We start from the raw sequence: 72089 nt of genomic DNA, 5'->3' as shown, positions 1-72089 counted from the left end.
ATATATATATATATAATATTATAATTTTTTTCTAGCGATTATCTATTCAAACTTCTGCTTATTGGCGACCCCTCCTTCGGGAAATCCTGTTTGCTTCTCAGATTCGCTGCAAGTTTAATTTCTTGTAGCTGTTATTGATTTTTCTAAATTTAAATTTTCTTTTCATTTATTTGTTTTTTACTTGTTTTGACATCATCGGCTTGCTTTTTAGTTAATTTTTTTATCGTTTAATTAATAATAGTGATTGATGAGCTTGATTTTGAGGCTAATCTTAAGTGTAATTTGGGGCTAAGGACTTTAAGCGTTTTTTCCCCTCTTCCAGGATGATTCTTAGGTGGATAGCTACATCAGTACCATCGGTGTTGATTTCGTGAGTTTCTTTCTCTCTGTCGCACAAATACATGTAAGTTTGTTTCATGTATTAAAGAATGTGAGAATTTATTTTATTTAATTGCTTATATTTAGAAAATCAGAACTGTGGAGTTGGATGGCAAGACAATCAAGCTGCAAATTGTGAGTATAAACAATGTTTCTTCAAAGAAGGTGGTGCTAGGTATTTGGGATCATGCTCATTTAAGCCTATAATTGTTGTTTTGAAGTTTGTTTCTGCTCAAAACTTGTTCAATTAGTCTTGTTTGGAACCTTATAATTATACGTTCCATTTAGTAAAGGTAGTTGAATTTTGAGAATCTTGAGTTGAACTGCTGGTTTCTCGTAGAAGAAATAATAAGCACAACATATATTATGTGGTTGAACTATACTATAATTTTCAGCATTGATGTAAAAGGGCCACTTCAATGTTTGTCTTTAAATATGATTTTAAGAGGAAGTGATGATTGCATAGCTAAACTAACCTAGGTTTTGATGCACCTGAAAAGAGAGTTTAATTATGTAACTGATGCAAAAATCTCAGTTGTGGCCAATGGGATGGTGTTGGTGTTTATAGGACGGGTTTAATTTGTTAATGCAATTTCATTTTCCCTGGCAGTTGATCATGGCTGTTAGTGTTGGAAAAAATGAGCAAGGAAGAGCCATGCATCATTCTCCTCAAAATCCCCCGTTTCAGTTGGATCTCTATTAATTGGTGCCGTTTTGGTTGGAGCAGCGTTTTAAATATAAATTAATGGTAACTCTTGTGTTTGCTTGATGTTCAATCAAGCAATTGTGTTAGGCTTATGTATGTTTTCGAGGATTTTTAGTCTTTATGTGATCTAAAAATTTGTGTTTTTAGCAAATGAAATTGATGAGATTTTTTTTCTTTCAACTGTTTTGAGCCTTTTCATGATAAAATTTGAAGGTGGATACACTGTGAAAACAGTTTTTGATGGAAGCAAGCTTGGGATTGAACCATTTTCTATTGAAGTTTCCCGCAGGGACACCTCTTGGTGTTGGATGCTGAAAGTAGTAACATTTACAAGATTTCGAAGTCATCTTTCTTTTTAGATTTAGGCTTTTTCTTTTTTGCTTTTTTATTCGAATCTGACGCATCTATTGAACACTTAAACTTCTAATTTACATATGTTTTCCAGTTTTTTATCTTTCTAGAGCTTATGTGAATGTACTTTCACTTTTGAAACAATATGAGTAATGTTCAAACAGTAATGATCTTCTTTATGAAACTTAAATACTCTGTTGATTTGAACAGTGAGTCGTTTGAATGACGACACACATCATCACTTTTTGAGTAATGTTCAAAGATATTTATTAAATTAATTTTATTTTAATATTTTGTATTAAATGAATTTCAATCAATCAAATGGTGATGCATATCATCATTTGATTTATTTAAAGGTTAACAACTTAAATTTTGACATTGTGAGATTTCAAACTCGAAAGTAACTAGCTTAATGTTAAGTACTCAACAGCTAGACCAAAAATATGAACTTGTTAAATAATTAACAAATATTAGTAATTAAATACACGTGTGGTTGAAATTAAATAAAAAATATAGGTTAACACACCTCGATGTTTCAGCTTGTATTCCTTCGTCAAGGAAATTTACTCATGCTTTTCAAGATTCTCCTCATTTGAACCTCTAAAATGCATGTTAATTTTGCAATGTATGGTTGAAACTATTAGAATTCTATAGAAGATTAGAATGATTCTGAACATGAACAATTTTTGCATCTGTTTCACCATTTTCCTTGGATTGGAATTACTATAGACGCACGTATTTAATTTATTTATTTATACATGCATTGGATTTTTATCTCTATTTTTTAATTTTTCCGACTGCCGGAGATCTTCTACGGAACCTGTTCTCAATCGGGCGTTGGGGACAACCTACTACCCTACATGTCCTTACCCATTGCATATGAGAATAGGGTTTTGTTGTTGTTGTTTGTAATAATGTTAACTTGAACAGTTTATGGTTGGGATTTGGGCGTGAGACTTACGAAGGTTGATGATGGTGACAATAGTAGACGATAGTGATGGCAACATCAATGATAAAGAGAGAAAACAATATATTGTAAGAAGTGGGATTTGAAACCCACACCCTGTTTTGAAGATCGTAACTTGAGTTCGGCGCTTAACGATTTTTGCTTTAATAATGTGTGCTTCTATAATCTCTGTCTTATCTTCCTTGTTCCTCTCTTTAATGTTTTTTATCTCATTAAAAAAATTGTTTAAAATTTAAAATTCTATTAAATTAAATCATGTATTTTCATTTTTTAAATTATACAAAACATGATTTTCCTATATAATTTCAATGCCTTTTTTTCATTTTGAAATTTAAAAATAAAAGGGAATACATCAAACCAACATGAGGAAAATGTCCTGAAGCATAGACCTATTATTAGTAATATGATGATGTTAAATTTGTTAGTTCTCTGGTACTAAGGTAAGTGCTATATTATGTTACAAACGTTAGCCTTTTTGACGAAGCATAGGGGCTTTAATTTTTATTTTGATCTTTTTATGTAATCATAATCGCACATAAACAATGGAAATATGGAATCCATACTAGTCTAAGGGTCTGTTTGTTTAGTTGTACTTGGTTTTCTGGAAATTGAATTCTGAAAAATGAATTACATTTTTGAAAAACATTTTCCAGAAAAACATTTTCCAGAAAAACAATTTACATTGGATGCTGCATTGTAAAATGTTTTACACTATTTGGTTAGTTTTCCCGAAAACAATTTATGAAATCTATTTTTTTTGTAAAAATATATATATTTTTATATTTTTCTTGTTATTTACATTTTAATTTTTTTAAGTTATTTTTATAAAATTATATTTTATAAAATTTTGAAATGAAATGTTTATTTATATAAGTACTCGAAATTAAATTTGTAGATAATATAATTTATGTTGATTGTGTTATAAATACACAATTTTAGGTTTGAAGTATTCATGATACTTTATCTATTAGCATTTTTAAAATTAAATTTTAACTCATAATTAATATTATATGTAGGTTTAATTGATATAATCTCGATAATTTATTAAAAATATATTATCAAAGTAAATAATTAAAATTACATCATTATTAAAACAAAAATAGTACATAAATAATAATAATATTTACAAAGTGTTTAATTAAAACTACACTACATTAAGATAACGATATTATCAAACCATAATAATACAAAAATATTGTCTAATTCATAATTAGTGCTACAACACATCAAACCAACATATGATTAAAGTCTATATATCAAGTTGACTGCATGAAGGCGATCCGAGCTTTTCTCACAATAGAGTGGAACTCTCCCAACTATAGATCTGCTAGAAAGTATATAGACATCGAAATCCTATCCGTTCATAACATTAAAAGCCATGCAAGAAAATTTGAGGATACTTACCATACCCGTGCTCTTGATGCAAAGGGGAACCACATAGCAGGCAACCAGTGCATATAAGATCTTCAGCTAAACCATTGCCTGCTGATGTATATAATCTCCTGCTAATAAACATATTTTCATTTTCAGATTCTCCAATACGCCTCCATGTAATCGGCAGAAAAATCTCTCCAACAGATGCACTAAATATCACCTTACAATGACTGCTCAGGCACAAAACCTCTGAAAGTGAGGGACATTCTCTCCATTTATTTGGTTCTGGCACTTTCCAATTTCTGGATAGTCGCCTCTTCTGAAGTGAAATCAAACATATATATTATTGAAAACATTTAGAACAAATATAGTCAAACATGGATTAAATAACAGCTATACGCTAGAACCTATAGACCAAAAAGATAAATAAGCAAAAGGAAAAGGCATGGTAATCTAATTTGGTACACTTTATCAGACGAGTTTTAAAAACAAGCAAAAAATTTATCCCAAAGCAAACAAATTCAATAGCAAGATACATAAAATAGGGCAAACATTCACTTCTATTCAAGCATGAGCAATTTTAGCAAGGCGACATAATTCACAACAAGACATCACAAAATATATGATAATGAAAGGTACATTACCAAAATTGAAAAGCATGATGAAAGGGTTATTTTGAAGTTCCTCAAATAGCAAATGCAAGAAAAACATGAGACTTTAGTATAAAATATAGAAGAGAGGAACGAATACTTGATGATCATACGGGTTAACATTCTCAATAGCATAATATCCGGTCCTCCGCACCCATTCTATAACCTTGGAAAGCTTTTCTTTGACCATTATCCCCATTTTACACTGCTACTAATTCAATTGCACCTACAACAAAGTATGAACACAAGGCTCCACTTAGTTAACGAGCTTCTATTGTTTAATAACTGAATTCACACTCTTATTAAATATCACACACACACATATATATAAATGGATAAAACACCATTATATTGAAACAAGATACTTCAGTCACACTCTTTGAAACAAGGGACTGGTAAGGGTGGACTAGACAGAGTAAAGATGATCAGTCATCACTTCTGGCCTCGAAAACATCTCAGAATTTTGTAATCTTGACATCTGAGATTAAAGCACAAATATAGAGTATCACAAATTTAAACGGAATTAATAGTGAAATAACTAAGAGACTAAGAAGATAAACTAGTCAGTGTACTTCGCAATAAGACGATGTCGCCTGCAGCAGCAATTGATCGCAGTTCTTTTTTCCATAAGGAGACGGAGAAAAGGGATTGAGTGTTATCGCCCACCTGAATGTCCGTCTTGATTATTTCTCCTCCTTTAGATAATTTATACTTTCGTTTCACCAACACGGAACACAGGGAGATGTTAGAAATCACAGTTATTGAAGAAAAAAAAAAGGACAAAACATAGACCCACACAGTTGAACAGAGGGACAGATTAGAGAAACCTGAACAGGACTGGAACGGTGAACGAAAACCAGAAGCTGAACGAAGTGACCCATATGATGAGAAGCTTCTGAGAGATCGATCAATGGTCCGTAACACGATGTCATTCCTTCTCACCCATGTCAGTTATGCTTGAGAATTAGAAAGAGGAGCATTAGGGATTCGAAATATTACCTTGGAATCGTAGAGCTCCTCACTTGATTTTGCTGGTCCAAAATCTGCTGATTTTGTTGTGGGCTGAGTAATTATTGTTGGTAAGAAGAAGATGATGATAGTTGATCGGAGAATAAAGGAGATCAAAGGCAAAGAAGGTCAAGCAGTTTGTTCGTAAAATGAATTCCCGTTTTTCTATGGTAAGTTGTTTTACGGGAACGAAGGAGCTTCTTTTATGTTGACCGTAAATATAATTGCATTGACCAAAGGTTTTTACGGGAACCAAACACAAAAATTTAGAGTGTAGACATCAATTTTTTTTCATTTTAAATTTAAATTTATTATTATTATTATTAAAATTATTATTATTATTATAATTATTATTAATATTAATAATATATATTATTTATTAATTATTACAAGCCCAAATACAAACAATCAGGCCCAACAGAGTTGGCCCAAAATAAACCCTAAAACCCGGTTAGGGTTTTATCATCTTCAACCCAGCCGCCGCAGATCCTCAGCCGTTGGATCTAATATGATCCAACGGCCCTGATGCAGTCCAACAAAAAAACCCTAGGGTATCATAACCCTAGGGCCACGCGGCCGCCGCCGTTGCTTCCAGACGTTCCAGCTGCAAGTGGCACGCCACGAAATCGCCGCCTCGCCAGAAGCCTCCAGAAGCCAGCTGCCCCTCCACATGTCGAGCTCTATGGTGAGTCACCACATAGCTCTGTGACTCACCGAACTCCATTCCTTTAACCGGTTCGAGCAAGCGACCGAGATGGCTATAAAGCCATCGTACCTGCAAAAATGAACAGAGAGGAAGAATCGGAGATAACCAAAACAGAGGGGCAACCAACACACAAACAGAAAGCCACGGCAAGAACAATGAACTAAACAGAGAGCAGAATACGAGAACAAATCGACACCCAATAACCATAAAGAAGAGGAAAATGAGCATCTTACCATCATAAAAGCCTCCAAATCGTTTGGAACCACCGGAGTCATTGTAAAAACCGAAGGTAAAACCTTCGATTTATTTTAGATCTAGAACGATCTAAAGCGTTTTAGGACAAGCGAAGGCCATATTCGACCTTAGGAGGTCGAGATCTACACTCTAGGGTAATTTAGGAATTTCGGCCACCGTTGGTGGCTGCCGGCGGTGGTGATCAGCGTCTTTGGTGGTGGCCGGCCGGCGACAGAAAACTAGAGAGAGGCGAGAGAGTTTTTCTTCTCTCTCAACTAGAGAGAGAAGAGGAAAGATGAAAGTGAGAAGCTAGCCCTTAAGGGCCGGCCTTAAGGGATTTTTAAACCCTTCCCCAAACGATGTCGTTTTGGGGAAGGGGTATATCTATAATTTCTCGCATGGGTAAACTATACCCGCTGCCACCACAGTTTTGTAGCTTTTCATTTTGGTCACTGAAATCAAATCTTGAACCTTTTAATTCGGTCTTTCAATTTTATTTAGTTTATAATTTAGTCCTAGCCTGTATACTTATATATATTTAGGGTAAATATCGTATTTAGTCCTTATAACTTTAATAACTTTTATTTTGACCTCTAATTAATTAATTAAGGATTAATTACATTAGTAACACCTAGTTTTCATAATATTTCAAACTAGAGCTTTTAATCTTGATATGTCATAATTTAGTCACCAATTTTAATTATAAGTTTTATTACTTTTTATATTTAATTTTAATTTTATTTATTTTACTCATTGTTTATTTATATTTTAATTTTATATGTTTAAATTATTATTTTTGTAATTATTTTATTATTATTATCTTATTCATATAAATATATATCTATATTCTTTTAATTAATAATGTTTATTTATTTTCAATATCAAAGAAAAGGGCAGTCTTAAAACAACTGGATGTCCTATTCTGGTATTTTAAATAATTAAACATTATAAAAATTATAATTTAGTTTTATTTAAATTATTAAAATTTTAATATTTATTTTTTTAATATCGAAGAAAAGAGTTGTCTTAAGGCACCTAGAAGTCTTTTTCTGATATTTCTAAATAAATAAATATTTTTATAAATATATTTAAATTAATATATTTTTAAAAATTATAGTAATAAAATTTGAAATAACATAATTATAAATTAAATATATCTTTGAATTCTTAAATTTCTAATAATAGAGACAATTTATAATTAAAAAGTACCAATTTTGGGCGTTGTAGGGGTGCTAATCCTTCCCTAAACGTAACCGACCACGAATCCCTTTTTATTATTAAAAAGAACGAATTTTTGGTTAAAACGCAGATCAGTTTATCTTTTAATCGATGTTTTCTTAAAAACTCTTTTAAAGGATGATTTTTAGGTATTCGACCTACCTGACCCAAAAGGCCGATGGCGACTCCCAAATTATTTTAAAAACCATTTATTCACATCACTTTTCCCGCCAAGTAAAAAATTCGTGCCCGGACGAAAACCGGTTACAACAGCTTGGCGACTCCGCTGGGGAATTGTCAAACTTTAAAATTAATTGTAAATAGTCTCTATCAGTTGGAAATTAAAAATTCATATATTTAATTTTTAATTCTTTTCTTTCAAATTTTTATTACTTTTATATTATTTTATTAATTTTTTTATTTAGATATTATTTATTTTATTTGTCTGTTAGAGGTTTGAACATTTATCCTCACACACAACACTTGCATTGCATAACATAAAGCTCTATAATTGAGTTTGCCCCTTTTAAGTGGGAGTGAAAGCGACGTCTTCGTGAGAATTTATTCTCTGTGTCAGACCTAGCAAGTAACTGTTGGGGTTCATATGCTCTATGTCTTCGTGAGAATTTATTCTCCGTGTCCGGTATAGAGAAATGTATCCCCTCGAATTGAACTTGATCCTCTTAAGTCTGTAATGGACTAGGATTGAGGGTTGACAGCCCAAGGGGGCATCAACAAGGACAGTTCGAGTACCTTTACTCCTAGAACTGAAAACCTGTATATAATAAACCCTAGAAATTCACATGATCTAAGATAATACTGAACCTCTGTTCATAGGTATACACAAAGGAGAAATAAGCTCTAGCTTTTAATTTATTTTATTTCCTTTTCCTGAATAAATGCATGCGAACTAGAAATCATGCGGTTAGGTTAATTTTTTCCAAACAAAGCATGGAACTAGAAAGCATGAGGTTAAGATTTATACCTTGATAAATAGATTTTTTTTTCCATTAGTTGGTACTAACTATTCTATTTTTTTATTTTTTCATGCATGTTACATTGCTCTAATCTGTTCATATTGATTTCTTTTGTTGCATGATCATGGCATAACCAAAAAGGTATTTACTTGAAAGACTGTTCATCATATTGGAAAGAAATCGTAAATGAACAAAAAGTTTTATGATCAAACAAAATATGATGCGACCAAGAAAAGACATCCCGAGGGAACTCTGAGGATAGAAGAGAGCTATGCACCTAGAGATCATGTGTCCATTAAGGAGCAAGAGGAGATACGAGAAATAAGAGAGCAGATGTCCAAGATGATGGATAGAATATCTGTTTTGGCCAAAAGAGAAGAGATTTCTGCACAGAAAGAGAGAAAGCTTAATAATCCTGCAATCTCAAATATGCAAGGGACTTCTGATCCTAACCAACTTGAGAAATTACAAACAATCATCATTCGTATTCACAAGTCATCTGGAGATACCAAAGAAATGATGACAATTGTAAAAGCTCCCAGAGAAGAGAAGAAATCATGTAATCAGAAATCATCAAAGTTTGGTCTGCTCCCGACGTCTAAGACTCAGGTTCAATCCAAGACAAAAGATGGTTCTCATCTTGATACTATCCCCATATCATATAAAGAGTTGTATGAGAAGCTACTTAAAGCACGAGAAGTAGATCCATATTATATAAAAACCGTTCCAACCTCCGTATCCGAATTGGTATAACATCAACGTTTATTGTAAATATCATGCCGGAGTTCAAGGACATATCATTGAGAATTGTCTTGCCTTCAAACGTCGAGTCCAAAGTCTTTTGGATCAGGGAATCTTGCAGTTTATAATAAATGATCAACCTAGTTTGGTAATTGAAGATCCTGTCAGATCAACACCAAATGTATTCAAAGGTAAGAGCATCAGGAGGGACGTCCAAAAGGAAGAAGATTTGCTGAGATTCGAAGCTCAAATACGTCATTTGAAGGATCAAAACAAGGAATTGAGCACGAAAATGGAAACCATACATGAAGATTTCCAGAAGGTCAGTCAAGCCTTTTAAAATGCTGGCATAGGGAACACCCCAGAAGAGTGGATAGAAGGGGTCACCAAACTGAAAAAGAGTTGCAACATACATGAAGATCTTGTCCAAAAACTTTTTGAACACAAATGTTCTCTCACAAAGGAAAATGAGCAACTCTGATAATTGACATAGGAGATGAAAGAACACCAAAATGTCATGGAAGAAGCTGCAGTCCAGACAAGCAATATGGCCCATAAGCTGATAAACTAACTTGGTTTTAGAGAAGAAAATGGGAAAGTTATTCCCTATATGTAAAGTTTTGTTGAAGTTAGGACTGAAAGTTATTCCCTACATGTAAAAGCTTTGTTTGATGTACCGAGACTTTTGTGTTCAATGAAATATGTTCTAAGATGATCACTCTTGAGTAACACATTTTCATACATGCATTTACATTTTGTATCTGTGCATTTTCATTTTGTATTCTTACTTTTTACATCTTTGCATTACACAGTTTGCATTCTTTTTTTTTCATTTATGCATTTTCGCATTTACATTACATTTTTTTAGTATTGTTATATACATTAATTATAAAAACATGTTAATAATTAATGAAAGGTTTTGTAACAGTAAAACCAAGGTCATTCATTCATTTTACTGTACCATCATCATGAAAACAATGGAGCAATCTTATGAGGGACTACAAGATAAGTGGCTAGAACAATTGACAGGGTTACCTCAGGATATAAGGAAAGAAACATCAGATTCAGTACCAGATGGATCAAATCAAATTATTCAGTGTGTGGCATCTGATAAAGAAAAGATAATTGCTAAAGAGCAACCATGCTATCAGAATGAAGAGTCAAGAAGAATATACTATGTGGCATCCCACTTGAACCCAAAGAATAGCCTAGTTCATTATTCACAATATGAAGAAAGATTTAAGAGGATGAATGAAGGAATCAAAAATATGAAATGTGTTGATACTTCCCACAAAGAACTAGAAGCAAGAGAACTCAGTTTGGTTCCAGATTTGATTATTCCCCATGAATTCAAAATGCCTGATTTTGAGAAATATGATGGAACCAGTTGTCCCTTAATCCATTTGAGAATGTTTTACAGAAAAATGGAAGGATATTTGAGTTCTGATGATCTATTAATTCACTCTTTCCATGATAGTCTTGTTGGCCCAACAGTAGTCTGGTACAATCAGTTGACCCAAGAACAGATCAAGAGATGGGTAGATCTAGCTGATGCATTTTTGGGACAATATCGGTATGTTAAAGGCTTAGCTCCAACACGTATGGATCTTCGAAGAGTAAAGAAGAAAACTAATGAAAGATTTCAAGAATATGCCTTAAGATGGAGAGGAGTGGCAGCACAAGTTAAACCTCCCATATTAGAAGAAGAAATATCACGTATGTTTCGGGATTCCATTCCCGCTCCTTTCTGCGAGTTAATGCAGGCAAATCCGACGAAGGAATTCAAGAATCTTATGACAAGTGGAGATTTAATTGAGAATGTAATCAATGAAGAAAACTCAAAAGTCACATCCAGGAGCCCAACGGATCAAAAAGCAAAAGCTGATCATGTGAATGAATGTCACATCCAGAGTCCTCGCAATTGCAAAAGAAAAAGAGCAAGTAACTGTTCGGATCGACCAAAGAAAGTCACGCGATCAAGAAAAACTTTGGAAGTGTTCCAAACTTCCATTTCAGACTTGTATCCTCATTTGGTTAAAGGTCAATACATCACACCAAGACCAACTAAAGTGACATCAAACCCTTCTGCTCATAGCTATGATCAAGATAGTGTTTGTAATTTCCACCTGGGGGTAAAGGGGCATTCTACAGGCAATTGTAGGCCACTGTTAAAAGAAATTGAGATGTTTGTTGACAAAGGGGTTTTGACACAAGAAATGATCAAGAAATGGGGGACAAATGAAGAAAAGAACCCTGATCCTATTACATACCCAACACCATAGGAATAATGAGGCATGATGCATAAACAAGTGGAAGTTGATATCTACCACTGTAGTACCTTTCTACTTTTAGCATCCTGTTTGAATATGTTTTTTGTTCCTTTCTCCGTCTTTTGTGCAATAAATAAATATGTGTTTCTTTTATGGTTATGAGCAAGGAGTCAAATTTTAATCTTGAGATTATTGAGTATCAAGTAGATTAAATATTCTTTTAATTTTTCAAGAGTTATAGATCTATTGGCAAGTGGTAAAATTATATCTTCAATATCCCATCCAATTCCAATTACTCGACCCTTACCAAAACCAAATCCTGACACTACATTTATCTGAGATTCTGAAGAAATGTCTCTACCTGTTTTTGAGACACCAACTCTAGATGTTTACCTTATCGGATAGAGTTGATTGATGATATTACCTTCCACCATATATACATGACTTTAAGAGTCACACATTTATCCTTCCAAACACAAAACCATTATAAACCAAAAGACCTCAAAAGAACCAAACTTTCAATTATCCGTGAATTTTACTTCAAGAAGAGACGAGATGAGGCATCATGGACCAACTTATTGATGATAATTTCGAGTGATTAGGACATACTCAAAGAAGAAGGGGAAAGTGATTGATTGAAATAAATATATCATGCATTAATTACATTTTTCATGTAAGTAAAATTAATCTTGAATATTCATCCCCCTGGAGATACCTCTTTTTACAAAGGTTTCTGTGTATGAGATGACGAACGACATTATTTCATTTATCCTTTAATATATATATATCCTTTGTTGTCCCCACTTGAGCCTGAATTATTTTTCTTTTGATTCAACCCTAACCAAGGATCACCCTCCACATTGGGGGGTAAAGTGAAGGATATTTGCCCACAAGAATAAAGATTGTCAATACAGTTTTATTACGAAGACAAGTTTCCATGAAGTCAAGAAAGTTTTGAACTACAAGGTATGTCAAATACAGAGTGCTTGAAGATCAATCCAATTAAGAATAATGGAAAATCTCCAAAATGCAAAAGGAAAAGGAGGTGCTCAAAGCAATTGAAGTATTATACTCATCCAGCAAAGAAAGAAGAAAGAAAAATCCAGCAAAGAAAGGAAAAAGGAAAAAGGAAAAAAGGAAAAAGGAAAAAAGGAAAAAGGAAAAAAAGAAAAAAAGGAAAAAAGAAAAAAGGAAAAAAAAGGAAAATTGAATCAAGATGGATGGCTTATTGAGCCTCAAATTACAAGGTTAATCAAGTACAAACAAGAAGAGCAAGAAATGCTGAAGATAGGAGAAAATGGAAATGAATCCAAAATTTGGCAGTCTAGAGGGATCCAGATGATGAAAAATCCCCAACAAAGCAGATCCAAGTTAAGCAAGGAAAGATTGATGACATCAGAATGAATTGATCCTTGGTTTGATTACCCTTAAACACTTATTTGGGCCTTTTTATCCCTTTCTTTCGTAACCATAAGCCATGGCCTACGTTACGTACCTGAAAAGTCCATTCTAATCATACATGGATTTCTAAGTAAAAGATGATATCTCTAGAATTCATTCCACCTCCCAAGATTGATTTTTATTTGCAAAAATTAGTTTTTAAAATCTTTAATGCATGATATAAAAAATGATAAAAGGGGGGTTCAAGATGTAAATTTTTAAATAACATTTTAGAACCAAAGGAGGATTCGAGTTGAAAACCTGAAAAGGTGGCTCGAATATTGAATGGTGCAACAACGACATAAGAAACGATTTTTAGCTCTTAAATGAAGCACCGCATATCCCAAAGACGTTCCTGAGATTTTAGAAACGAGAAGCATCTTTACAAGATGAGCATAACAACCTTTTCTTCAAGTTAGTAACGACATACTGAACCAACTTGAAAGGACCTTACTTTACCAGAATCAACCTACACCTCAAATCAGTCAATAATTTTGACACTTGCCATAGAACTATGATTTTTGAATGATTTAAAAGTGTAGTTGATTTATTTGATATTTATTAAACTCATTGTTTATGATCTGATTCTATTGTGAACCTGAGAAGGGCAATACTTTGTAAAATTCTTTCATTCTTCAATAAAGAAAGGAAAAAAATATTTTCAAACAGGACAGTCTCAAATGAGGAAGGTCCTTAAAGCAATTGTTGCTTATTCTACCTCTGTTGTAGAAAAAGAATGAACGAGGCCAGAATGATGAAACACTTCACATTTTTGAAGGCAAGTGGTCCAAAAAGCCAGAAAGTCTGGAGAATTAAACTTGTGACACTCTCCTATGATATTATTAGCAATCCATCAAGAAAGATTATCGTTTATCTCATGCTGAGGGCGATAAGCATCACCAGACAGATTATTTTCCCCAGCCATCAATTCATGTTCTCTAGAAGATTACATCATAAAGCCATGAACAAGTCACTACATGCACTCTGGTTATACCATGATGTTGACTCAAGTCTTGATACAGCATTGCTGCCTTTTTCATACTGATCAATTTCCTTGACAAGATTATATCCATTATGTCCTTCAGAAGATTGCTGAATTTGAATTTGAGGATTTATGGCACAGAACAAGACATTGGAACAGAATCTATCCTTATAGGCCTTTTATATAGGGTAACATTGGTTATAGAATTCCAAAAGTTGAAGATAACCAGTTTTACTGTCAACTAAATCGTTCCATGATGCGAAAAGAGTGGGATATATTGGAGCAGCAGAAGAGACAGTTTGTTGTAGCAATCATTGCAAGTAAATGCACCAACAAAAATCTTCAAGCCCATCACAATGATGTTTATTTCTTCCAGTAAGGTTGTTACGCTGGATGCCACTGACAACAAGGTCGAATTTGACAAAATTACTCATCAATTGCTCCAACCGATCATCATTCAGTTCTTACACATCTGTTTTCAAAAGTATGCCAAGACAGTAAAAGGCAACTTCTGCATCATTGATCCCAGAGAAAAGAGACAGGACATTGATACCACCATGGAACATGTCTCTATACAGATCCTCATGTATGGTTTTTAAGGAAACCTAGAAGCATTTCCACCTCATCAGATTCAAGTGGAGTAACTTTATTCTTTCCAACCCATACCAGATTCCATTTTCAGCACTCATCAAGAACATACTTCTAGACACTCGAAGGTGGCTCATTGTCATAAGCTTCAAGAGCCTTACAGATCCTTTCTGTCAATTTGGCATTTCCTGTACATGTTTATAAACAGTTCAACTTTGTTCTTGGATTCCAGGAAGGCCATCAGTTCTTTGTCAATGGAAAAGCATCATGTATGGCACATGGAGGAAGCAGAATAAGAGGAAATATGTTCTCAATTGGCAGATTATGAATATAGCCCATTTTCAGTGTAGTAGTATGAAAATACTTTGAATCTACAAGTTTTGGTTTTACAACATCAATAATGTGACATTTCAGTCCAAACATTAACTGGAGCAAGTGCCATGTGCTCATAGTAGAAATAAGAAGACTCAATAGCATCTTCTGGAAGTGTTCTTTGAGTTATCTGATATGGTTTGGTATTAACCCCAAAAACCAATCATTGGATTTGAAAGATGAATTTGCTCATAGTAGAAATAAGGAGACCCAATAGCATCTTCTGGAAATGTTCTTTTAGTTATCTGATCTGGTTCAAGGAACCACAGAACCAATCATTAGAATTGAAAGATGAACTGCATGATCGTCTTCATTAAGAAGCTTCTTTTCAAACTTCCTCTGCTTCTTTTTTAAGAAAATCATAGCCCAAGTTTCGCTTTTTCCTGTAATTGGGATCATTGCATAATGGCTTCCTATCTTCTACCGGAAGAAGTGTGTCAGTAGCCTTAGCCAGTTGATCAGCACATATAAAATCTGTCAACTCTACAATTGATGAATTCAGACCACATCTCTCCATGGCTATTGAAGCCTCAACCTCTGAATATCCTATTTTTATCAAGTATAACAGTTTATTCTCCTCATCAGAATCAGAATTCAGGATTTCCTCGATATCAGAAGAACTATCAATATCTGTGAAATCATCCTGAAAGATCGCTTCATAATCAGATGAGTTGTTATCAGAATCAACATGTTGCATGGGTGTGGATTTTTGAAGAGCCTGTACCACTGTATATGTAGTCTTGCTATTGCATCAGATTACTGCTTGTAGAAATTGGTTTTTTTCCCAAAGAAAAGTATATTTCAGAGATGACCTTCACTGAAAGATGATAAGCCACTGTGTCAGCCTGGAACGGATTACCAAGCTATTTTTTACTGCTCTGTCTGACTAAATCCCTCCAGATACAGAAAATGGTCACCTCATTCAGAAGACACATATCTCAGACGTTTCTGTCAGAATGATTGAATACTTCTTAAGTTTGTGACAACATAAAGAGAATTTTAGTTATTTGACAATACTACTGTTTAGTGACACCAGAATGAGAGTATTCAAGGTAAACAGATTTGGGGCAGGAATAAAACCACAAGTACCTACAATAGTTCATTGTCAAAATTGGACCTCGTGGGGATCATGACATTTCAGTTAAACAGACATTGAGAGTGAATCAAAAGAAGAATATTGAGGCATCTTGAAAGCCCATTTCAAACAGAAATAGAATATTGGGGCATTTTGAAGGCTCACGTCGGTATGAATATTTGGGCATTTTTGAAGGCTCATCTCAACAAGAAGTAATGTTGAGCACACTTTTAACATCTGTATCAGCAAATATTGGGGCATTTTAAAGGTTCCTTCAGACAGATCCATGTGGGGCATTTTGAAGGCTCAGATTAACAAGAAACAAATGTTGGGGCATGCTGAAAACCCTTTTCAAATCAGAATCGGGAATATTGATGTATCTTGAATATTTATATTAGCAAAATGCTGGGACATGATGAAGACCCATATCATCCTGTGTCAAGATCATTGACTTGAACAAATATTTCCAAAAAGAAATAAAGATATGAAGAATAAAAATAGTGAAACAGTGATAGTCGAGCTGACTACACATAATTGTTTCGTTCATCAGGCAGTTGTATTAGGGTCCTGTTGTTGAACAAATATTTATGTAGCAAGTATGGTTTCAAATAACCAATCTTCTTAAAACCATATGTCACATGATAGCGCGATCTTTGCTACATCACAGTTGCATGAATAAAAATTATCCCCAGGAGACTACTCGATCCAGGGTTCAGTTCCTCGAGATCTTAGCTTTGAATTTGGCCTTTTTGTGTCGGTGATAATTGAAAATATTTCTTTGAGATTCCTGGCAGATAGTTTCAACCATACTGTTGGGATTATGAAACTATTTTACACATCAGTTTTTGCTTACTTGATGACATTGAAAAGGGAGACTCAACTCATTTATATTATTGTTATTCATGTTGTTACTGGGATTATCATTGTCAGCTAGACTGAACTGAGTTTTCATCTATTTGGTTTATCATAGATGATATCAAGATTTGTTGGTATCTCCTATTCAATTCGATACCAGCACATTTTGTGAATTTGACCAACTTTTTGGTCATACCAACATTACACTTGAATCCCCACTGAGTTTTGTTCTCAAATGGTCTTGTGACATCATTCAAAAGCTTTGAACACTAGGCAAAGAGCTTCCATGATTGAGAAATCTTGGCAGAAGCCACAGAAAAGGATGAATGTGTTGTCAAACGCTTTACGAACATCTGAACTGAAACCACATGAGATGAAGAATGTGTTGTCAAATGTTTTACGAACCAGTTATTCTGGTACTGAACCAATGTTATTATCATATGGTTTTCCTTTATTGATCCAAGATAAATTTTGTCTTCTTCAACCCCAAGATTAGAAATGAGATATGATGAAGATTTCTTTCTACAAAAGGAGAGCTGAAATTTTACAACAAGAAACTAGGTTGAACGATAGGTTGTTGTTAAACATCTCGACATGATATGGTCCAAGTTGCCTTATTCAAGATCTGATTATATATGGATACATGAAAGGAATTGGGATAAATCTTCCTTGAAATGTGTTTCAAAGAGTCAAATTAGAACAGACTCTACTCTCCTAATTAATCCCTGCTGAGTCAGGCATATCTACATCTACACTCTTCAAAGATGATAGACTCTCTTTTTAAAGATGATAGATTCTCTTTTCAAAGATAAAAGCTTTATGGGATTTATACACAAGTCCAAGCAAATAAAGTTGGTTTTATCCAAGACAAAATGGGGCATCAGGGTCATAATTTTGACTACAGCAAGAGTTCCATAAATGAAACATTTCTTCTGAAACTTTCATGAAACAAAGAAGACGCCAAGATACAGGTTGATCAGATGATTCTGCAGAAATGCAAGCTTGATAGCATAAGTTTCTACACTTATATCCAGAGGTGACCCTGGCAATAAATGATGAAGTGAATGAAGACCAAGTTCACCACTTTGAAGTCAAATGAAGATTGCATCAACATTCATGCATTCATAAGAATATCATTTACACAAAAGACAGTGCATTTCATTGATACATCTGAGTGCATTCAAACATGAAGTTTTACAGATCTTCGGAAGAACAAGAAGATTCATGGTAAAAAAATACCTTACACAAAGAAGGTATTCAAAACCATAAATACAGGAATCATGCAAACATCTGAAGAAGAGATGGACGCAATCCACAAAAATGAGCATTATCTTGAGATTGGGGCATGTTACCCAATCAACATGTTATTTAGAAAAATAATGAGAAAACGATTTCCTTAGTTTCTCATTCAATCTTTTCTAAAATGAAATTATTGAAAAGTAAGAAAACGATTTTCATAGTTTCTTACTTAGTAAACAATTTCCCACATCTGTAAGTCCTGCAGTGCATGATGTTTCCAAAAAGCCTTCGGGAGCTTTTTGATGTTTTCAAAGCCTTAGGGTCATCTGTAAGTCCTGCAGTGCATGATGTTTCCAAAAAGCCTTCGGGAGCTATTTGATGTTTTCAAAACCTTAGGGTCATCTGTAAGTCCTACAGTGCATGATGTTTCCAAAAAGCATTCGGGAGCTTTTTGATATTTTCAAAGCCTTAGGGTCATCTGTAAGTCCTGCAGTGCATGGTGTTTCCAAAAAGCCTTCGGGAGCTTTTTGATATTTTCAAAGGCTTAGGGTCATCTGTAAGTCCTGTAGTGCATGATGTTTCCAAAAAGCCTTCGGGAGCTTTTTGATGTTTTCAAACCTTCGGGTCATCTGTAAGTCCTACAGTGCATGATGTTTCCAAAAAGCCTTCGGGAGCTTTTTGATGTTTTCAAACCTTCGGGTCATCTGTAACTCCTACAGTGCATGATGTTTCCAAAAAGCCTTTGGGAGCTTTTTGATGTTTTCAAAGCCTTAGGGTCATCTGTAAGTCCTGCAGTGCATGATGTTTCCAAAAAGCCTTCGGGAGCTTTTTGATATTTTTAAAGCCTTAGGATCATCTGTAAGTCCTGTAGTGCATGATGTTTCCAAAAAACCTTCGGGAGCTTTTTGATGTTTTCAAACCTTAGGGTCATCTGTAAGTCCTGCAGTGCATGATGTTTCCAAAAAGCCTTCGGGAGCTTTTTGATGTTTTCAAACCTTCGGGTCATCTGTAAGTCCTACAGTGCATGATGTTTCCAAAAAGCCTTCGGGAGCTTTTTGATGTTTTCAAACCTTCGGGTCATCTGTAAGTCCTACAGTGCATGATGTTTCCAAAAAGCCTTCAAGGAGCTTTTTGATGTTTTCAAAGCCTTAGGGTCATCTGTAAGTCCTGCAGTGCATGATGTTTCCAAAAAGCCTTCGGCTTTTTGATATTTTCAAAGCCTTAGGGTCATCTGTAAGTCCTGCAGTGCATGATGTTTCCAAAAAGCCTTCGGGAGCTTTTTGATGTTTTCAAACCTTCGGGTCATCTGTAAGTCCTACAGTGCATGATGTTTCCAAAAAAGCCTTCGAGAGCTTTTTGATGTTTTCAAACCTTCGGGTCATCTGTAAGTCCTACAGTGCATGATGTTTTCAAAAAGCCTTCGGGAGCTTTTTGGTGTTTTCAAAGCCTTAGGGTCATCTGTAAGTCCTTCAGTGCATGATGTTTTCAAAACCTTCGGGTCATCTGTAAGCCCTTCAGTGCATGATGTTTTCAACATTTCCATCCTTCTCAAAAGAATCCAAATGACAAAATTAATGTCTTTTTCGTCTTTGCTCTATTCTTGTTAACACAAGGATGAGCAAAGAGGGGCAGCTGTAGACATCAATTTTTTTTCATTTTAAATTTAAATTTATTATTATTATTAAAATTATTTTTATTATTATAATTATAATTATTATTAATATTAATAATATATATTATTTATTAATTATTACAAGCACAAATACAGACAATCAGGCCCAACAGAGTCGGCCCAAAATAAACCCTAAAACCCAGTTAGGGTTTTATCATCCTCATCCCAGCCGACACAGATCCTCAGCCTTTGGATCTAATATGATCCAACGGCCCTGATGCAGTCCAGCAAAAAAACCCTAGGGTATCATAACCCTAGGGCCACGCGGCCGCCGCCGTTGCTTCCAGACGTTCCAGTTGCCAGTGCCACGCCACGAAATCGCCGCCTCGCCAGAAGCCTCCAGAAGCCAGCTGCCCCTCCACATGTCGAGCTCTATGGTGAGTCACCACATAGCTCGGTGACTCACCGAACTCCATTCCTTTAACCGGTCCGAGCAAGCGACCGAGATGGCTATAAAGCCATCGTACCTGCAAAAATGAACAGAGAGGAAGAATCGGAGATAACCAAAACAGAGGGGCAACCAACACACAAACAGAAAGCCACGGTAAGAACAGTGAACCAAACAGAGAGTAGAATACGAGAACAAATCGACACCCAATAACCAGAAAGAAAAGGAAAAGGAGCATCTTACCATCATAAAAGCCTCCAAACTATTTGGAACCACCGGAATCATTGTAAAACCGAAGGTAAAACCTTCGATTTATTTTAGATCTAGAACGATCTAAAGCGTTTTAGGACAAGCGAAGGCCATATTCGACCTTAGGAGGTCGAGATCTACACTCTAAGGTAATTTGGGAATTCCGGTAACCGTTGGTGGCGGCCGACGGTGGTGATCGGCGCCGTTGGTGGTGGACGGCCGGCGACAGAAAACTAGAGAGAGGCGAGAGAGTTTTTCTTCTCTCTCAGCTAGAGAGAGAAGAGGAAAGATGAAAGTGAGAAGCAGACCCTTAAGGGCCGGCCTTAAGGGATTTTTAAACCCTTCCCCAAACGACGCCGTTTTGGGGAAGGGGTATATCTGTAATTTCTCACATGGGTAAACTATACCCGCTGCCACCACAGTTTTGTAACTTTTCATTTTGGTCACTGAAATCAAATCTTGAACCTTTTAATTCGGTCTTTCGATTTTATTTAGTTTATAATTTAGTCCTAGCCTGTATACTTATATATATTTAGGGTAAATACCGTATTTAGTCCTTACAACTTTAATAACTTTTATTTTGACCTCTAATTAATTAATTAAGGATTAATTACATTAGTAACACCTAGTTTTCATAATATTTCAAACTAGAGCTTTTAATCTTGATACGTCATAATTTAGTCACCAATTTTAATTATAAGTTTTATTACTTTTTATATTTAATTTTAATTTTATTTATTTTACTCATTGTTTATTTATATTTTAATTTTATATGTTTAAATTATTATTTTCATAATTATTTTATTATTATTATCTTATTCATATAAATATATATCTATATTCTTTTAAATAATAATGTTTATTTATTTTCAATATCAAAGAAAAAGGCAGTCTTAAAACAACTGGATGTCCTATTCTGATATTTTAAATAATTAAACATTATAAAAATTATAATTTAGTTTTATTTAAATTATTAAAATTTTAATATTTATTTTTTTAATATCGAAGAAAAGAGCTGTCTTAAGGCACCTAGAAGTCCTTTTCTGATATTTCTAAATAAATAAATATTTTTATAAATATATTTAAATTAATATATTTTTAAAAATTATAGTAATAAAATTTGAAATAACATAATTATAAATTAAATATATCTTTGAATTCTTAAATTTCTAATAATAGAGACAATTTATAATTAAAAAGTACCAATTTTGGGCGTTGTAGGGGTGCTAATCCTTCCCTAAACGTAGCCGACCACGAATCCCTTTTTATTATTAAAAAGAACGATTTTTTGGTTAAAACGTAGATCAGTTTATCTTTTAATCGATGTTTTCTTAAAAACTCTTTTAAAGGATGATTTTTAGGTATTCGACCTACCTAACCCAAAAGACCGATGACGACTCCCAAATTATTTTAAAAACCATTTATTCACATCACTTTTCCCGCCAAGTAAAAAAATTCGTGCCCGGACGAAAACCGGTTACGACACAGAGAAAACCAATTCCGTATGAACACCTGATACAGCAAATATGGTTTTTATCTCCATAAGACCACATGCTCATTCCTTCTTAATTTTGAAATGTGGGTGAATTTACGGTTAAAATTGACATTTTAATTTGTGAAATTATATTTCTTCACATGAATGACAGTAAAATTCAAGTCAAAGTGGATGTTCAAAGTGTGTTAATATGGTATTGGTTAATTCAATCACCCAAACGTGCCATATTAGTCACATGTTAATGAGGTAATGACTGTTAAAGGTCGAGTACCAATTTATTACATAATAATAATTTTAGTGACTATTTTATTACTTTAAAATTTCAATGTCGAAAACAAAAATTTATTTATATTTCATTGATCATTTATATAATTTTTCCTAAAATAAAATGACGAATGAATTATCTATAAGTTGATAGTAATTGCACGTAATAAGAAACATAATACGAACAAAAATGAATGTATAATATAAATTAATAACATATATATTAAAATTGTTTATATGATGATAATACTACACAAACTCAAATGTGTTCGAGTATATGTTTGACTTGGGTATTGTCTTTATAACTATATTCTATATATATTATATTTCGCATAAATTGAGACCCATCAAGGATCTCAATAGTAAAAGATTATTTACTTTCTTTATAGGTCTTAGGTTTAAACAATTATATTTGTAGATTATGTATGTATTATCAGTTAAGAAAATTATAAACTTATACTACCTTAAAATTAACCTAAAATATTAAAAAATCACATTAGTTGAGTATTAAACTTTTATGATTATTTGAATATAACCTTCAACTTTTTATTAATGAGTGATTGGAGTTAAGACCCACACATACGCACAATTGTCTCTTGTCTGCTGTAACCGATTTGTGTTAATTTCTAATGTTAACATGAGTCTACAACACGTAATGTACATGTTTCTTTTTTAACAAAATTTTATGATTTATTTTTTGCCTCGTATGTTATTCTTTTCTTTTAATTTGGTCTTTAAATTTCACACTAAAGTTATCAATAGTTGTAAGTGACTTCTGTTGCGGAATACGGTCGTCAGATAGAGTAAAATCGCAACTGATAATTTGAAAAAATAATAATGAAGGTAAAGTGGACACAAATTTTACATGAAAAACCCCTGAATAATATATGGTAAAAACCACGGGCAAAGGTAGAAGAATTTCACTATTAAAAAATAGGAGTTACAACTTCTCTCGATTTAACAAGAAGAAAGCAAGAATAATTATCTCTTGATAAAAAGGAGAAAACAATTACAATAGAAACTCTCTAATTTCTCTAGAGTAGAAGAGAATAATGAAATGATTTTGATATGAAGAAATGGAAAATGTCCAAGCTATTTATAGTTGAGTTTAAGGGACCAAATTTGTAAATAGCCTAAAGTTTAGGGAATAAATGAATGATTTTCCTTTTCCAATTTTAAACCAAAACTGACACCATTACTGCATTCGTTTGAAACCTTTCATTTACACCAAATGGTGCACTAATGCACTCCAGGTGATGTAACTTTTAACAATCTCCCACACACCATTTTTTCTACCTCGTACCATTTGTTTTGCTTATGTCTCTAACATGCCACAAGAGGATCGAAACCAAGTAAATTTATCAGCATTGATCGTTTTTGGCATGAAATCTGCTATATTGCCTTTGGTATGAATTTGATGCATATCTATTGTCCCTTCTTCCACCTTTTCACGAATTAAATAGTGTTGAACTCGTATGTGTTTTGTCCTTGAATGAAATGTTATATTCCTTGCCAAATGCAAAGTGCTCTGTTCTGACTGTTATAAAACAAAGAGACATACTCTTAATTATGCTCAAGCTCCTCCAATAGCATTTTAACCAAATTGCTTCTTTATTGGCTTGAGTAGCTACTACATATTCTACTTCTGTTGTTGGCGTAACAACAACTGATTTCAGTTTTGAAACCCAAATTACAGCTCCACCAACAACTTTGAACACATATCCTATAGTGATTTGCTTTTATCTAAATCCCCTGCATAGTTAGAATTGGCATACCCTCTGATAAGAAAGTTTGATCCTCCGTAACATAATGCAACATTTAAGGTCCCTTTGATATATCTTAGGATCCTCTTTACGTCATTCTAAAGCACTTTTCCAATATTTTCCATGTATCGACTAACTACTCCCACTAGTTGTGCAATGTCTGGTTTTTGCATATCATAACAAACATTAAACTTCCCAATATTGATGCATATGGTACTAGAGACATCTCCATCCTCTCTTTTTCACTACTAGGACTCATATTGGAGGATAATTTGAAGTTATTAGGAAGAGGAGTAGAAATTGGCTTACAATCTTGCATATTGAATCGTGACAAGATCTTCAAGTAATTCTTTTGTGAAAGTCAAATCTTCCTATTACTTATATCTCGGTGAATTTGCATCCATAGAATCTTGTTTGTTGGTCCCAAATCCTTCATTTCAATTTTCCTAGTCAATTGTGCCTTTAATTTTATAGTATGATCTTTGTTGGGGCTTGTAACCAACATGTCATCCATATATAACAATAATATTACAAAATCATTTTCACCAAACCTCATGTAATAAGCACAAGGGTCTGCATTAAGTCTGTTGTATCCAAGGCACGTATGAAGGAATCAAATCTCTTATACCAACACCTTGGTGCTTGTTTTAGATCGTACAGAGATTTTTTCAATCTGCAAACCAAGTTCTTTTTTCCTTTTTTTTCCAAAACCTTCATGTTGGATCATATATATCTATTATTCAAGATCTCTATGAAGAAAAGTTGTTTTAACATCTAGTTGCTCTAGATGTAAGTTCAATGTAGCACACATTGCCAAGACTACCCGAATCGTTGTTAGTCGAACCACATGAGAATTTTTTATTGAAATAAATGCCTTCTTTCTGAGCATATCCTTCGACCACTAGTCTTGCACGATACCTCTCCACTTGATCATCACCATTTCACTTGATTTTGAAGACCCATTGATTACCAATTGGCTTCCTTTTTTGTGGTAGTGACACAATGTCCCATGTATTATTTTTATTAAGGGTTCAATTTATTCTTGCATTGTCGTCATCCATTGTGAAGCATTTAATATGTTTATTACCTCTTAGAATGTTGATTGCTCACCGTCCTCTGTCAAAAGACAATATGCAATATTACCTTCTATAACATAATCTGAGTTTCAATTGGGACGTCTTTTCACATGATCTAATTGATGAGTTATTGGAGCTTTAGAATTTTCTAGTTTTGATTCATCGTGCTCTAGATCTGCTTCAAAAGAATCTCTTTGTTCAAACTTATTTTCAACTTGAATCTCTATAGTTTCTGACTTTTCTTTTTTAATATTATCATATTCTTCTTTTCTTTGTAGTTTATCTTCTACAAAGATAACATCCCTGCTGATAATCACTTTGCGGGTTGTGGGATCCCACAAGCGATACCTCTTTACTCCATCAGCATACCCCAAGAATTTACATTTTCTCGATTTTGGATCTAATTTTGAAATTCCTTAGGCATTGTACATCACGTATAAACTACTTCCAAATAAATGGAGGTTTGAATAATCAATTGGTTTGCCATTCCACATCTCCATTGGTGTTTTCAACTCAATTGCAGTTGACGGAGTCCGATTCACCAAATAACAGGCAGTATTAGCTGCTTCTACCCAAAAAGCTTTCTCTAGGTCTGCAACCCTCAACATTGCTTTTATTTTTTCTAACAAGGTTATGTTCATCCGCTCTGTTACTCCATTTTGTTGAGGAGTGTATATTGTCGTAAACTCTCTTTTGATGCCTTTTTTATGAAGAAATCATCAAATTCATCACTTGTATATTCACCTCCATTATCTGATCTGAAACACTTAATCTTATTTCCAGAATCAAGTTCCACCCGTGCTTTGAAAGTTTTAAAAGTTGAAAACACATCTAACTTCTTCTTGATAGGGTATACCCAACATCTCCTAGAGTATTCATCAATGAATGAGACAAATTACTTTACTCCACCTAGGGATGCAAATGGTGCTTTCCATACATAAGAATGAACCAATTCTAGAACACTATTACTTCTAGAATTTGATGTGTTGAATTTTAACCGATGTTGCTTACTTGTTATGCAATGTTCACACAAAGAAAGTGATATCTTTGTCAAACCGGGAAATAGTTTTTGCTCCGTAAGGAATTTCATTCCTTGTTCTGGCATGTGTTCAAGTTTTTGATGCCATAACATTGCAGAATTTGAATTACATAAGGCAATAGAGGCTTTTACTTCTAAAATGTCTCTCCCTTAACCATGTACAAGTTCGCTGTTATCTTTTCACCTTTCATCACCACAAGCGCTCCATGGAATACCTTAATGATTCATTTATGTGTTTCAATCTTTCTTGCATTATTATCCAACAATTCGTAGGATAATAAATTTTTTCTTCAGGCCTTTCACATGCCGTATATATTGAACAACTTTAATTGTTCCATCATACATCTTCAGTTTGATGGTTCCAACGCCAACAATATCCAAGGCATGATCATTGTAAATGTAAACAGATCCTCCTGAGATAGGTTCATAATGATAGGACCATTCTCTTCTTGAGGTCATGTGATATGTGGCTCCCGAATCAATAAGTCATATAACTGCAAATATTTTTCTACCTTCTATGAATGTTGATGCTGCACAACATAGAGCATTTCCATCATCTAAAATGTTTGCAATATTTCCTTGTGGATTGAAGTTTTTAGCTAAACTCTAACAACCCTTCTTCAAGTGACTTTTATTTCCACATTTGTAGCTCTTTAAATTATTCTTACTTCTCGACTTTGATCTACCATGGTTGTGACTGCTATTTTGACCATGTTTTGTTGATCTCCCTATCATCACTGTCAACGCCTCTACTTGTTGCAGACTTACTTTTCTATCTTCCTTACTTTTGTATCAATTTTATTCTTGTGGAATAACATCTACAACGTCATCGATTATTAGACTGGTAAACATTATTGTTTGTCAAGTTGATGATGAGTTGATCATACGAATTAGGTAGGCTTTGAAGTACAAGTTCAACACATTCTTGTTCTGCTATTATACAACTTAAAGATGTAAGCTGAGAAAATAAAGTATTCAACGTGTTTAAGTGTTCTGTCATTGAAGTATATTCTGACATCCAAAGAGTGTACAATTTTCTTTTAAGGAAAATTTTATTTTGCAACCATGTGGCCTCATACAATTTGGTGAGATGATCCCAAATCTCTTTGGTTGTTTTCTTCTCCTCAATGCTTGATAGTATTTCATCTGCTAATGCTAGATGAAGGTTTTCTATAGCATTACAGTCCATCTCGTTCCATTTGTTGTCATTTGTAAAATTTGTCGACCTTTCACTGATAGTCGCTAGACAACTATCTTTCCTCAAGATAACCTTCATCTTTTATTTCCATAGTGAGAAATTTCTCCCATTGAACTTTGCAATGTCAAATTTCGTTACCATAACTTCTATCACAGATAGCTCCCACTGTTTCACTATTTGATGTGAATAGTTCCTTGTAACTTTCGTAGAATGGGTAATACCTTCTTACTTTCTTATGTTGGAGGATCCACTTTTTTTATGGCAACCACAAAGATAATAAGTAGATATTACACACTCAAATCAGACTTTGATACCAATTGTTCCGGAATACGATCGTCGGATAGAGTAAAATCGCAACTAATAATTTGAGAAAATAATAATGAAGGTAAAGTTGACACATATTTTACGTGGAAACCCCTGAATAATATAGGGTAAAAACCACTACAAAGGTAGAAGAATTTCACTAGAAGAAAATATGAGTTACAATTTCTCTTGATTTAACAATGAGAAATAGGAATAATTATCTCTTGATAAAATGGAGAAAACAATAACAACATAAACTCTTTAATTTCTCTAGAATAGGAAAGAATAATAAAATGATTTTGATATGAAGAAATGGAAAATATCCATGCTATTTATAGTTGAGTTTTTGGGACCAAATTTATAAATAACCTAAAGTTTAAGGGCTAAATGAATGCTTTTTCCTTTCTAATTTTAAACCAAAATTGACACTATTTTTGTGTTCGTTTGAAACATATCATTTACACCAAATGGTGCATTAATGCACTCCAAGTTATGTAACTTTCAACAACTTCTTCCTCTCTCCACCACATAACTTTGTCTAAATGTAACACCTTAAACTTCGATGTATTTAGGTATAGTAAGTAAGGATAATCAAATTTATAGAGTCCGACTTATTTGAATATGAATGAAAAATTTTGTCACATGAACTGCTAATCATAGATTGATAAGAAAGAACACTTGAGTTATTTTGTGACAACTAAGTTGTAGTCCTTTTTTCCATATATAACATAAACATCTTAAGTCTAAGCATATAGAAATTATGTTTCTGGATCTTAAAGAAAATTCAGAGTGATTATGTATTTATAGAGCATGTTAGTACAAACTCATAAATGTGCGCTTACTAAAAACTGTCACCTAAGGTCTTTCATGAGCACACTACTCATATGAGTAATATCATTAAGAATATTCGATTTTAGTGGGAGTTTGTAATTTTAATGATCATTTATTATAAACACAGCTTTAGTTTAAGGATATTTATTTTAAAATTATTTTCTGCATAAATAAAGTTTGTTTTGGTTTATCCATTCTGGTTTTGGTAAAATATGATATCACTAATGTTTAATAAGGACAAGTTGGAAGTAGACATGTGTGGTTCACATTGCATGTAATTTTCATGCTACGCTCCATGATTGATCTATGTCATTTGACTATGTTTGTATATGTGACCATTGATGGGTCTAGTCATGATAAATATGACAAAGGACACTTTGATCCTATATGGATATAGTTGATGGAAGATATTGTTATACAATACTTATTGTATGATAATAAATTTTGAGCTCATAAGGTTATACATTTATTAGGAAACATATGCTACCTAAGTAAGAGATTGTTGAATTAAAATCCATAATTATGGGCACATATTTATAGTGTATATGGTTATCATAAAATATGACATAAATTAAGTGACCAATTATGTTATAAAGTCATAAGTTATTAGAAGTTTCATGGAAATAAAAGTGTAAATACTATTAAAGTTGTATTTATAATTTGATTAAGGACAAAGTTATAAATATAGACAATAGATGATTCTTAAATCAACTGTATAAAGGGGTTATGGTCCCCAAGGAATAGATAATCTTGTATTTACTCTTATCCCCATTAGAGAGTTTATACTTAAGGGAACTCTATATTCTTAAAAGATCACAATCAAAGAAAGATTCAAGGATTTCAACCTATCAATTAATTTAGGTACGCTTCCGCATCTAGTATTTATTTTATTCTTGATGATTTGGTATGATTAGATCCTGGTTGATTTAATATTTATTATGAATTAGTTCTAGCATCTTAAACAAAGAGCGATCCATGGGAAAACCTCCAAATACCCGGAGTGCGATTCCTTAAGAACTGCGAGTGAAAGAACATCCACATTTTTCTATTTTTATCTATTTAATTATTTATTACTTGATTAATATAAATACTTTATGTGTAAATTTGTTTAAATTTTTTTTTACATTTTTGGTATTCCTTTTATTATTCTCATATCATTTATTACAGTTGCATTTATGAATCATGTAATTATTTTCTCAATTTTTAAAACAATTAAAGGTAAAGTTGTTTTGTGTCGTAAGTTAATGGAATTGTGTCCAACATTACTATATTTTATTTTTCATTAATTTACGTAGTAAAGGGGACATCATTTTTTTAAAACAAATTGGGTGAATACTTTTCATTGAGTCGCTATTTTTAAAAAATAATTCACTCAGTTTTAAAATTTATCGAAATAAAAGGATCGTAATTTAAATTTTGGATTTGGATATATAAAGTTCCATTACTTAGACAAAGTATAAATGAGAGGTGCCAATTTTTGATGTTGTGGGGGTGCTTACCCTTCCCCACGCGTAATTTGCTCCCAAATTCTTAAAAATTAATTTATGATAATACACATACCAATTTGTCTTTTAAATAATTTTTTTAATTCGTTAAAAATACATTTTTTAGGTATTCGACCTGTCTAACCCAAAGGTCAATGACGACTGCAAATCTAATCAATTCAAAAATTCAATTTCCCCTAGAATAAGTCGTAAACGTAAATCTAGGGTTGTCTTTTAAAAAAGGGAACTCGTTTAAAAAACGTTACGACAGTTTGACGACTCTATTGGGGACTGGTTTGACAGTCAAGACATACTCGATTATACATTGTCTAAGTACTTGGAATTTTATAAATTTGAATCTTTACATGAATTACGATCCTTTCAATTTCAATTTGCATAATCATGCATCATTTTTACTTTTGCAAATAGTTGTACTGATGTTTGATTTCAAACTTGTTAAGGTTTTCGAAAATGAATCTTGGTTTTTATTTTTTCAAAAGGTTTGTGAGTTCCTCCTCACACTCACCACGAGCATTTGTATGTCATAAGCTCTATACCCAAGCTCTATCTCGCTAAGTGGGAGTGAGTCGCTAGTGCCTTCATGAGTAGCCCTTCGTATAGGCTAGTGAATCACTCCTGAAGTACATGCCCTTATGATCTTAATAAGTAGCCCTCCGTGTTAGATATAAGGAATATACTCCCTCAAATTGAACTCAATTCACTTAATTCTATAATGAATAAGGATTAAGGGATTGGCAACCCAATGGGGAACTAATAACAAGGATAATTTGAGTACCTTTTTTCCTACGACTTAAGCCATGCATATAGTGAACCTTTTCCTGTCAGAAGTAATGCCAAAATTTCGTCCGATTGTAGTCACCCTAATAGGTGTACATAATGGATGAATGATTCTGCACCTTTACTCTTTGCTACATAGAATAAATTTCTATCCGAACGAGAGCTTGTGAACTAGATACCATGTGATTATGATTATTTTGCAGAATAAAGCATGTCGGGTAGAGAGCATGTCTAGGTAGGATTGTTATTTTAATAAAAGCATGTTTAGTAGATACCATGATGGGGTAAGTGTTATATTCATCTTTGAATAACACTTTTATCTTTATCGATTATTTTACATGTATTCATTTATTTTTCACATTTTTTGTTGTTTTCATTTTTAACCTTTTTGCATTTCATCATCATTATAACATAACATGAAGGTGTTGATCCGTATATGACTCTCTAATTGGAAATTTTTTCATAAAAAAAAGAAAACTTTTATCAATCAAGTAGTTCTATACAAAGACATACACTGTTTGGGTAATTAAAGCTTAAAGAAAATGAAAAGGAAGCTCGCCTAAAGATCATGTATCAAAGTTGATTGATAGAACAACACCCAAGATTTGAGAGGTGGCCACTTGGTCCAAAAAAACAATGCAGCTAGATGATCTTGCCTACAATTGTTACGCCTTTATTCATCAAGACCTAATGCACAACTACAATGCCATGGGGGCATCATCTGAGATAAGTCATACTTTGAATAGAGCTTATACACAAGTCTAGGGGGTTATAGAATACTTGATGGGCATAGCTTTCAAGGATGAATCTTCGAGAAAAAACATCAACTTCCTTTAGAACAAGCGTACATACAAAAGCATGTATGTGAAAATGGATTATCTCAAATAGTAAAAACTGTTATCTTTGATGGAACTTATTATACTATATTCATCTTTGGGATTAATACCTTTTTGCATTGCATTCGTATTTACATCTTTGCATTTTGCATACACATTGCATTTATTTAAGCATGTTCGCATGCATCATTCATGAAAACATGAGTTTAATTCGTTGAGGATTCCATAAGTGATACTTATCACGTGACAAGATACCAAGAATGGATGCGAAATTTGAGCAACTAAAGAAAGAATTACAAGAGAATTTACTGAAAATACAAACAGACTGGGAAACCAAATTGTAAAAATCTCAAAAGGCCACTATGGATTCTATCTTGTAAAACCAAGCCGACATGGTCAACCAAATTGTGGAAAATTTGACTAGGTTTAATCAGACAAAAGGAATAGAGCATGCTTCATCATCTGTGAAGACCCCCGAGCATGTGATGGCACAAGATACTCCACAACTAATTTTCCACCTAAGAAGCTTATGTGCTATCAGAAAGTTGAGAATGTGATCCCCAAAAACTTAAAAGATTTGTGCAAAGACTACTTCAAAGGAATAAAAGAATAGAGATCTCAAGATGAAATGGATGCAAGTGAGTTAGCCTTGGTTCATGACCTGGTGTTCCCACCCAAATTCAAAATGCCCGATTTAAAAAAATACAATGAAACTAGTTGAACTTCTGCCCATCTCACGATGTTTATTCGAAAGATAACTAGATATGCCAACAATGATCAAATATTGATATACTACTTTCAAGACAGTTTGGTCGAACTAGCTTCTAAGTGGTGCAGTCAGCTAAGTCACGCTCAGATTTGCACCTAAAGGGATTTGGCTCATGCTTTTCTGGATTAATACAAGTACATGACTAATATGGCCCCTGACTAAACAACATTGTAAAATATGGAGATGTAACATAATGAGAGCTTCTAACATTAGGCATAGCGATGGATAGACGTTGCATCCCATGTGTATCCACTAATGACTGAAAAAGAGTCTATCATCATGTTCATCGATACACTAAAATATCTCTATATCAATCATATGCTAGGGGATGCCACTAAAACTTTCTTTGCATCTCATGTGTAAAGAGATAATTGAAAGAGCTGTCAAGAATGATAAGATATGGAGAACCAGTAGTGCTGACACCGAGATAGGAGATAAGATCAATATGATAGGATTTTATTTAGCTGAGCATGGGATCAAACCTTCTAAGGTGATTCGAGATAAAACTCCTACTGAAATTTCAATGAAATATGAGGATTTGCTTCAAACGCTTGTTGAGAATAATCTTGTGACTCCAATTCAGTCCAAGACAAAAGAGCCCCCATATCTTGAGGGCTACAATATTGACGCCATATGTAGATATCACATAGGAAGCTCGTGGCACACTACTAAGAACTATGGGGTATTAAAGGGAAAGGTCTAGAATATGATTGATTCATGGGTATGGACATTCAATGAGTAATGTGACATTCTAATACGAATCGAGAAGAAGTCATTTGCGTTCACCATAAAATTTGATTACACTTACATTGAGAGCATGTTGTTTTGTTTGAACTCATTTTTTTATCATTTATTCCTTTATTTACTTAAACATTTGTAAATGTTTGAGGATTGAGCTTATGCCACCTTTTAAGGTTATGATAAATGAGAAAAGTTTAATCTTGTAGTTTTATAAATATCTTTTAAAATAAAAAAAACTTTTGAGCTTCTAGGAATTTTAATCTGTATACCTAGGAAGTTAATGTAATTATATATATACAATAAAGTTGAGTTATCCCTCTATAGCAATTGGTCAAAGCCCTGACTTTATAGATAGATTCCTTCAACTAGTCGATAAAGGCAAATTAAATTAAATAAATAATGAGTTTCAGTGAAGATGGACTAAGGGAGTTAAGGAATACCTGTTATAGTCAACTTCACACGAGCACTCGGAAGTTTCCTTTTTAGATCGATATCTCAACACTGCCTTTGCTAAAAGAGTATACGAAGCTTGAACAAATGGAGGATTTCAGAGACCCGAAATAGAGGTTTTCTAAAAATTCTAGCAATTGAGTATGCTAGTTACATCATTTTGTTTGCATCAGATTAAAATGCCAAGCCGAGAATGAGAAGCATGCCACAATGTTCCATAGAAAAGAGAATGACAACTTGATGACAGAAACCATAGAAAATTTAAGAAGCCAACCTAAAATAAACTAGACAAATCTTAACACTTGTCAATGAATCATAACTTTGAAACATTAAAAGAGTAGTTGATTCTTTTGATATTCAATGAACTCTTGTTTTATAATGTGTTTCAATTGTGAGCCCAAAATAAGTGACCCCATTTTTCAAAACTTTTTCGTCGATCTTTTTCACCTTTTGAAAATTTGAAAGAGGAAGGAAAACATTTTCAAACAAGATAATTTATATGGGGATTAGATCTTAAAAATTGACAAATGTCTCTTAGACATAGAAGCTCAAAATCAGAAATAGGGCAAGAAGAACAAATGGACACAAGTCAAGAATTTCAAGAGTAGACTCTAGTATGGAAAAGAATGAAGACGATCAAATCAGGAAGAGAATGAAGAGTGTCCGTGCAACCATTCTTGACTGTTGATCAAGACAGCATGCATTCACATATACATACATGTTACATGAATATGCTTCTCAACATCAAACATTCATCATCAGATACAACATAAGAAATTTATACTTCCCTCTCATGAGGACACCTTTAAATTTTCTCTTATATAAGACCATTTTCATCTTTCATGAGGAAAATTTTGGAAGCTCATTTTAAAAAAAAGATCAAAGACATCAAATGAATTTCATCCCGACATTCATGAAAACATTCAAAATAGTTGCATTCATACATGAACACTTTTTGTACGTGCCTTTCAGGAAAGAAATGATTGGTGACAACTAGATTTCCTCAATCGGAAAGTGCAATGTCGTCTTCGACAAGCAAGTTATCTAAAGGCAATTAGATCTCTTCAATATGAAGGAGCAATATTGTCTTCAAGTTTTATTTCCACAAGTGAAGAAGCAAATTACCCAAACACGACTAGACGTCCTCAACATGAATCCATTGACTAGACCTCTTCAACACAAAGGAGCAATGTCACAATCAGATTTAACATCGAGCAAATCACCCGAAAGCGACCAAATCTCTTCAATGTGAAGATGCAGTGTCTTTTTCAAAAATCAAATTATCTTCAGGTAATCAAACTTCCCCAACGTGAAGGAACAATATTGTCTTCAGATACGTAGTCATTCAAATTCGCCATCCTCAGTGCAAAGGAACAATATCGTCAACAAACCTAACGTACTCAAACGAAGGGTTGAATCATAAAAAAATGATTAAACCTCCTCAACGTGAAGTAACATGTCGTTTGTTTCCCTTGATATTGTTTTTCTTGAAACAAAATTTCATCTTGCTCAACATAGTTTCTCTCAAAAGAACCAAAGAATTTGTTCCTCTTGAAACAATGTTTTTTGTTTCGCTAAAGACAGTTTCTCTTTAAACAGAACTTTAAAAAATATTTTCCCTTGAAATACAAGTTTCATCTCCCTGGAGATAAGGAGTTTTTAGTCTCTCATGAGGTAGCACCGAATTTCAAAATGGAAGGTAATAATGAACGAAAACTTGTTGTCTTTTTATCTTTGCCCTATTCTTGTTAACACAAGAATGGACAAAGAGGGGCAACTGTAGAGACTCATTTTCGTCTGGCTTCTAATTCGAACAATCTACAAATTGAAATCCAAACCCTGATTTTTCCCAACCAACTCCTGCCAACTTTAACAATCGGACACCCTCCTTTTCCTAGCCATACTTGTCTGCCAACAACCCTCACTAAACACCCATCTCAATCATCGCCATAAAAGCCATTTTTAAAGAACTAAAAAGGAGGGATCAAAGTAAAAGAACAAGGAGATCAGAGATTAAAAAAAAGGAGAGAAGAAAGAAGCTTAACGTTGAGTCTTTAACTATGACAACTTTGGTGCTCGATTCGTGAATTCGAGCGGTCAATTGAAAAAGAGGACTGAGGGGAGTAACATATTTCAAAATAAAACGGATCCAACAATCGGATGAGGAGATTGGAGAGTGGGAAAACTGAATGATTTAGGACTGATTCATTAGGCTCGAGTCGTTTTCCGTCGAAACCAAGACCAGATCCGAGTTAATGGCATCAAGACAAACCTTCCCTTGAAGTTTGGCGTCGAACAGTCACTAGAGAACGACACCAAACGGCGATTCACCCTTCCCGATAATACACTGTAACACACACTCTCTCTTTGTCATTTTAAGGAAAAGCAAAAAAATGATTCATTTTGAAAAAAAGGTCGTGTACACTTAATTGGTGTTTCTTATCACATTGGTCTTATTGTGATTGTAACTCTTTCATCTTTGGAATGAATCATTTTGGTCACCTTTATTTATTACCTTATGTTTGTATATATTCGTAAGTTTTTCCTTTGTATTATTACCTTATGTTTGTATATTCGTAGTATTTACCTTTTTTGATTTAATGTTCATTTGTCTTAGTGTCTATAATTCGGTTGATTTTCATTTGTAACCCATATGTTTATTTTCATTTTTCACCTTAATCTTATATTATTTATATACGTACACAAGACATTGCACTTGCAAATGTTAAGATTTCTTTATTTTTTATATTTTATCTTAAGTTGCATGTATCCTATGTGTATATATATTATATTTATAATATTTTTACTATTACATTTATGTATATATTTACGCTGGTACGTCTATATATTATATATAACCTTTTTTATATTATTTAAGCATTTTTGTCGCATGACATTTTTTATGTTAGTGTATTTGACTCTTTGTTTTGTTATTATTTTAGTAGCACGTATTTAGCATTTCCCCTTTATTTTGGCCATTGTATTTTATATTTTGTTCAATATTAACATATGTATGTGTATTCTTGTATTATATATTAACTAATATTCCTCTACATTATGGTAGTGCCTTTTTGATTGGATTTGTCTACGGAACGCCTCTAATATCTAGAGTGTCTGAGGATTACTTTGATAAAAATCAAATCATGCCTATTTTATGGGAGGTGTCTCAAACAAAGAGTGATCCATGAGAAAACCTCAAATGCTTGGAGTGTGATTCCTTAAGACGTGCTAGTGAAAGAACATCCCAACTTTTCTATTATTTATTATTTATTACTTGATTAATATAAATATTTTATGTGTAAATTTGTTTGAACAAATTCGTACATTTCTGGCATTCCTTTTTTATTCTCATATCATTTATTACAGTTGCATTCATGAATCATACATTTATTTTCTCGTTTTTCTAAAACAATTGAGAGCAATGTTGTTTTACGTCGTAAGTCATGAAATTGCGTCTAATATGATTGGATTTTAATTCCATTAATTTACGTAGTAAAGGTGACATCCTTTTTTTAAATAAAACCGTGAATTACTACTTCTCATTGAGTCGATTATTTAAAAAAAAAGAAATTCACTCATTTTTAAAATTCATCGAAATAAAATGATCGTAATTTAAATTTTAGATTCGAATATATAAAGTTTCACTATTTAGACTGCTTAACCGAGAGTACCAATTTTGGGTGTTGTGGGAGTGCTTACTCGTCCCCACACGTAATTGATTCTTAAAACGAATTTTTTGATAATACGCGACCAATTCTTCTTTTAAATTCGTTAGAAAAATATTTTTTGAAGTATTTGATATACCTAACCCAAAGATCAATAACGACTTCAAACCAAATTATTTAAAAAATTAATTTTCCTCAAATAAATCGTAAACATTAATTTAGGGTTGTCTTTAAAAAAACTCGTTTAGGACATGTATGGTATTATCCGTCACTACACAAGCATCTATACTTACCTCACTAAGGCCAAGGCCAATCATACACTGTTAAACCATCATAATATTCCACTAAGATCACCAATGAGCCATAAGTCCATAAACTTCAGTCTTGCACTTTAAGCCCAATCCACGATTAGCGTTTAGTCCACTTCGAAAATATAATTTACTCTCCAGGTATATTAACGTAAGGGAAGTTAATACCTCGTATTTAAGCTCAACCAGACATTTATATTCACAAGTCAACACGAAACATACCTAAAATGCTTGATAATATCAATACTCTTTTTAATATCGATATCATCCGTCAACTATCGATATAGAAAACATATCAGTCTAGTTTTCGAAATTAAAACCCAAATCTAATTTTTATTGTAATTGAACCACCTACTTTTTTTTTCATAATTTTTTGACATTATATTTTGATTTTACTTTAGTCATCTGTCGTAAAAAAAATAACAATGATACTAATGTGTCACCATAAGTTTATGATATGTCATCATTAAAAATTATGTCAATAATTGTTTATTTTTTTTAACTATGGATGAACAAAACATCAAAAGTAATGTTTATATAATTTAATAAAAAGTTTAGTGGCCTTCGTGGTAAAGGAATTGTTGTTATTCCTTGAGTATTCGAGTTTGAGCACTATAAAGTCAAAGATGTGATCGTTCAACTTCAAGAAGTTGAGAATTATTTTTGAACAAATATTCTCTTTACTTATTTCATATTAATATAATAAAAAAAGTTGAGTGATAGTTTAAACATAACATTAAATTTAATTTAAAAAATCAAAACGAAAATACGAGAATAAATAAGTGAGTAAATACATAATTTATCCTTTATTTTCTATATATACATTTTTATAAAACAACCTAACCTTAAACAAAGGTACTAATGCTTTTATAATTAAAATTAAGCAAAACTTTTATTACTAAATGAAACTACGGTATTACTACATGGATCTAAATATTTTTTAATTTTAGGATAAATTACACAATGGTCTCCTGATTATAAGATGTTATTTTTTGAGTCATTCCATTATTAAAAGTTATAAAATGGTCTTTCAGCTATAGATTTGCTTTGTTAAGTCTTTCGAATATTAAAGTTAAAACATAGTCTCCCGAACTATTCATATGTTTCAAACTCATCATTTTTTATTAAAATTTGATGGTCCTTTGAGATTCTAGGGTCATATATGATCATATCTTAATCATAAGTTAATGCCCGACTTATATTATTGTCAATTCTCAATGAAGAAGGATAAGTTAGAAACATTGAACAATCAAATGATCATTTTATAACTTTTAATAGCCGGAGGCTCGACAAAGTAATATCCTATAATTATGGGATTATTTTATAACTTTTAATAGTCGGAGACATAACAAACTAGTTCCCTATATTGAGTGACCATTTGTGTACTTTACCCTTAATGTTTTTTTATAATTAAAGTATAAACATGGTTTTCATTTATTTTCCGTTGAAGCGTCCGGAAACATCCATTTTCCTCGTTTTGACATTTTTACGTAACTTATTAAAAAAAAGAAGACATTTGTACGTAACGAACAAAAAAAGAAAGACCTTCCAATGGATTTCCCACTTAAATAGAAATAAAAAACTACTTAGATGAATGAAAACAAAATACAAAGCCAATTTCTGCAATTTTAAAGTACACTCAATCTCTGCAATTCTAGTACGGATTGGAGCCAAGTCAATAGTAGATTTCATTTTCCCATGGATTCTCGGCGTTTTCTCAGATTCTTCCCCTCCTTTTCCTTCATTTGTGTTTGGCTTCGGCTGAGATTAATGGATCGGTTATTAAAATGAAAACAGGATCTTCGTCGGCTCCGTTTGATCCCACTCGTGTTATTCAGCTCTCATGGCATCCTAGGTAAATTTCATTTCTCTCCCCCCCCCCCCTTTTTTTTACATTTATTATTTTCTCAGTTTTAATTTTTTCGAAATTGCGAAATGTACTATTTTTCCCCCTTTTTGCAGGGCTTTCATTTACAAAGGGTTTTTAACGAGTTACGAATGTGATCACCTTATTACTCTGGTAAGCGACAATATTTTTTAAATAAATTTTTAAGATTTTTTTATTTATTATTTCATTTAAAAACAGAATCATGTCAATTTCAGGCTAAGGATAAGTTAGAAATCAATGGTGGCCGATAATCAATCAGGTAAAAGCGTCGAAAGTGAAGTTCGAACAAGCTCCGGCATGTTTCTGAGGAAAGCTCAGGTATACAAATCAATTGCCTCTTTTTTTGTTGTTTTTAGCTTAAATCTGTGAATCGATTCGATTTTTTTTTATATTAGAGAGCAATGCTGTTCTTTCTTTTCTATACCTGTACGTGTTCAAATGGTGAATTTATGACTATAATTATAGTTAGAAGTAACTGAATTGACACTTCTTTTCTTTTTTTATGGTAATAAATTGATATTTCACTTGAATTTGTTTTTCTTGTACTTTTTTTTTGTGGCTAAACTGAAGTACGTAGTTTCAAGCAATGAAATCTTGCTGTAGTTTCTTAAGAACGGATGAACCATCTAGCTGTCTAGAAACGATAAATATTATTAGTATCTTTCAATGTCCCCCCCCCCCACAAAACCCAATTGGATGCTATAAAATCGGTCACAATAATTGAAGTATGCTCTGTTTTTAGAGAACTTGTATTTGGTATTGACAAATTTGATCAAATTAACTAGAAGTTTGGAAAATAATTCTGAGTTTTGAACTGTTCAATGGCAGAATTGTCAGGTTTTTCCTTCATAATTCACTCAAATCGAATCTTAGGGCTTGTTTCTTTACCAAAGAACTAGTTTCCTCATCAATAACAGTTGAAAAGCTTATTACATATTAGTCATACCGGCTCTTGCTCATTTATACCTTATCAAATAAATGGTTTAAATTAATGTCAGAGTGTTCATTAAGTTTATAGATTGTTTAGCCTATGCTTATTGTATGATACTTTGATCTGCATTTTTATGTGCTGCCTTATGAACTTAAAAGGCTTGTGTTATGTCTTTTGTTTCTCATTTGCAGGACGAAGTAGTTGCTGATATTGAAGCCATGATTGCGGCATGGACCTTCCTTCCAAAAGGTTTGTTTTTTTTTTACTTGTTTGTTGTTACGCTATGACTTCTTAATCTGTGTAGCCAGACTTTTTTTTCTTATCGGCATTGCAAACAGAGAATGGAGAGTCCATACAAATACTACACTATGAGCATGGTCAGAAGTATGAGCCACATTTCGACTATTTTCATGACAGCTAACCAACAGCTGGGTGGTCACCGTATTGCCACCGTGTTGATGTATTTGTCTGATGTTGAGAGTGGTGGGGAAACTGTGTTTCCAAATGCAGATGTAAGCATTTGCATGTGAATTTTAATCTTGTCTGTATCTGTCTTTTACGCTTTCTTGGTTTATGACAGTTACATTTCCATTTTATTAGTTCAGCGCTCTCTTTTTTTCTGCAGGGAAAACTTACTCAGATCAAGGATGAAAGCTGGTCAGATTGTGCCAAAAATGGATTTGCAGGTTTTTATTACCTTAGAGATTTGAAGTTATTATTTTAGAGCACTGAACGTGATAATGAAACTTTTTCTTGATTCTAAGTAACAAAATCTCAGTTAAACGGTGAACAAGTATCCTAATCATCATGAATCATTTATTACGATTATGGTGTATGGTCCGACAACTATGATAGGCTATTCCAGTGAATTTTGCAGATATTACTACTTAACTGCCATATCTTGTTCTTATTTAACTGGTGCACTAGAACCCAACCATATAGTTTTGTTGGTATTTGACACAACTGTGCTGTCAATACTTGCAGTGAAACCCCGAAGGGGATGCATTACTGTTCTTCAGTCTGCATCCCGATGCAACCACAGATAAAAAAAGTTTGCATGGAAGTTGCCCAGTGATAAAGGGTGAGAAATGGTCAGCAACAAAGTGGATCCATGTGAGGGCCTTTAGTAAATCGAGAAGGCGATCTGCAATGGGGATTGTGTTGATGAGAATTATAGCTGCTGTCTGGCGAAGGCTGGTGAATGCAAAAAGAACCCTAATTACATGGTGGGTACGGATGCATCTCCCGGGTTTTGTAGAAAGAGCTGCAACGTATGCTCCTAGAAAGAGGCCTTTCAGGATATTACTGGGTTCTATGAAGAGTGATGGTTAAGCATTAGCTGCATATACAGATAATTGAGTTGCGGTATGGTAAAGTGGACTTTGTTTCCAAACAAAGCTGGTTTTTCCAATAATTCGATCCTTCGATATGTGTATCAACTTTCCTCGTTACCAGTTTTTGGTGTTAGAGTGAAACTATACAAGAATTCATTATTGTCTACTTGGCTTAATTTTATGTTCAAGAACCAATATATACTTTCATTCAAAACAAAGGGCAGATAAGATCTCTTTGAAGATTTAACAACCTAAAGTTCAACAAGTTTATATGGTATTTATAACATATATTTAATTTTGTATCCATCACCACATTAAGCAGATTTGTCTTAATTTTCCTCTAAAAGGCTACATTGATTCACTAAAATGTCAGTGGGATCATCAAATTCGTCTGCGAAACCATTTACTCCAGCCATGTTTTTCAATGACTCAAAAACCTGGTACATTGGCCATCAGACCTTTGGCCGAGGATCGACACAGTTTAATGCTATTTTGAGGAAGTGCAACATCTCCTCATTGTGCCTTTGTCCGCAAAGAGTTTCATCGATAGCGTCTTCGATTCTACCGGAGTTCAAGAGATGATTTATCCATTCCACCAGTTACCATTGTATGTGTATCCTTCTTCGTCAACTGCATTAATTTCCAGGGGTTTTTTCCTAGTTATCAATTCGAGAAGCACGACTCCAAATCCGAATGCATCCCCTTCAAGTGAAGCTACAGGAGTGGTTGAATACTCTGGAGCTACATAGCCAAATTCACCCAAAACATCGGGGAAGTTCATATGCCCTGCCAACCCGAAGTCCATTATCCTGGCATTGATGTCCTCGTCGAGAAGAATAAAATTGGAGCTGATGTTTGCTGCATAAATGGAAGCCAGAAACTATGGTGCCCAAGCAAGACCCCTCGCTGCACCCAAACCGATCCGAAACCGAGTTGGCCAATCTAAATCTGCAACACTACCATGTAGCAAGGAATGTAGAGTCCCATTAGACGTATGTTTATAAACTAACAGCTTCTCATCCCCTGCAATCCCTTCTCTCTGTGCAGATTTGGTAAATAGATGTTTTGAGTGTTGTGCTCGTTCTGCTTGGTCTGTGAAGTTTGTGTATAGGGAAAAGAACCTCGATGCCCATGTCCTTTCAAGTGAGGGGGTGAGGCGAGACCAGCCATTTCTATGGATTAAGTCGAATGTATAACTGTGGTGGTCTGAGGATGTGTTGTTGAGCAGGTCTGTTAGTGTTTCTGAGGAATAAGTTTTTTTTCTGAGAATGATGGACCATTTGGTTCTGATTTGTTGTATTCTGGGTCGTGTGCCTCATGAATGATACTTTGTTGATCTATCTATTGCCAAGTTTAGTCCGATTTGATCGGGATGTCGAACGGTTTGAGTGTGTAAGGTCTGCAGGTTTAACCTTGTTGTGAATAGTTGTTCGTTGGATCGTGTTATTCTGGGGCTTTTGTTACGGTCTACTTGTATTGCTTAGTTAGTCTTGCTGTCTCAGAATTTATCATTGTTAGGGTATATCCAGATTAGTTTATGGGCGTGGTTTTTCTGTTTTGGGAGCAATGGGCTATGTTGCACGGATACGGATATGGGGAACGACAATTTTTAAAATTACAGGGTACAGGGACGGTAAGGAGACGACATATAAAATAATTTTTAAAATTATAAATATATATAAAAAATCATAAATAAAGTCAAATATTAATACTCAAACAACAATACTAAGTTTAGAACAGTAAAATCCATAAACAAATCACAATATTAAAATGTCAAATTTCAAGATTCAAACCATAATATTAACTCTAGAATAATAAAATCCATAAAAAAATCATAATATTAAACTGTCAAATCTTAAGACTCAAACCATAATATTAAGTCTAGAAAAATATTAAACCAAAACCAAACATTGTTAACATCTTCCGAGATTAACTGGCTCTCTAAATCCGGCTCATCAAGCGAGAGTTCGACAAACTCTAAATATCCAACATCTCCCAATGAATCAAAAGCATATCCACCAATATCCCACATCTTGGTTTTCTCCTCCTCATATTGACTAGAACTCCTTGATAAAAGTCTTCATTTTCCCCTCAAGTAAAACTTCATTAAAAAACTTTGGTCAAATTCTATATAAGGAATTTGCACCAAGCGTTTTTTAATGAATTTAATCATCTACTATAACCCTAATATGTTTTGCTTCAAATTGAAAAAATATTGCCGGAAAATGGATTTCGTTATATTTTATTTCGAATATGAAATTTGTTAAACTCTATTTTTTGTTCTTGAGAAATGCTACTACTAGAAAAATGAAACAAACACTGTTTAAAATCTCAACTACTCTCTCACCAAAACCAAAATCCCATATAAAGCAACTAATGAGTAGTCATGTAACCTTGAAACATAATCAACCCCATTACATGTTATGCGACAAAAAAAAAACACAGAAGAACCTACCCTTGTTACTAATTCGGGAGACACAATACACTGTGGTAAGATATGAAAGCATTAATGAAGAGCTAAAAAATGTTAAACTAAATGTCTGTCTTAACTAAATGGAAAACCAACTAATTGTTCCTCGGACGGACAACAACATTCACGAGCAATTGGGGTGGCACAAGACACCAAATCCTTCAAACAAACCCATCAGAAACAAGACCCAAAAAACAACTTAGAAATCAAAAAACGCAACCTATTGCTTTTAGAAGTGAAGTAAAGAAGAATACCAATAAGATCAAACATAACTTATGCAATAACGAAGAGCTAAAAAAATAAGATGACATGATAAATCTTCAACTTTCTCATGAACACCAAACCACACTAGAGAAGATGCAACCCAGATGAGAGAAGCACAAAGAGAGCAAAGAAAACTTTAAATTGCAAAGGATATTCGGTAATGAAAATAAATTGAAAAGTGAAGAGAAAACAAATTGAAAAACGTAGAGAAATTGGAGAACTTACATAGCCAACTGAAAGTTTGAAACCTGAAGTCTTAACTTCAGCAACACAAATTTAGTGTTGAGAGACGATGAGAGTCGATAGAAGAAAGAGGGAATTGAGAAGCTGTGAAATTAGGTTATGCGATGGGGGATCTTTTTAAATGTAAAATGACAAAAAGATCCTAGGAAAGTATGTGAAAGTCACATGCCGTCCCTGAAAAGTCCCCAGGTCTCGGTGAAATGTCCCCGACGTCGTTCAACCGTACCCTGCCACCGTGGCACATCCCCGGTACGTACCCCAACCATCCCCGTGTCGGGGACGTATCAAGTACTTGAAATGGCACACCTATGGTATCCCCGTGCTTCCTAGGTGATGGGTGTATTTACTTGCTGCAATCTTCAGTTTATCCACGTTTAGAAGATGTTGAGAGTGAGGAATTGGTGAAGTCTAGCATTGTAGTGGCTTTTTTGATTTGGAATGTCCTCTTGGTCTAGTGTGTGTATATTGAACCAAAGACCTTTAGTGGTGTTTGTATTATGTGAATTATTGAGTGAAATTATCGAACTATCAAGGATTAAGGTGTGGCCAGAGGAATAGAGTGATTCGATTTGCCACCTTCTTTGTTTATAAGTCTTAGTTCTGTAGATAAGAAGCGAATAAAAGGATACGAAAGCTCCTAAGAGTTGTATTGTGTAAGCTTCGTTGGTCCACTTATAATATTAATCACAAAGTATAGACTTGGCCATACTGCACTCTTTTTTCTCTAATTAGGACTGTGATGTTTTTTTAATGAGGCCCATGGTCTCATCGGGTTCTTGAATTATCACAAATTCTTACTTGAATACAAGACACCTATTAAAAAAATCCTAGCAGAGGTGTCACATTTGGATGCATAAGATTACCTAATCGACTCAACTCTAAACAAAATCGCTTCTCCTTGATCCTAAAACTCATGGGCCTCTTGATTGTGAGGGTTGATCCATTAGGAAGCAGTGCTCGGTAAGTAGTTCCAGTCCTAGTGGAAACCATGATGTTATTGGCATTGAAACTGTTTGTGGCAGCCATTAAATAAGCCAGCTTAAGTTTTACAAGACGCTTATGAAACAATGAAACTTGAGTTTATCTGTGAGCTCTCAACCTCTCAGCATGTTAGCAGTATTATACTCATACTGCGTTGCATGGCATATGACCGCTGAGGTTGTTAACGGAAGTTGAGTTTGTTAGGATGGTTAAGGAGTTTGTTAGGCTTATAACTGTCACTAAGATTTGTATATAAATAGCTGAGTTTGTGTATTCGTGTATGAAATTTTTAATGAAATGTTAGCATTCATTTCTTAAATTCTTCTGGAATCTCAACATGGTATCATTCGCTATTGGTCTTGGAATTTTGTGTTATCGTTTCCGTTCGTGATCAGAGTGCCTTGGATTACTGTTTACTCATGGATCTCGCTGCTAGTGTTTCTTGGGGGTTTACCAACAAGAAAGTTAATGTGGTTCTTGATGAATCAAATTTCTTGCTTTGAAAATAATAGATCTTGCTCACGGTTCGGAGTCATCGTCTGAAGCGGCTGCTGACCAGTGGTGTTTCTCCTCCACCGATGATTGTTCTTGATGCAAATGGTGAGATTCAACCAAACGAGACATATGAAGATTTCATTACGCAAGATAGCGCACTTACATCCTGGTTGTTGTCAATGGTTAGTACGCATCTTCTGCCACAGTTTGTTGGAGCTGAAACAGCTGTTGCAGTTTGGGAAACGGTGCTCAAGTTTTTTGCAAACCATTCTACAATGACTGTTATGAGTCTTTACTATAAGTTGCAGTCCATAAGGAAGAGAAATGTCAGTATGCGTGTTTATCTTACACGTATTAAGGAAGTATGTGATGCTTTTGCTTCATGTGGAAGTGTTGTTCCTCCAGTTAGACAGATTGTGAGCATTTTGAAGGGTCTTCCTCGTGAATATCAGCCGTTCATGTCTGTTGTCTCTACCATGAAAGAGGCTCTCTCGATAGATAACATATATAATATGTTAATGGATGTTGAGGTACAGCTGGCTGGATTTGATGAACAACAGGATACCTTGCCTATGAGTGCTAACTTTGCTCAGAGTGATGTTAATCGTGGTTCTTCTAACCGTTAGGATCACAGATCTGGTCGTGCATCTTCTGGATCTGGTGCAACAAATGGTGGTCGAGGGCGCAGTCGAACGCGTGTGCAATGTCAGTTCTGCGGGAAGCTTGGTCACTTGGTTGATCGTTGTTGGCATCGATTTGATGAATATTTTACTCTTGTTTCAACCAATAATCATGCTCCTTCCAAGGATAATTCAACCAGTAGTTACTCCTCGCCTGATTTTGCCTCTAATAGTGACAGTCAAGGTTGTGAGTAATGCTCTTGTGGGAGATTGGACTCTCAAGTGAATGTTGTTGTTGCATCTCCTGAGCGTTGGGTGGTGGAATCAGGTGCCACTTATCATGTAAATCCAAATAGGATAAACCTAGAGAATTCTTATGATTTCCATGGTCCAAGTAAACTTGCGGTTGGTAATGGTGTTTCACTAGATATTCGAATGGTTGGTGATTCGGTTTTACCTACTTCATCTAGAGTGTTGATATTACATGATTTATTGCTTGTTCCTCATATAACAAAGAACTTGCTTTCGGTCTCTAAGCTTGCTAGGGACAACAATATATTCTTTGAGTTCCATTCCAGTAGTTGTTGTGTGCGTGATGAGGTTATTGGACAAGTGCTCTTGACTGGTGAGGAAGCTGGGGGACTTTATTCTTTTGTGACAAATAAAGCTGAAAAGGAAGGTTGATGTACTGGTGTTGATATGAATCTTGTATCCAAGACATTGCCTACTGAGATAGATGAGTTGTGACATTGAAGGCTTGGTCATCCCTCTAATGAAACTTTAATTCAAATTGCTAGGGAACTTGATGTAAAAATTACTACATATGTTAATAAAACTTGTAATGCTTTTCATATGGGAAAAAGTCACAAATTACCTTTTGTGCAATCGAATACAATTTATGATAATCCTTTCCAGCTTATTTATATTGATTTATGGGGACCTCCACATGTCTCCTCTATTGGATTTCGATTCTATGTTTCTTTAGTTGATGCGTGCACTCGGCTTACATGGATTTATCTTCTGAAAAATAAGTCTCAGACCACTATAGCATTTCAGTTATTTCAGAAAATGGTGGCTACTCAATTTGGTACGTCAGTTAAAGCAGTTCAGAGTGACTGGGGTGGTGAATTTTGTAGCCTCTTATCACTGCTAACTAGAGCTGGTATTATTCATAGGGTGTCATGCCCTCACACATCAGAGCAGAATGGTGTTGTTGAGTGGAAGCATCGACACCTGGTTGAAATGACTCTTGTGTTATTGGCACAGGTGTCTCTACCAATTGAGTATTGGTCCTATGTCATTGTTGTTGTTGTTCGATTGATCAACAAGTAACCCACTAAGGTCTGCAAGGGATCTCTCCTATTGAGAAGTTGTTGGGGGAAGAAACCAAATTATAATGATCTAAATGTTTTTAGTTGTCAGTGCTTTCCTCACTTGCGACCTTTTCAAGCTCACAAGCTTGCATTTATCTCTCATCCATGCACATATCTAGGCGTTAGTCCTCAACAAAAGGGGTTTCAATGTTTGGCTGCTGATGGGAGAGTCTATATTTCTAGACATGTTATTTTAATGAGACTATATTTCCTTTTGCAGGAAAGGCTACTTCAATTAAGCCAACTGTGGTCAAGAACCAACAGTCACAAGCTCTTGAGATTGTGACTAATATTTAGCAGCTACCTGGTATTGGTGCTCAAGGCAGTTTTGAGGCGGGTTCATCAATGCATTATAGCAATATTGTTATGCCTTGTATGGCTAATAGTCACACTCCTACACCTATGGGTAATAATTCTCTAGACGAAGCTACAGTTGAGTCTTCTAGTTTACCTGTTTCTACCAGTGTTACTGCTGAATCTTGTACGGGAAATAATTCCTTAGAAGAAGCTGCAGATGAGTCTTCTAGTCTATCTACTCCTAACAGTATTGATGCTGGACCTACTGTTAATACTGAAGGTATGCCTGCAGTTGTTACACCCCGTATTAACTATCATCCGCTGCTCACAAGGGGCAAGTGTGGTATTTTTAAGCCTAAAGCTTACTCAAGTTATTTTGATGAGGATGTTCCTTCAACGGTTAGTGAAGCATTGCAGTCTCCAAACTGGGCTGTTGTAGTTCAGGATGAGTTTGAGGCACTGAAGAAGAATGGAACATGGACGCTTGTTAAGTTACCACCAGGATGAGTCGCAGTAGGTTGTAAATGGTTGTTCAAGTTGAAACGTAATCCAGGTGGCTCAATTCATATATATAAGGCACGACTTGTTATGAATGGGTTCTCTCAAGTTCTTGGACATGACTATCTCGATACTTTTTAGTCCTGTTGTAAAGTTTACAACTCTTAATGTTGTTCTCTCCCTTGTTGTGTCTAATAACTGGGAATTGAGGCATGTTGATATCAATAATGCCTTTCTTAATGGTGATTTGAAGGAATCATTTTTCATGCAGCAACCTCCAGGTTTTGAACAGATGGCAGCTGATGGTACACCCCTCGTATGTAAGTTGCAGAAAGCATTGTACGGGTTGAAGCAAGCCCCCTGTAATTGGCATGCCAAGTTGAAAGATGTGCTGCTTCAAATAGGGTTTTAAGTTTCTCAAGCTGATGCTTTTTACCAATGCTGGTGCTGAGCGGGTTTACCTTATGGTATACATTGATGACATTGTCATTACCGGTTTGTCATCCATTGTAATTGCTAGTGTTGTGAGCATATTGCATGACACGTTTTCTCTTAAAGATTTGGGGTCTCTCAGTTACTTCTTAGGAATTGATGTAAAACAGGTAAATGGCTCATTGATGCCCAGACAAAAAAAATTCATCTTGGAGCTTTTGGAGAAGGTGGGTATGAAGAATGCTTCATCATGTGCTACACCTATGGTTCTTGCACCTAAATTGGTTGAGGATGGTGAGTTGCTTGCTGATCCTAGTATGTATCGATGCATTGTTGGATCATTGTTGTATATGTGTCATAGCAGACTTGATCTAGCATTTAGTGTTGGAAAAGTCGCTCATTTTATGCATTCGCCTCGTGAAAGCCATTTTGTTGCAGTGAAACACATTCTTCGTTATCTTGCTGGAACTGTTGATTATGGTTTGGTGTTCTTTCCATCTGATTCGAGGTTAACAGTTTCATCATTTGCAGATGCTGATTGGAGTGCAAGTGTCACTGATCGGCGATCAATTTCTGGTTATGGGGTGTTTCTTAATAATCACTTGATTGTATGGAGTTCCAAGAAATAAAAGTCTGTTTCTCGATCAAAAAAGGAGGCTGAATACATGAGCTTAGTTGATGCTACAACAGAAGTCACTTGGGTGAGTACATTGTTAGCTGATCTCAAGTTGAAGTATCATGGGAAATCAGTGATCTGGTGTGATAATACACTAACAATGGTGATGAGTGCTAATCCGGTTTATCATGCACAATAGAAACACGTAGATCTTCATGTGCATTTTATTCGTGAAAATGTGGCTGCTGAACAATTATGTGTGAACTATGTACCTGCAACTCATCAAGTCATAGATGGTTACTAAGCCCTTGTCTAGAGTAGCATTTGAAGTCTTTCGAGAGAAAATCGGGATGCAATTGTGTTCAAGACCAAAAGATCAGATGAAGTAGAGGGAATGTTAGCAGTATTATACTCATACTGCGTTGCATGTCATATGACCATTGAGGATGTTAACAGCAGTTGAGTTTGTTAGGATGGTTAAGGAGTTTGTTATGCTTATAACTTTCACTAAGAGCTGTATATAAACAGCTGAGTTTGTGTATTCGTGTATGACGTTTTTAATGAAATATTAGCATTCATTTCTTCAATTCTTCTGGAATCTCAACATAGCCCAACCACTGTCACCATCCCCTCCAATAAACCCTTTTCTCCACAGTATCAACCGTCACAAATGGTGCCACCACCAGACCCCAATCCCAAACCACATTGAAACTACAACGCCTAAAACCCAGTTAAGGTCCCGAAAACCTTGAGGTCCCAGATTATTTTTAAAAAAAAGAGGGGAAAAAGTAAATAAACCCAACTGCAGCTATAATGACTAAATTCCTCCTACTCGAACCTCCATAGTTTTCAAGAGGACCACCACAAAGACCTCTCTATTCCCAGCAAAATGGGCTTTACCATGTCCCTCAAAAGCTAAAGGAATAAAGCCGACAAGATGATTATTTGCTACTGAAAATATCTTCAGCCTACCTAAGCCAGATAATTGGAATGGAATAGGCCCTGAGAGTCTATTATTGGACAGTACCAAAGTGTTCAAGTATGCACAATTTGATAATTCATAAAGGATAGGACCTGACAGATCATTGTTGGATAATTCGAGGGTTCTCATGTCACGAAGTTGAAGGCTTAACAGCCGGTTTTCCCTATGATTCCAACATGTAACTCCAACAAAACTGCAGATAAAAGCGATGGAATTGTTATTGGAAACTCCAACTGCTTATTTTGTCATCTGGGTCGTGTAATGAACTCTGGACTCCTTCAAGGCACCTCATGTCGTTCTCAGTTACAACCGACAAAACAAGCCATGGGAGAAGCATCCAAGCCAAAACCAGGAAGCTGCAAAAATATCCCGTCATTGTTTATCACCAACAAAATAAAGGAGAAACCCGAGTTTTATTTGTGATTTAGATGACGAAGCTGTGTACATTTTGATTCTTCTTGTTGGAGACTTGGAGTGAGACAATGACTTCGAAGTTTGAAGTAAAAGAGCGTAGTAGTGTACCATGAGTTGAAATGTGGAATAGCCTAAAGAGAAAGGTCAGTCCTATGAGAATGCCATACAACTATCATTAATTTGATTAGGAACCAAAACAAAACAAACGCAATTATTCTTTCTAATGCATATGAACAGTCAAGGTAACTTGGAGCGTTTTGCAGCGGTTGAAGGCTATGATATATTGATACAGAGACGAGAAATGGAACGGAAAACGGTAATTTTTAAAATTATATGGTAATGGGACGACAATGGTACAACATATAAATAAATTTTAAAATTATAAATAGAGGTAAAGAATTATAATTGAAGTCGATGTTTCATGGAAAATTAGAAAATAAATTCCATAAGTAGATCACAATATTAAAGTATCAAATCAAGATTCAAACAATAAATTAAGTCTAAAACAATATTATACAACATAAACCAAATATTGTTAACATCTTCCGAGATCAACTCGCTCTCCATAAATAAACCATAAACAATCTCAATACTCAAACCACAATATTAAATCTAATAAAAAAATCCATAAACAAACCATAATATTAAAATGTTAAATCTCAATATTCAAACTACAATATTAACACTAGAATAATAAAATCCATAAACAAACCATAATACTAAATCTAAAACAATAAAATCCATAACAAACCATAAAATTAAAGTGTCAAATCTTAAGACTCAACCATAATATTATGTGTAGAACAATATAAACAACACAAATCAAACATTGTTAACATTTTCTGAGATTAACTCGCTCTCTAAATCCGACTCATCAAACGAGAGTTCGACAAATTGTAAATATCCAACATCTCCCAATCAATCAAAAGAATCTCCACCAACATCCTACATCTTGGTTTTCTTATCCTCGTATTAACTAGAACTCCTAGATAAAAGACGAAGATTGTAGTGAATGTAAATTAAATCTTTAGCGTGACTCGAATTTAACTTATTCCTCTTAAGTGAGTGGATATAGGAATAAGTACTCCAATTTATTTCACAAAAAGAAGATGAAGTAGGTTGTCCAAACACTTTGAAAGCCTAAGATCGGAGCAATAGAGTTTTGACACCAAAGCTAGCTCACCAACTTTTCGGATTTAAAGAATATCTCTTTGTAAGATAAATCAAATCTTCAAAGGGCTCACTCTTAGCCCCGTCCCCCTTGGCTAAATGCTTGTATTCCTTCACTCAACTTTGGCTTGATAGGCGTAGCACGATACTACGGTTCTTCAGGCCCGGCTCGGCATGCTTGCTTTAACTCTATCTATCGACAGCTTTTTTGGTGTCAAGACCAATAGCAGCAATAGCATCAGTTAAGGCTCGTTCCAAAAGAGATATATGTGGAGCAGTTCCAGTTCCTTTTGGGAGGGACTTACGCCGACTTCGGTACATCAACTCTTCTTATATATTCTGACATCGGGACGCCTGCTCCGCAGAGAGCCTTCCCGCATCAGCCAACAGAGACTCCGCCTCTGGAGCCAGCATCCTGTCCCGCATCAGCCAACAGAGACTCCGTCTCTGGAGCCAGCATCCTGTCATGGAGCACCTTTATAGAGTCCACCACCAGTTGTACTAGGCGATCACTCCAAGACTTTGTCATAATCATCATCATCATTTGGAAATAACCTATGAAAACACCTCATTCTCTCTTGAGATATTTCACTATCTCTATGAGTAGCAACTCTACTAGGATCCTCAATTAGCCAACCATTACTATAAAACCTTCAACATATTAAAATGAAAATTACACATATATTAAAGAACTATGAGTTGGGAATATAAAATTTAAAACTAACGAAGCTATGTATGTACATTGGATTTAGTGAATGAGCCAGACAATGAAGAGAAATATAACTCTTTGTCCAACGAGCTATAAGAATCCCATAAACAATATGATAAAAAGGACAAAACTCTGAAAGAGAACATTTTTTCTTCTTGTAAATTTCACACTTCACTTTCTTAATCATTGAATCCCACGTCTCATATACCAAATAAAGATATGACTTATCAATGTCACATACTCTGAGCATGTCATAGATGGGTTTTGTAAAATCTATGGTGTAAGTTACTTTATCCCGCCAATTATCACTCACAATTTTTTCCTTCACAAAGTTTTCTTTTCTCATGTCATTCTCTCTATAAGAATTTCATTCATCACTTATGATCATTGCTTGAAGTCCCTTCTTAATGAGCTTAAACCTCTTAAGCATCACAATGATTGAAGCAAAACAAGTATCGACAACTGAAAGTAACTTAAGAGGACCAAATTTTTGAAAGATTACTAATATCATGTTGTGGTTCATGATAAAATTATTGATTTGTACGTCATCTCCATGAATTTCAATAATTCAATGGCACAATCATATGTTTTCTTTTTCCCTCGATATTTTTTATTGAATAAATGTTCTTCAAGGTAAGATTAAGTGTGTGCAAAAAACAGGGTGTCCAATAAATATAAGGATGCATGCTCTCAATAATCTCTCGCATCCCTTGCAATTAGTTGTATTGTCAGTAACAATCTACATCACATATTGATGACCCATCTCATCAATCACTTCTTTCATCAAATTGGCAATGAAAAACTTATCATTGAGTTCACCAAAACAATTCACACCTTTAAGAAACATATGTCCATTTATAGAAGTAGCCATTAAATTAATGAGAGGTTTTCTTGTTGGATCACTCCAACCATCAAACACAATAGTCAACTCATTTTCTTGCCATGTTGCTTTAATCGATTGCAAGAGCTTCTCAAATTTATTTTTTTCTTGTTTGAGCAATATGGTTCGCAATTTACCATAACCAATGAGAACAAAACCAATTATATTGTGAGTTGCACCAAAAGTAAAAGTCCTCCTATAATGAGGATTTCTAGCAAGATTAAAGGGTAAACCACCGGTATAGAATATTCTTGCAATTTCTTCATCTGATGGGTCCTAGAATTCATGTTGAATGATCTAGCAAGAGGTGACAAGTTAGGTTTTCTCTTCTTCGAAGAAGAATCAATCTCAACTCCAGCTTGAGATTGAGAGGATAAAGAAACTTCTCGAGCTGCAAATTGTTTCTTTTTCTTCTCTCACTCCTCTACCAACCTTACCATTTCAAGTTTTTGATTTGTAGTTACTTTTTTACAAATTGCAATTTCTTCACCTGAAATTTGAAGCAAATGTGTTTTTATCCTAGTATATCTTCCATTGCGAGTTTCACCACAAATATTGCATCGAAAATTTCAAGTTCCTCCAATAGTCCCCTATTTTTCTATCTTTGTCACATTATCCCAATGGAGGTAAATTATCGTTTTGGGATGATGAAATTGACCCCACTATTACTTCCGGCCCCGTTACCACTTGAGATGTCATATTTAAACTAAATTGATAGTTTACATTAAAAAAAATCAATTGAGTTCAAAGATCATGCATAGAACATTTATAAATGTGTGCAAAATTAATTACATAATATAAAATGTTTAGACTAGAATTTTTTACGAAATAGAACGGTCTTGTAACTTTAATTTCATTAACTAATCTATAAAACCATTTTCAATTACATCTTAGCTAAAAAAAATAACCAAAGCAGGGCAGGGGTGGAACAAATCAATGAACACATAATGAAGCACCAAAATGTATCAAAAATCAATTTGCATGTGCATATAAGAGGTGTTGTAGCTTAGTACTATTTTAAGCATTATAAAAACAATAATTTCTTCCAATTTGTACACTCATAGCTCTAACCAGTCACAAATAAGAATTTCATCCCGTAATTTTAATTGGTTATTATTTTTAAGCATTTTAAAAACACACAAGAATCTTTTCTATCTCCTTTTCTTTTCCAGCCAAAAGAGATTAAACCGATAGCTTCTATTCATTAAAATTTTACTTGGCTACTATTTTTAAGGCTTTAAGACATTCAATCAACCGTAGAATTTGACAAATTCCAACACAAAGCAAAAACTCAAAATCAATATACGAGATGCTTACCTCCTCGAGTCATTTCTTAGTCTGCTCTCTTTTACCTTCGCTTTATTCCAACTTCCAAGTCTCTACTCTATTATCCCCTTCGTTTCCAAGGCACAGAACAAACGAGGAGGAGAAGCACAAATGGTAAGATTACCGAGCACCCCGATAGTCAAAATTAGGTTTTTTTTTTACTTCATCCATATATCAAAGAAGTTGATGTGAAGCTGGTGGATTCTCTATCAGAAGAAGGAGAATTATCATGCGATGCGAAGAGTAAACCAACTAGTGTCTTAAAAGAACTAGAATGGAAAAATCGATGTCTCGTGGGGTTAATCAAGGAGATGTATTACCTAGAGGTTGTTGAAGTTGCTTTAAAGTCAGAGGGTTATGATGTAAAGGTAAACCCCTGGCATAGTCTTTTATCTATCATTCAGTTTGCAAATAAGGAAGATATGGTCAGATGTTGGTCAAATCAGGAGGATATCGTGCAGTCGTGGTTTGTGGAGCTCGAAAGATTAGTAGGGTTTGAAGGCAAAGAAAGGTGATGGTGTGGGTGGTATTACATTAGGTTCCATTAAATATATGGAATGAAAGATTCTTTAAGGATTTAGGTAATAGATTAGGGTCAGTGGTGAAAATTCATGAGGATACAGTGAACCGAAACAGATGCGACGAAGCTAGAATATTAGTTTCTGTTCAGAAAACTTCATTTATCTCGGATAGAGTCAATTTTTGCATCAATGGCAACGCATTGCTTATTAGAGTTCGAGTCAAGATTATGACGATGAACGGAGGTTTATCAACAGTCATCTAGTTCATAGCGGCGAGGAAGGTGGTGACGTGATTAGAACGATTGGCCTCCCTACATCAGAGGAGTTAATCAACGAAAATGAGGGTTTTGAGATTAACAATCAAAGGGTGTCAGATGATGTCGAGGACATTCAGAATTTAGCAAAATGATATAGGGAGTTATTTTGTTAAATTCTTCAATTATTAAAAGTTATAAAATGAACTTATTATGTTCTAACCTCATTATTTTTAGTAAAAACAAGCGATTATCTGAGTTTGACATTAATCTATTTATTGAGATGTGATAAAATCTATTGATTGAGATGTGATAAAATCTAATCTTATAATCTTAAACGACTAATATATCTCAGTTAACATATTAACGTTTAGTTAGACAATCGTTAAATTTTTAATTAAAAAAACAATTTAGAACATAATAAATAATTAGGTGACCAGTCCTATTGGGTCTGGAAATGAGCCGGTGGGAAGGAAAAATAAAATTGGGCCTTCGAATGGTAGTGTGGAGTCCAGAGATGTAAGCGTTGAGCAGTCTATTTTTCATGGCTCGAGACTGATCGATGTTCCTATAGAAGAAATTAATAATATCCTTCAAAATGTTGTTAGCAGACAGCCTTTTTCAACATCTGGCATGGAGAATAGCAACGTGGTAGTTTCGCAGAGTGTGAATCGAGTTTTAGTTACGGGTGCAAGCAATGGTGAAGTTTGTAGGAGAGAGATTTCAGTGAAAGGAAAGAAAATATCGAAAAAAGCCATGGCTGGAAAAAAAGAAAAATTCACAGATTTCAAACAGAAAAGAAGGGCAAATCGAATAGTCTTGATATTAGAGAATATGGATTAGCCTTACCAAGAAATCGTATGGACCAAAATTTAGAGGCCCGACCGATATTCGAAGTGGGCATCAGTCTAGGCGTGGTGTTCGAAGCCCCAAACAACAAGGTCATTGAGAGACTCCAGGAGTTGGAGGAAGGAAGTGATTGTTGATTCATCAAGAAGGTTAGTAGCCTAAGTGTGTGTGTGTTTTTCAGCAAATTTAATGGATTTTACTCTTGTATCGTAGAATATTCGAGGATTGGGTAAAGGTGAAAACATGAGAGCTATTTGCAAGACTATTTTGAACAGCAAACCTAAAATGGTGTTTATTCAAGAATCTAAGATGACGTTAGAGAGACAGGTGTCATTGAAGAGATTATGTGGAAATAGATTTGACACATACGTTTTATTCCTTCTGAAACAGCAGCGGGGGGCGTATAAATTTGTGGGATTCAATTTTTTAAGTCGAAGCGACAAATACTACAGAACAATTATCGGTGCTGGTGTGTTCTTTAGTCAAACCACAGGTAGAAGTTGTGTTTATCAATGTATATGCTCCAACGGAACAATCTGCAAGGACAGAATTGTTTCAGAAATTAGACGAGGCAATATCAAATTTGGAAATTCTAATAATCTTGGGAGGTGACTTCAATTCAGTGTTGAGTGCTAATGAGAGAGTTGGAGGGTGTAGATACTAATTTTTCATTTTACTTTTATTATTATTATTATTATTATTATTATAAATATTATTATTATTATTATTAATATTATATATATTATTATTATTATTAAATAAAAAATACATGCCCAAATACATTAATCCCGGAGCCTAATTACAAGAACTCAGGCCCATATCTGAGAAGCCCAACCCGAACCAGCCCAAGTTTAGAATCCCTAAACTCCTAGGGTTTCATCATCTCAACACCCAGCCGCCAACATCAGCAGCCGTTGGATCTGACAAGATCCAACGGTCCAGAGCCTTCCAGCTTGAAACCCTAGGGTATTATAACCCTAGGGACTACGCGGCGGCGCCTCTGCTGCCACCGCCATTGCCGCCTCCAAGAGCATTCCAGCCACCCCACGTCTACACCTCCCCTGCCATGTGCCTCAGCCAGTTGCTGTCGCCCTCGCCAGAAGCTTCCAGAAGACCCAAACGGATGTCCACGTCGCAGCTATGAGGGTGAGTCACCACATATTTCAGTGACTCACCGAAAACCCCCTTTGTGATCGGTCTAAGACGAGCTCGTTGGTGGTTATAAAAACCACCAAACCTGCGAGGGAAAAGGGGAACAACAAGAAAAGATCAAACATAAACGGAGCAAGCAATCACCAATAACACATCAACCAGTAGTAAAAAGAAAAGAGAAGAGAGAAACTTACTCTGTCATCAGAGAGCCCAAACGTCGCCAAAACCCTCGCTTAATCAAAGGTAAAAACCTTCGGGTTTTTTTAGATCTAAGACGATCTAGGCGTTTTTAGGGGAAAATAAGACCATACTCGGTCTTAGGACACCAGGATCTTCATTTTGGGGTATTTTTGTAAATCCGACCACTGTTAGCGGTGGCCGACAGCAACGAACGACACCGGAGTGCAACTGCCGGCAGTGGCCGACTCCCTCCAACGAGAAAACTAGAGGAAATGAGAGTAAGCAAAAAATAAAAATGAGAAGGTTAGCCCCTTTAGGGCCGGTTATAGGGCTTATATACCCTCATCAAAACGACGCCGTTTTGATGAAGGGTATATGCGTAATTTAAGGGATGGTCCAATTATGTCCGCAATACCTTATAGTTTGTAATCCTTTCATTTTAGTCACTGAAATACATTTTTGTGCATATTAATTTTATCTTCAAATTTTACTTTATTATATTTTAGTCACTACCAATATATACTTATATATTTAGGGTAAATATCACATTTAGTCCCAAAAATTTTGATAACATTTATTTTAATCCCGAAATAATTAATTAAAGCAAAATTCAAATTAGGGCTGTGAGTTTTAATATTTTACATTTTAATTATATTGTTTTAATTTTATTTGTTTTAGTCACTATTTAGTTACATTTAATTTTATTATTATTATTACCCTTTTAATTTCAATATATTTAAATTATTACTTTAATTATTATTTTATTATTATTTTCATCTTATTCATATATATATATTTGTTTAAATAATAATATTTATTTATTTTTAAATATTAAAGAAATGGTAGTATTAATATAACTAGATGTCATATTTTGGTATTTTAAAAATAAATAAATATCCTACTTATAAAAACCAGAATATATATATATATATATATTGTTTTATTTACATTATTTTTTAGTAAAATTTTCATATTTTCATATTTATTTATTTTTTAATTTTAAAGAAATAAGGTTGTCTTAAAGTAATTAGATGTCATTTTTTGATATTTTTAAATAAATAAATACCCTATTTATAAAATCCTAAATATATATGTATATATTTACTTTAATTTTATAAAAATTATTTTAATATTTTTCCTTAGAATTTTCTATAATTGAATCTAAAATAACAGGATCGTAAATTAAATTTATATTTGAATTCTTATATTTCTATTATTAGAGACAATTTATAATCGACAGGGACCAATTTTGGGCGTTGTGGGGGTGTTAATCCTTCCCCAAACGTAACTGACCACGAATCCCTTTTTATTACTAAAAAAATGAATTTTTGGTTAAACGCAGACCAATTTCTTTTTTAAAATGGTATTATCTTAAAAACTATTTTAAAAGATAATTTTTAGGTATTCGACCTACCTAACCCAAAAGGTCGATGGCGACTCCAAACATTTCATTAAAAAGCCATTTATTCACATTACTTTTTCCGCCAAGTAAAAATTCATGCCCGGGCGAAAACCGGTTACGACATCTTGGCGACTCCGCTGGGGACTAGTCAACCTAAGTCGATTATACGTTGTCTCTATAACTAGAAATTGAGAATCCAATTTTATTTAATTTATGATTCTTTTTATTTCATTCAATTATTTTTTATCCTTTATTATTTTTATATCCTTATATATTAATGTTTATATTTTTGATTTTTTAGATATTAATTTTTGTGTGAAAATTTCTCCTCACACACAACACATGCATTGCATAACATAAGCTTTATAATCAAGCTTTTCCCTTTTAAGTGGGAGTGAAAGTGACGTCTTCGTGAGAATTTATTCTCCGTGTCAGACCTAGCAAGTAACTTTCAGGGTTCATATATCCTATATCTTCGTGAGGATTTATTCTCCATGTTAGGCATAGGGAAATGTGTCCCCTTGAATTAAACTCGGTCCGCTTAAGTCTGTGATGGACTAGGATTGAGGGTTTGGCAGCCCAAAGGGGCACCAACAAGGACAGTTCGAGTACCTTTACTCCTAGAACTGAAACCCTGCATATAATAAACCTTAGAAATTCTCCTGATCTAAGACAATGTCGAAACTTTGTTCGTAGGTGTACACAAAGGAGAAATAAGTTCTAACTTTTGATTTTATTTTTTTCTAAATAAATGTCTGTGAACTAGAAATCATGCGGTTAGGTTAATTTTTCCAAACAAAGCATGGAACTAGAAAGCATGAGGTTAGGATTTATACCTTGATAGATAGAATTTTTTTCTTTCCATTAGTTGGTAATAACCATTTTTTTTGTTATCTATTTTGTAGATACATTGTATTTTGCTCTAATTTGTTTATATTGATTTCTTATGCTTGCATTGCATGATCATGACATAACCAGAAGGTGTTGACTCTTGAGAGTGGACATCAAATTGGAAAGAATTCATAAATGGACAAAAAGTTTTATGATCAAGCAAATTATGACGCAGCTAAGGAATGGCATCCTGAGGGAACTCTGAGGATAGAGGAGAACTATGCACCCAAAGATTGTATGCCTGTTGAGGAGCAAAAAGAGATACGAGAAATAAGAGAACAAATGTCCAAAATGATGGGTAGAATATCTGTTTTGGCCAAAGGAAATGAGATTCCTGCACAAAAAGAGAGAGAGCTCAATGAGTATAACCCTGCAATCTCAGATATACAAGGAACGTCAGATCCTAACCAATTTGAAAAATTACATACAGTCATCATTCGTATTCACAAATTGTATGGAGATACCAAATAAATGGTGACAACTGTAAAAGCTCCCAGAGATGAAAAAATCATGTAATATGAAATCGTCGGAGTTTAGTCTACTCCTGACGTCTAAAACTCAGGTTCAATCCAAGACAAAAGGCGTTTCTCATTTTGATGCTATCCCTATATAAAATAAAGAGTTATATGAGAAGCTATTTGAAGCGCGAGAAGTAGTTTCATACTACATAAAACTGTTCCAACCTCCGTATCCAGATTGGTATAACATCAACGTTTATTGTGAATATCATGCCGGAGCTCAAGGACATACCATTGAGAATTGTCTTGCCTTCAAACGTCGAGTCCAAAGTCTTTTGGATCATGAAATCTTAGAGTTTAGGATAAATGATCAACCTAGTTTATTAATAAAGGTCCTATTAGATTAATACCAAAAGTGGTCAAAGGTAAGAGCATCAGTAGGGGCACCCAGAAAGAAGAAGATTTGCTGAGGTCTGAGGCTCAAATACGTCATTTAAAGATTGAAAACAATAAATTGAGAACCAAATAGAAACCATACATGAAGATTTCCAGAAGGTCAGTCAAGCCTTTCAAAACGCTGGCATAGGAAACACCCCAGAAGAGTGGATAACAGGGGTCACTAAATTGAAAAAGAACTGTAACATACATGAAGGATGAACCAAGAGGTTTTCTCATGATTTACGAGTTGTAAAAGAAAGACGCAATACATCTGTCAGTGAATTGAAAAGATGTCAAGCCAAAAATCAAATGTTGAATAGTTCTATGACCAACATGGAAGCATCATATCAGATCCATCAGCTTGAGATCAATATTGAATTAAAAGCCACTATGGCCAAGAACAAGACATTGAAGAAATGTTTAGATGATTATGGAGATCTTGTACAAGAACTTCTTGAACATAAAGATTCTCTCACAAGGAAAAATGAACAACATTGTCTACAATTTCGAGAATTGACACAGAAGATGAAGGAAAAAGATAATATCATGAAGGAAGTTGCTGCTCAAGCAAATAATGTGACTCATAAACTGGTCGATTTAGCTGGTTTCACGAGAGAATTAAAGCAGATTGACAACTCCATACCTGAGCATGAGTGGGAGTTAATTTGGCTTTTAAAGGAAATAGAGAAGTTAGGAGTGAAAGCTATCCCCTACATGTAAAAGTTTTGTTTGATGCACCAAACTTTTGTGTTCAATGAAATCTGTTTTAAGATGATCACTCTTGATTAACACCTTTGTTGCATTTGCATTTTGCATTCGTATTTTTTTCATTACATTTGCATTTTTTATGTTTGCATTTGCATTTGCATTTTTATATTTTCATTTTCATTTTATATTTGCATCTTTGTATTGCAAAGTTTGCATTCTTATTTTTGCATTTTTGCATTTTCGCATTTACATTACATTTTTATTTATTTAAGTATTGTTATATACATTAATTATAAAAATGTAAATAATTCATGAAAGGTTTTGTAACAGCAAAATCGAGACCATTCATTTATATTACTATACCATCATCATGAAAACAATGGAGCAATCTTATGAAAGAATACAAAATCAGTGGTCAGAACAATTGACAGGGTTACCTCAAGATACAAGGAAAGAAGCATCGGATTCAGTACCAGATGGATCAAATCAAATTATTCAGGGGATGGCATCTGATAAAGAAGAGATAATTGCTAAAGAGCAACAGTGTTATCAGATTAATGAGTCAAGAATGGTAACATACCCTAAGACATCCCAATCGAACCCAAAGAATAGTCTCATTAATTATTCACAATATGAGGAGAGATTCAAGAGGGCAGATGAAGCAATCAGAAATATGAAAGGTGTTAATACCTCCCACAAAGAATTAGAAGCAAGAGAGCTTAGCTTGGTTACGGACTTGGTTATTCCCCATGAATTCAAAATGCCTAATTTTGAGAAATATGATGGCACCAGTTGTCCCCTAATCCATTTGAGAATGTTTTGCAGAAAAATGGAAGGATATTTAAATTATGATGATTTGTTAATTCACTCCTTCCATGATAGCCTCATTGGACCAGCAGTAGTATGGTACAATTATTTGACCCAAGAACAGATCAAGAGATGGGTTGATCTAGTTGATGCATTTTTGGGACAATATCGGTATGTTAAAGGTTTAGCTCCAACACGTATGATCTTCAAGGAGTAAAAATGGAAGCTAATGAAGGGTTTCAAAGTATGCCTTAAGATGGAGAGGAGTTGCAGCACAAGTTCAACCTCCAATGTTAGAATAAGAGATATCACATATGTTTCGTGATTCCCTTCACGCTCCTTTCTTTGAGTTAATGTTGGCAAATCCAACGAAAGAATTCGAGAATCTTATGACAAATGGAGAATTAATTGAAAATGTAATCAGTGAAGGAAACTCAAAATTCACATCCAGAAGCCTGACGGATTAAAAAGTGAAAGCTGATGATGTGAATTAATGTCGCATCCAAAGTCCCCGCAATTGCAAAAGAAAAAAACAAGTAGTTATTCGGATCGACCAAAGAAAATCATGCGATCAAGAGAAACTTTGGAAGTGTTCCAAACTTCCATTTCAGACTTGTACCCTCATTTGGTTAAGGGTCAATACATTACACCAAGATTGGTGAAGGTGTCACCAAAACCTTATGCCCATTGCTATGATCAAAATAGCTTCTGTAATTTTCACTTGGGGGTAAAGGGGCATTCAATAGGGAGTTATTGGCCATGTTAAAAGAAATAGAGACGCTTGTTGACAAGGGATTCTTGACAAAAGAAATGATCATGAAATGGGGGGAAAATAAGGATAAAAATCCTGGGCCGATTACACACCCAACATTACTGGAATGATGGGGTAGGCTAAATAATTAAGTGGAAGTTGTTATCTACCACTGTAATACCTTTCTATTTTCAACATCTTGTTTGCACATGCTTTTTGTTCCTTTCTCCGCCTTTTGTACAATAAATAAGTTTGTGTTGCTTTTAAGGTTATGAACATTGAATCAATTTTGCAATCTTGCAGTTCTTTGATTATCAATTGGATTAAAAAACTCTTTAAATGATTAGATTTATAATCTTTGACAAAATATCAAGATTGAAAACCGAAAAAACAAGGACCCTTGACCTTACCTCAAAAGAAATATACCCAAACACTACCCTTTCCACAAAAATGAGAGAGTTTTCTCCAATATAAGGAATTAGGTAAAAGGCTTGGTATTTACATATAAAGGTGTACAATGTGGGGCATTTTGTGCAACATTGCAAAGCTGACTAGATTGTTTTCTATTGATGAAGTTAACGATGAAACTTTGACAAATCTAGTCTAAAGTCAATTGCTTGGAAATTGAAAATTGGTAATGAGATTTTCTGAATCCTACCAAACACATACGCTATAACAAGTTCTCCTAAAAAAGTTATATATTCAAAACATGACCTTGATCGGGTATTTGGCAGTTCAGTGTTTGCTCCACTGTGATTGTCAAGTCAAAGACATTGTGATGAGTTGAACCCTTTAATTAGTCCAATGAAGGCTAATGTCAATAAAGCTGAAATCAGCTAGCCAAAATGGGAAAAGAAGTTTTTGAAAAGAAAGACCTGTTATAGTCTATTTCACACACGTACACACAGAATAAAAACTGATGTTTTCATACTGATTTGGCTAGAATCAAGGATTTCAAGAATTGAAATAGAAGTATTCTAGAAGGTCTAGTAACCGTTATGCTAGATTGTGTCATTTTGTATGCATCCGGTTCAAATTCCGATTCCTTAAAGTGAGGAATGTGACAAAGTTCACAAAGAACGAGAGAGGAGTGACATCTTAAATAGATGTAATCATAGAAAATAGGAAAGTCATCTGAAGCCAAACCAAATTTTGATACTTGTCAAAGAGCTATAATTCTCAAACATTAAAGAGTTGTTGATTCTTTAAATATTCTTTGAACTCGTACTTATGATTTGATTCTATTGTGAACATGTAATAGGCAATATTTTAGAAAATTCTTTCATTCTTTAATAAAGAAAGGAAAAAAACATTTTCAAATAGGACAGTCTCAAATAAGGAAGGTCCTTGAAGCAAATTGTTGCCTATTCTACTTCTATTGTAGAAAAAGAATAAGCAAGGCCAGAATGATAAAGCCTTTCACATTCTTGAAAACAAAAATTCTCAAGTCCATTCAGATGATGTTATTTGTTCCAGTAAGGTTGTTATATAGGATGCCACAGACAACAAGGTCGAATCTGACAAATCTACTCATCAATTGCTCCAACCGATCATTATTCAGTTCTTGCATATCTGCCTTTAAAGGTATGCTGAGCCGGTAGAGGGTAACCTCTGCACCACCGATCCTAGAGAAAATAGACAGAACATGATACTCATGGGGAACATGTCTCTTAGAACCGAAAGATAATAAGTCATTGTGTCGACCTGGAATGGATTACCAAGCGATTTATACCACTCTGTCCGACTAGATCCCTCCAGATCCAAAAAAATGGGCACCTCATTCAGAAGAGGCACATATCTCAGACATTTCGTCCAAATGATTGATTCCCTCTTATGTTTGGGACCACATGAAGAGAATCCCTCAAGTTACGAAATAACACCACTATTTAGTGACACCAGAATGAGAGCATTCAAGATTAACATTTGTGTACGAATATAGCCACGATTACCCTCAATAGGGCATTAGCAAAATTGGACCTCGTGGGGATCATGAGATTCAAATCAAACAAACATTGAGAGTAAGCCTTACAATTTAGAATGTTGGGGCATTTTGAAGGCCCAATTCAGACAGATCCATATGGGATATCTTGAAGGCCCATTTCAAACAGAAATAGAATGTTGGGGCATCTTGAATGCCTAATTCATACAGAAATGATCTATGTGGGGTATTTTGAAGGCTCGCAGCAATATGAATATTTGGGCATTCTTGGAGGCTCATTTTAGCAAGAAGCAAATGTTGGGACATCTCAAAAGCCCATTTCACACAGAAATGATTCATGTGAGGAATTTTGAAAGTTTATTTTTAGGACTCATATCAGCAAGAAAACAACTTTGAATGTATTTTGAACGTTCATATCAGGAAATATTGGGACATATTGAAAGCTCATTTTAACCATAAATAGAATGTTGAGACATTTTGAAGGCTCGTATCAACAAGAAGTAAATAATGGGCATACTGAAAACCCATTTCAATCAGAATCAGGAATATTGGTGCATTTTGAACGTCTGTATCAGCAAATGTTGGGGCATGCTGAAGGCCCACATCATCATATGGAAAAATCATTGCTTTAAGCAAATATTTCCAATAAGACAGAAAGGAATGAAGAATGAACATGGTGAAGCAGTGACAGTCAAGCTGACTATACATAATTGCTTCGTTCATCAGGCAGTTGTATTAGGGTCATCGTGTTGAACAAATATTTACTCAGCAAGTATGGTTTCAAATACCCAATCTTCTTAATCATGTGTCACATGACATCATGTTCTTTGTTAAGCTACATCACGGTTGGTCTTTTGTGTGTCAGTAATGATTGGAAATATTTCTTTGAGGTTTCTGACGGTTAGTTTCAATCATGCTATTGGGGCTACAAATCCGTTTTTCACAATAGTTTTCGCTTACTTGATGACATTGAAGAGAGAGGCTCGGCTTACATACATTACCCTTATTCCCATTGTTACTGGGGTTATCATTGTCAGTCGGGGTGAACTGAGTTTTCATCTATTTGGTTTTATCATATGTGTTTCATCTACAACAGCAAGAATTCCATGGATCTCTTTTTGTACATGGCTCATATAGTTGATGTGTTTCTACTTCCTAAAACACTCATTATGGAAGAAAACGTGATCGATATCACACTTTCCCTTGCTTGAGATGATATCAAGATCAGTTGGTATCTCTTATTCAATTTGACACTATCATATTTTGTGAATTTGACCAACTTTTTTGTCATAAAACACACCAACATCCCATTTGTATTCCCATTGAGTTTTGTTCTCAAGTGGTCTTATGACATCATACAAAAGTTCTAAACACTATGAAAGAGCTTTCCTGACCAGAAATCTGTACAAAAAACCACAAGAAAAAATGAATGTTTGTCAAATGTTTTACGAACATCTGTGCAGAAGCCACAGGAAAGGATGAATTTGTTGTCAAATGTTTTACAAACTTCTGTACAGAAACCACAAGAAATTATGAACGTGTTGTCCAATGTTTTACGAGCCAGTTATTATGGTATTGAACCAATGTTGCGATCATATGGTGTTTCATTTATTGATGCAAGATAAAGTTTTTCTTCAACCCCAAGGTTAGAAGTGAGATATAATGAAGATTTCTTTCTACAGAAAGAGAGCTGAAATTTTAATAACAAGAAACTATGGAGCCAACTAAGATTGAATAATAGGTTGTTGTTAAACATCTCGACATGATATTGTCCAAGTTACCTTGTTCAAGATCTGATTAGATGTGGAGACATGAAAGGAATTAGGATAAATCCTCCTTGTAATGTGTTTCAAGAGTCAAATTATAATAGACGCTGCTCTCCTAATTAATCTCTACTGAGTTTAGCATATCTACATACATTCTTCAAAGATGATAGATTCTCTTTTCAAAGATGAAAGCTTTATTGGATTTCTACACAAGTCCAGTGAAGAAAGTTGGTTTTATCCAAGACAAAATGGGGAGATCAATGTCATAATTCTAATTACGGCAAGAGTTCCATAAATGAAACATTTCTTCTGAGACTTTAATGAAACAAAGAAGACACAAAGATACAAGTTGATCAAATGGTTCTTCAGAAATGAAAGCTTGATAGCATAAGTCGCTACACTGATATCCAAAGGTAACCCTGGAAATAAATGATCAAGTGAAACAAGACCGAGTTCACCACTTTTAAGTCAAATGAAGATTGCATCAACATTCATGCATTCATAAGAACATCATTTGCACAAGAGACAGTGCATTACATTGATAAATTTGATTGCATTTAAATATGAGTTTTACATATCTTCGTATGAAAAAGAAGATTTATGATGGAAAATACCTTACAAGTGTAAGGTAGAATTCAAGCCTCAAGTACAGGAATCATGCAAACATATGAAGAATAGATGGATGCAATCCGCAAATGAAGCATTATTTTGAAATGGGGCATGTTACCCAATCAACAAGTTATATTAAAAAATGAGAAAAAATTTCCAAAGTTTCTCATTTAATCTTTTATGAAAATGAGATTGTTGAATAGTAAGAAAATGATTTCCAAAGTTTCTTACTTAGTAAACTATTTCCTACATCTGTAAGCCCTTTAGTGCATGATGTTTTCAAAACCTTCGGGTCATCTGTAAGACCTTCAGTGCATGACGTTTTCAAAACCTTCAGTTCATCTGTAAGACCTTCAGTGCAGGATGTTTTCAAAACCTTCGGGTCATCTCTAAGCCCTTTAGTGCATGATGTTTTCAAAGCCTTCAGGTCATCTTTAAGCCCTTCAGTGCATGATGTTTTCAAAGCCTTCGGGTCATCTGTAAGCCCTTTAGTGCAGGATGTTTTCAAAACCTTCGGTCATCTGTAAGCCCTTTAGTGCAAGATGTTTTCAAAACCTTCGAGTCATCTGTAAGCGCTTCAGTGCATGATGTTTTCAAAACCTTCGGGTCATCTGTAAGACCTTCAGTGCATGATGTTTTCAAAACCTTCGGGTCATCTGTAAGACCTACAGTGCAGGATGTTTCCAAAACCTTCGGGTCATCTGTAAGACCTTCAGTGCATGATGTTTTCAAAACCTTCGGGTCATCTGTAAGACCTACAGTGCATGATGTTTTTAAAGCCTTCTGGTCATCTGTAAGCCTTTCAGTGCATGATGTTTTCAAAACCTTTGGGTCATCTATAAGATCTACAGTGCATGATGTTTTCAAAGCCTTCGGGTCATCTGTAAGCTCTTCAGTACATGATGTTTTCAAAACCTTCCGGTCATATGTAAGACCTTCAATGCATGATATTTTCAAGCCTTCGGGTCATCTGTAAGCCCTTCAGTGCATGATGTTTTCAAAGCCTTCGGGTTATCTGTAAGCCCTTAAGTGCATAATGTTTTCAAAGCCTTTGGGTCATCTGTAAGCCCTTCAGTGCAGGATGTTTTCAAAACCTTCGTGTCATCTGTAAGCCCTTTAGTGCAGGATGTTTTCAAAACCTTCAGGTCATCTGTAAGCCCTTCAGTGCTTGATGTTTTCAAAACCTTCGGGTCATCTGTAAGACCTTCAGTGCATGATGTTTTCAAAACCTTTGGGTCATCTGTAAACCTACATGCAGGATGTTTTCAAAACCTTCGGGTCATCTGTAAGACCTTTAGTGCATGATGTTTTCAAAACCTTCGGGTCATCTGTAAGACCTACAATGCATGATGTTTTCAAAGCCTTCGGGTCATCTGTAAGACCTTCAGTGCATGATGTTTTCAAAATCTTCGGGTCATCTATAAGACCTACAGTGCAGGATGTTTTCAAAACCTGGTCATCTGTAAGACCTTCAGTGCATGATATTTTCAAAACCATCGGGTCATCTGTAAGACCTACAGTGCATGATGTTTTCAAAGCCTTCGGGTCATCTGTAAGCCCTTCAGTGCATGATGTTTTCAAAACCTTCAGGTCATCTGTAAGACCTACAGTGCAAGATGTTTTCAAAGCCTTCGGGTCATCTGTAAGACCTACAGTGCATGATGTTTTCAAAGCCTTCTGGTCATCTGTAAGTCCTTCAGTGCATGATGTTTTCAAAGTATTCTGGTCATCTGTAAGCCCTTCAGTGCATGATGTTTTCAAAACCTTTGGGTCATCTGTAAGACCTACAGTGCATGATATTTTCAAAGCCTTCGAGTTATCTGTAAGCTCTTCAGTGCATGATGTTTTCAAAACCTTCGGGTCATCTTTAAGACCTACAGTGCATGATGTTTTCAAAGCCTTTTGGTCATCTGTAAGCCCTTCAGTGGATAATGTTTTCAAAGCCTTCTGGTCATTGTAAGCCCTTCAGTGCATGATGTTTTCAAAACGTTCAGGTCATCTCTAAGACCTACAGTGCATGATGTTTTTAAAACCTTCGGGTCATCCATAAGACCTACAATGCATGATGTTTTCAAATGAGATTTTAAGAAACTAATTTTCAAAGGTTTCTTGTTCTTAAATCCTTCGGGTCATCTGTAAGACCTACAATGCAAGATGATAAGACCTCAGGGCCATTCATAAGACCTTTGGGCAGAATGTTTTCAACATTTTCATCCTACTCAAAAGAAGCCAAATGAAAAATTATTGTCTTTTTCGTCTTTGCTCTATTCTTGTTAACACAAGAATGAGCAAAGAGGGGAAGAAGTAGACACTAATTTTTCATTTTACTTTTATTATTATTATTATTATTATTATTATTATTATTTTAAATATTATTATTATATTAATATTATATATTTTATATATTTTATTATTATTAAATAAAAAATACAGGAACAAATACATTAATCTCGGAGCCCAATTACAAGAACCCAGACCCATATCTGAGAAGCCCAATTGAACCAGCTTAAGTTTAGAAACCCTAAACTCCTAGGGTTTCATCATCTCAAAACCCAGCCGCCGACATCAGCAGCCGTTGGATCTGGCATGATCCAACAGTCCAGAGCCTTCGAGCTTGAAACCCTAGGGTATTATAACCCTAGGGACCACGTGGCACCGCCTTTGATGCCACCGTCATTGCCACCTCCAAGAGCATTCCAGCTGCCCCACATCTACAACGCCCTTTCCAGATGCCTCAGCCAGCTGTTGCCGCCCTCTCCAGAAGCTTCTAGAAGACCCAAACGACCGTCCACATCGTAGCTATGGGGTGAGTCACCATATAGTTCGATGACTCATCAAAAACCCCCTTTGTGACCGGTCTAAGGCGAGCTCGTTGGTGGTTATAAAAACCACTAAACCTGCGAGGGAAAAAGGGAACAACAAGAAAAGATCAAACATAAACGGAGCAAGCAATCACCAATAACACATCAACCAGTAGCAAAAAGAAAAGAAAAGAGAATAGAGAAACTTACTCTGTCATCGGAGAGCCCAAACGTCGCCAAAACCCTCGTTTAATCAAAGGTAAAAACCTTCAGGTTTTTGCAGATCTAAGACAATCTAGGCATTTTTAGGGTAAAATAAGACCATACTCGGTCTTAGGACACCGAGATCTTCATTTTGGGGTATTTTTATAAATCCGACCACCGCCGGCGGTGGCGAACGGCACTGGAGTGCAACTGTCGGCCGATGGCCGACCCCTCCGGCAGGGAAAACTAGAGGAAACGAGAGCTAAAGAGAGAGAAGCAAAAAATAAAAATGAGAAGGTTTGGCCCCTTTAGGGCCGGTTACATGGCTTATATACCCTCATCAAAACGATGCCGTTTTGATGTCGTTTTGATGAAGGGTATATGTGTAATTTAAGGGATGGTCTAATTATGTCAGCAATACCTTATAGTTTGTAATCCTTTCATTTTAGTCACTGAAATATTTCTGCGCATATTAATTTTATCTTCATATTTTACTTTATTATATTTTAGTCACTACCTATATATACTTATATATTTAGGGTAAATATCACATATAGTCCCAAATATTTTGATAACATTTATTTTAATCCCGAAATAATTAATTAAGGCTAAATTCGAATTAGGGATGTGAGTTTTAATATTTTACATTTTAATTATATTGTTTTAATTTTATTTGTTTTAGTCACTGTTTAGTTACATTTAATTTTATTATTATTATTACCCTTTTAATTTCAATATATTTAAATTATTAATTTAATTATTATTTTATTATTATTTTCATCTTAGTCATATATATATATATATATATATATAATAATATATATTTGTTTTAATATTTTAAATATTAAAGAAATGACAGCCTTAATATAACTAGATGTTCTATTCTGGTATTTTAAAAATAAATGAATATCCTACTTATAAAAACCAGAATATATATATATATATATATTGTTTTATTTACATTATTTTTTTAGGA

At 34.4% G+C, this 72089-nt stretch overlaps 1 protein-coding gene, 1 long non-coding RNA gene and 2 pseudogenes across 12 annotated transcripts; 2 read left to right on the top strand and 2 right to left on the bottom strand.

Moving 5' to 3' along the window:
• The first annotated feature begins 318 nt into the window (after nucleotides 1–318).
• On the top strand, nucleotides 319–922 carry LOC120187911. Its single transcript, XR_005522356.1, has 3 exons — nucleotides 319–370; nucleotides 466–799; nucleotides 859–922. It is a non-coding gene; the product is annotated as an uncharacterized LOC120187911 (long non-coding RNA).
• Nucleotides 923–3583: 2661 nt separating this feature from the next.
• Nucleotides 3584–5660, bottom strand: LOC120187909. 11 transcript variants are annotated; one of them, XR_005522352.1, is made up of 7 exons: nucleotides 5426–5660; nucleotides 5254–5321; nucleotides 4999–5137; nucleotides 4792–4904; nucleotides 4527–4652; nucleotides 3807–4095; nucleotides 3584–3726 (listed from the first exon to the last, which is right to left on the bottom strand). XR_005522352.1 is itself a non-coding variant. In XM_039191506.1 (6 exons), the coding sequence occupies exons 4-6, from the start codon at nucleotides 4623–4625 to the stop codon at nucleotides 3645–3647; spliced, it is 465 nt and encodes a 154-aa protein (XP_039047437.1). In that variant the 5' UTR covers nucleotides 4626–4652; nucleotides 4792–4904; nucleotides 4999–5137; nucleotides 5254–5660; the 3' UTR covers nucleotides 3584–3644. The 11 variants fall into 11 exon arrangements, 7 of the variants coding, with proteins under 7 accessions (XP_039047437.1, XP_039047434.1, XP_039047435.1 ...); XR_005522355.1 differs by having other exon boundaries at nucleotides 3807–3907; nucleotides 3997–4095; nucleotides 4999–5660; XR_005522353.1 differs by having other exon boundaries at nucleotides 3807–3904; nucleotides 3997–4095; nucleotides 4999–5660.
• A 33483-nt stretch (nucleotides 5661–39143) lies between these two features.
• On the top strand, nucleotides 39144–41668 carry LOC120187853 (annotated as a pseudogene).
• Nucleotides 41669–41896: 228 nt separating this feature from the next.
• LOC120187888 lies at nucleotides 41897–51272 on the bottom strand (annotated as a pseudogene).
• Nucleotides 51273–72089: the final 20817 nt, after the last annotated feature.

This window comes from Hibiscus syriacus, unplaced genomic scaffold (assembly GCF_006381635.1).
Source record: "Hibiscus syriacus cultivar Baekdansim isolate YM2019G1 unplaced genomic scaffold, ASM638163v2 tig00113726_pilon, whole genome shotgun sequence".
Lineage (NCBI taxonomy): Eukaryota > Viridiplantae > Streptophyta > Magnoliopsida > Malvales > Malvaceae > Hibiscus > Hibiscus syriacus.
Note: the sequence above shows the minus strand (reverse complement) of the source record. Positions and strands in the feature narration are given on the sequence as shown.

Coding starts and splice junctions, on each gene's coding strand:
- LOC120187909 (XM_039191504.1), bottom strand. CDS start 4,625: ATGGGGATAATGGTCAAAGAAAAGCTTTCCAAGGTTATAGAATGGGTG. Junction 4,096..4,526: donor TTAACCCGTATGATCATCAA/GTATTCGTTCCT, acceptor ATTTCACTTCAG/AAGAGGCGACTATCCAGAAA. Junction 3,727..3,811: donor CCTTTGCATCAAGAGCACGG/GTATGGTAAGTA, acceptor ACTTTCTAGCAG/ATCTATAGTTGGGAGAGTTC.